Here is a 72,089-nt window from a genome sequence, read left to right as displayed (position 1 = left end):
AAAGAACGTTCTCCAGTGGTTTAATCTGAGCAGAATACTAGGAAAATATTTAAAAAGTATATGTTAAAAGACTCTGCATATTTTTGGTCCCCTGTTATTCCATCTTGAAATGTCACAGAAACCCAATTTATATGAAAATTGGGTACAATCACAAAACTCTTAGATATGATGTAATTAATATAATTAATAGAAATTCATTCTTCTGACGCAAGATGTTTAAATCATAACAATGGCTCCAATTAAGACAAAAAATCTAACCTTCTGCCCTGTATTCGGAATACCGGAGGGGCTGAACCCATCACAATTACCCACTATCACGATGTAATGAAATATTATCTATGGATCAAAAATGAATTAAAACCTGACTTCAAATCAAGAGAACCTACTGTTGGAGAGATTTCAGAAAGAGTTATTATCAAAAGTAAGGAAATCTGGGTAAAAGCATCTATTCCCACAGTCAATCATACAAGAACATTAGAATTGATTCGTGCTTACCATGATCAATACAGAAAAATACTGTTTACTGCAACCCCAATTTAAACTCTTCCAAATAAAGTGTAAATATGTGATTTTACAGCAATTCGCTACCTATATAATGAAAAACAAAAAAATAGAGCAAATATACAAAAAGGCAGAAAATTATAATTTTAAGAAACTTCAAAGCCCTTGGTGCACCTCAAAAATTAAAATATATAGGAACTCCGTATTTTTCACATTCCTAAGTTAAGTGAAAAGATGGATTTTTGCAACTATTACATTTAGAAAACAGATAAAAAACAATTTCATGTATAGATTCACTTCACCCTAGCAAACAAACGGTATAATCACAACTCCAATTATTACAATTCGTATCTGATCGTGAACCACTGAGGCACGCGATACATAAAATCTTTGAAGTAGAAGAACTATAGGTCTATGATACACACTAGAACCACGATCGCGATTAGATTGATAATCGCGATTAGGCCTAGTGACTGTAGTCCGTCACTAGTATAACAACTCCATACGTACAAATTATACCGACGTTTGACAGCTGGCGCGACAAAAGCGGCTAGCAAGTCAGGCCTAGGTTTGCAGATTACATAAACACATCAGAGAAATGGTTTTCAGTGATTCATTTCATATTTTTATGCTATACAGCAGTGGTGCAGCCAGAATTTCACTCTCGGGGGGGGGGGGGCGTTGAATTAAAAAAAAACTGACTATAATACATACGGCAACAAAACTTTAGTGTATCATTACTTAATATTACAGTTTGAATGAAACAGAACTTCTCATTGGACTAAATAGATCCCCAACTAAAGCAAATAGAATCCATTCATTGTTGCGTTCACATGGACCAGGGGCGCACCCAGAAATATGGTTTGGAGGGGGAGCTATTTGTAATCATGTCAAAGAGCAACATTATATAGCATAGCTGTACATCCAGGGTGCAGAGTTCGTATAGGTCAATTTCTGTCAGATGCGTTTCCAATTCACTGTGGGCTAAAGCAAGGAGATGCACTATCACCTTTACTTTTTAACTTTGCTCTAGAATATGCCATTAGGAAAGTCCAGGATAACAGAGAGGGCTTGGAATTGAACGGGTTACATCAGCTGCTTGTCTATGCGGATGACATGAATATATTAGGAGAAAATCCACAAATGATTAGGGAAAACACGGGAATTTTACTGGAAGCAAGTAAAGAGATAGGTTTGGAAGTAAATCCCGAAAAGACAAAGTATATGATTATGTCTCGTGGCGGGAATATTGTACGAAATGGAAATATAAAAATTGGAAATTTAGCTTTTGAAGAGGTGGATAAGTTCAAATATCTTGGAGCAACAGTAACAAATATAAATGATACTCGGGAGGAAATTAAACACAGAATAAATATGGGAAATGCGTGTTATTATTCGGTTGAGAAGCTTTTATCATCTAGTCTGCTGTCAAAAAATCTGAAAGTTAGAATTTATAAAACAGTTATATTACCGGTTGTTCTTTATGGTTGTGAAACTTGGACTCTCACTTTCAGAGAGGAATATAGGTTAAGGGTGTTTGAGAATAAGGTGCTTAGGAAAATATTTGGGGCTAAGAGGGATGAAGTTACAGGAGAATGGAGAAAGTTACACAACACAGAACTGCACGCATTGTATTCTTCACCTGACAAAATTAGGAACATTAAACCAGACGTTTGAGATGGGCAGGGCATGTAGCACGTATGGGCGAATCCAGAAATGCATATAGAGTGTTAGTTGGGAGGCCGGAGGGAAAAAGACCTTTAGGGAGGCCGAGACGTAGATGGGAAGATAATATTAAAATGGATTTGAGGGAGGTGGGATATGATGATAGGGAATGGATTAATCTTGCTCAGGATAGGGACCAATGGCGGGCTTATGTGAGGGCGGCAATGAACCTCCGGGTTCCTTAAAACCCAGTAGGCCTAAGTAAGTAAGTATATCCAGGGTTGCCACGATTATTGTTTATACAATAATTTCATCCAACAAACGATAGGCTATACCATAATAGTATTAAAAATCTTCTCTAAAATACGATAATTTTTTTAGATTATAATAAATAGTTTTTTTTGGACGTGTGTTGTCACTGATCACACAGTGTCTGTGACAAGAGCTGCATGACCTTCATTAAAATTTAACTTAGGAAACAAACTGATAAAGGCATTGACTGCCTGTATTTACACATTAAAAATGACGAGTAATTGAGGAAGTGGTTCCTTTGCGACGCGGTGCAGGTGTTAACTGATCTCTGCAAAGCAGTAATTATTGTAGTCTTTAACTCAGTTCGAATTTAGTATTTCTTGTGTGCGGTAACAAGAAACAATTAAAACATACTATATGCTTACCTAGACGTTACCTAGACGGCGGTGGTGGTAGTTGGTAATATTTAAAATTCAGTCGCGGCTCGTGGTTTTAAAATTGAATAAGGCTCTAGACTGAAATGGCAAATTTTCAAGGTCTCGAGCAAGAGTATTTGTTTATTTATTTATTTATATTTGATTATTCGTGTATTTCCGTAACTGGGAATTTTTAACAATAAGTTTTTATTATTATTATTATTATTATTATTATTATTATTATTATTATTATCATTATTACTGTTATTATATATATATATATATATATATATATATATATATATATATACATATACATATATATATATACATATATATGTATATAATTTGAACTGGTAATGGAAATTACGGGAAAACGGCTGAACGGATTTTAATAAATGACGCCTCATTTTGAAGTGTGGAACCCAAAGTTTTTCAGAAAAATAGCAGTTTTCAGTGAAATATCAATTTTCCTACATTATTTTCCTATTTTTCAAAATCCATCTGTCGTCAGTTTTGAGAAATATGGCTTTTCAGAATAAAACAAAACACAAACACACTACAATAAACGATAGGATATTACATGAAGGCCATGACCTGTATGACTGCTGACATATTTAGAGCTCAAATTCAATTGGTTATTAAAATCTTCAACACTTACTAAAAATAATTCACAGGTCTGATTCTGCGGTGTGTAATTTTCTGAGTACAGCTGTGTATTGGACATCAAAATCTACTAAATTTTAGGTGGTTTGATGACATTATTACCATTAGGAATGAAATATTATTATACTTAATGCCATGATGTGACTATTTTTCATTAATTATACATATTAATGGTGTATTGATGATATGAAAGTGAAACGTTTTGGGGTTATATTAGTACAAGAAGAGAATATCTTAAATTAGATCTCATTTCTATAATTTACTGAGTGGCGGCTGTATAGTATATGTAACTACAAAGCTTACGTAAGATAATAACATTGGTATTAAAAATATGTTTATAGTTATTAATCAAGTGGGGTTGGGTCTTTTTCATATACTTAATGGCGGTGTGGTGTAGATATTTATATGCGTCATTCTCTTCAGTATTGGCTCGACAGAACGCAAAAATTACAGTTCCTAAGAAAAGACCAAAAGGTATTACTTAATGATAAAATAAGAGGCCTACAAAATTTTGTAGTCTCCCGATCATTTCAGCAAGATCTCTTAGCAGGATAAAATTATTTTACCCTCTACATTTCAAGCTCTACATGTAATATCTATATCAAGATGCTATGTCTATTGTTCGAAAGCATAGCAAACCTGATATTTTTTAACTTTCACCTACAATCCACAATGGCCTGAAATAGCTATTGCTTTACTCCCACACGAAAAACCCACTGATCGTCCTGACTTGCGTTTTCGCGCTGAAAATCAAAAACTGAAGGTGGATAGGTTCAAGAAAAAGTATTTGGCATAAAAAAAACATTCAGAGGGAGTATGTTTCATTATTACGGAAGCAAATAACTTTGAAAATGTCTGGTATTCGTCATTCAAAATACTGTAAGTCTGAAAAATTTTTATTTGAACGTCTAATGAACTTAGTTCGCAGCGTTTGCTGCACAAGCCACTAGTATATATACGGGCACCTGACTTACGTACCTTCATTCATTTGCTTGTAGACGAAATCGGCCCTTCTCTCTTTCGATATATTACACACAATTCATGTTCTCAAATAAACACTCGCGAAAGGTTCTCACAATCACAAGTTCACAACCACATAAAATACTGATTACGCAAGCCAAAACTAATTCGCACATTAGAAATTCCGTTGTGTTGTTTTCCCTCGCCTGACGGAGGTTTGAAAAACTTTCACTTTTATGGGATACCAATTGTGTCAACGAATAACTAAACGACTCCTTCATCTTATCATCGCAATGTTATCCTAAAATGCCAATTAGGCCTATGACCTACCGTAAAATGAATGAGACAGCAAACACGTAACCTCAAGCAAGAATGGAGTGTCAGACATTGTTTCTTTTCTCTTCTCCAGGAGAGATTTTTAAAACTCGGAGCTAGAAAATGTTGGCAACGACTCAAGGCGCAGATCTCTACGCCTTAGCTGTACCATTATTAGCCAGACTCCACCAGTTAAGAGGAAACCTCCCCGTCCTGTTTCTATTGTCCGGTAGGGAAAGTTTTAGGTTGAACCTTTATTACTCATAACGGTTAAACTATAAAATGTCTTTGCTTATAACCTATCTCAAAAATATCTGTCGGTACCAACAGTTCCAAATATATTGACCGTTTTTTTTATGTGTCCCCTTTTTATTCAGTATGCTCCATTGCAGCAATGCAATACTACACACTTTTGTTGCTACACTCTTTTTACATTCTGTCGGAACTTAAAACAAAAACTAATAGTAAACTATTTACAATATTTACAAGGATGTAAAATCAGCTGACTGAATACAGTTTATGAATCATTTAAAATTATTAATACTAATACTATTTTAACTGGAGTAGTGCTTTCATTATTTACAATATAATACACTGCCGTGAAGTCTATTGCCTTAATAAAGGTGGTGAATTGCTTATAATTATTTTAACATAATATCTACCTACTACTACTACTACTACTGAATACTAATACTAATACTAATACTAATTTTAAGTAGAGTAGTTTTTCACTATTTACAATATTTACAGTGATGTGAAATCTATTGATTGAACAAAGTTTCTGAATCCCTTATAGTGTTTTAACAATAGTTTCTCATGTGACACTGGCCATCTATCTTGATTTCTATATATTCCCTGCTTCAGAATATCCCTTTGTTTATTCAGTTTGACAGACGAGTATATTAGGTGATCTACTGTTTGTGCATCTTGAAGGCATGAACACGTTGAGTCGTCTTTGATCCCGAAACGGTGCAGGTATGCCTTGGTTTTTCCATGGCCTGAGATCATGGCGGTTACTTCTGCTGTCAGCGTGATATTTTGTTTCATCCTCTGACGTATAGACGGGAAGAACTTCTTACGTATAGCTCCTTTTATATTGACCGTTATTAATGAACGAGCAGAGTAAAATTTCGATGTTTTTCCTCTATTGAAAATCTTTATTCTACTATTAACCAGTAGCGGCCGGTGATCGAAATCCTCGGTGAGGCCAGATGCAGCTAGTTTAAGTGCCTCCGATAGGAAATGTTTATTTATGATATTAATTATTATTGTTATTATATTATTAATTTTTCTCGTTGCCAAACTTTCAGAACGGCCCCGAGGTTCACTCAGCCTCCTATCAAATTGAGTACCGGGTCTTTCCCGGGGGTAAAAGGCGGTCAGAGCGTGGTGCCGACCACACCACCTCATTCTAGTGCCGAGGTCATGGAAAGCATGGGGCTCTACCTCCATGCCCCCCAAGTGCCTTCATGGCATGTTACGGGGATACCTTTACATTTACATTATATTATTAATATCATTATTACTGTATTATTATTATAAGCCTACTATTGAGAAAAATAATAATTTCACTCACCAAATAAGCTGTTATGCTGTGAGTTTCAGTGATTGTTTCAGTGTGATGAAGCAACCCACATTATATGTTGTAAATCCCTTTTCTTTCTTCTCTTTTCATTTTTTTTTCCTTGACAGCAACGAACAAGGCCAACGGAGAAGTTTATTTTACACCACATTACCACTTAACCATTTATGTTGCCCATACCAGGATGCAATAGAAACTCGCGTTTTAAGATTATCTGTCAGAAAAATTGTCAGCGATGTCGTAGGTATCTCGGTAGACTCTCTCTTTATTTAAAACTTCCATTCTTTCAATATTATTTATTCTCGAAAAAAGACACTCTAACAATGAATTAACTACACCAGCATTATTTCTCGCATTTGTTTCTGTTTACATTTTCCCGAAATACATAATAACATTGGCCCAGATTCACTACTGTACTATGTATAACACCCAAGCTTCAGTCATAAACTAAGACATAAGGGGAGGGAACAGTATGGGTCTCTGCCTGCCAAAGAGCTAGAATTTGTGTTATTTTTGCCTATTTAGAAAAACAAGTCACCATTGTTATTCCCACCCCACACTACCCTTGAGGCCGGCCCATGGATGGGAAGAGTGAAACCTGACCAGGCCACGAGCGATTCTGGCCTCTGGAGAAAATTTTACTGCAAAAGAGGTCTATATACATCACAAAGTTTCCAAATGCTTCTACAGCGATATATGCTTCATTCAAATAAGTAATACATTATATAACAACAAAAAATTTGATTTCAGTTAAGCCAAGTGGCTGAGGCCCGGCCTCACTTGCCTCAGTCAATCAGCCGCCACTGTATTAAACATAAACAAATTTCAAGATTTTTGTAGGAGATTTTTATAGGGGCGGCTCCGCCTAAGAGCCTTTAACTACAAGCCGCTACTGTTAAAATTATATTTTTATAGCTTTTAGATTTCTTTACAAAAATATTGCCCAAAAATAGCCTAGCGATATTTCCAGTAGCCCAAAATGTCACGATTAGCCCACTATAAAAATCAATAGCTAAATAAAATTACAAGTACCCTAATTAGATACTTTCCCCCTAATCTGTTAATCATGAACCAACACGATTTTCTCGTCTCGATGGCGACGTATGGTACGCTTTTTCCGCTTCCCCTCTCCCCGACCACGCGGCTTCTCTTCATACGCAACGTCCAGGAAGATATCATGAATAATGTACATTAGTGCAAATTAATTTTAAAAATATAAAAATAATTAAAAACGGAGATATATCAATAACAGTAACAGAAACAGTGATTGGGCTTCACTAACATCCCAGTGTGCTGGGCTAGGTAGTGGTAATGCAACATTTCTTGTAACTTCGAGTTACATGACAAACAAAAATCTATATAATCTATACCCCTCGGTGGAAGTGCATTACGTAGCGAAATTTATAAACTTGTATTTGCTATTTGGGAAAAGGAAATTGTATCAGAACAATGGAAGGAGTCCATAATTGTACCTATTTTTAAGAAGGGGGACAAGACTAACTGTAGTAACTTTCGAGGAATATCACTTTTGTTGACGGCGTACAAAATTTTGTCCAATATTCTTTTGAGAAGATTTCTCCGTACGTAGATGATATTATTGGAGATCATCAGTGCGGTTTTAGGCGTAATAGATCGACTATTGATCAGATTTTTTGTATTCGACAGATATTGGAGAAAAATTGGGATTATAAGGCGTATGACTCGGTTAAGAGAGAAGTTTTGTATGATATTCTTATTGAATTTGGTATTCCCAAGAAACTAGTTCGATTAATTAAAATGTGTCTCAGTGAAACATACAGCAGAGTTCGTATAGGTCAGTTTCTATCTGATGCTTTTCCAATTCACTGCGGGCTAAAGCAGGGAGATGCACTATCACCTTTACTTTTTAACTTCGCTTTAGAATATGCCATTAGGAAAGTTCAGGATAACAGGCAGGGTTTGGAATTGAACGGGTTACATCAGCTTCTTGTCTATGCGGATGACGTGAATATGTTAGGAGAAAACCCACAAACGATTAGGGAAAATACGGAAATTTTACTTGAAGCAAGTAAAGCGATCGGTTTGGAAGCAAATCCCGAAAAGACCAAGTATATGATTATGTCTCGTGACGAGAATATTGTACGAAATGGAAATATAAAAATTGGAGATTTATCCTTCGAAGGGGTGGAAAAATTCAAATATCTTGGAGCAACAGTAACAAATATAACTGACACTCGGGAGGAAATTAAACGCAGAATAAATATGGGAAATGCATGTTATTATTCGGTTGAGAAGCTTTTATCATCTAGTCTGCTGTCCAAAAATCTGAAGGTTAGAATTTATAAAACAGTTAGGTTGTACCGGTTGTTCTGCATGGTTGTGAAACTTGGACTCTCACTCTGAGAGAGGAACATAGGTTAAGGGCGTTTGAAAATAAGGTGCTTAGAAAAATATTTGGGGCTAAGCGGGATGAAGTTACAGGAGAATGGAGAAAGTTACACAACGCAGAACTGCACGCATTGTATTCTTCACCTGACATAATTAGGAACATTAAATCCAGACGTTTGAGATGGGCAGGGCATGTAGCACATATGGGCGAATCCAGAAATGCGTATAGAGTGTTAGTTGGGAGACCGGAGGGAAAAAGACCTTTAGGGAGGCCGAGACGTAGATGGGAGGATAATATTAAAATGGATTTGAGGGAGGTGGGATATGATGATAGAGACTGGATTAATCTTGCACAGGATAGGGACCGATGGCGGGCTTATGTGAGGGCGGCAATGAACCTTCGGGTTCCTTAAAAGCCATTTGTAAGTAAGTATGTAATCTATACCCCTCGTCATCTGTTCTAGGGTCAAGTAAGACTATTATGATGCAAAAAAATCAATGTTTTCGTGTAATTTTTTCTGTCAAGGCATATACAAATTTGAAAGAAAAAAAAAATTAAGTCGTGTAGGCCTATTATGAACGATCTGGAGTTAAATATTTTTTATATAATGGATAAAATTAAAACAAAACCATGAGATACTGTGATACACGTAGAGGGCTATTCTGATGCAGTGCTTTAAATCTGGCAAATTATACGGAGCAATGAAGTAAGACTATTGTGATATACACAGATGCTTAATATATCACCTCTAAAAGTTTGGTTGAAATCACATTGAAATTAACTAACAAGGAGACTTTGATGTTCAGATTCGCGTCGGGAATATTTTGGGTGAAAGTATGGCCAAATCCATTAGACCCATGTCTCGGATTTTTTCCAGATAGGCCTGGGTTCAAGAGAAAAAAAAAATTGGAAAATTACGAGCCAAACGACTGTAGCGTTGCTCTCGATTGCTGCAATACAAAAGACCGTGGCAGCGTGGCTCAGGCGGTAGCGCGATTGACGCAAATGTAGACAGTGCTTGGAGTTTTGGTTCGAATCCTTTTTTCCATTATTCTTTTTTTTTTAATACACATATTTGTAGCTTCCTACAATAATTGTAGGAAGCTACAAATATGTGTATTAAAAAAATATATATTGCAATGCTTGCGAAAATTAATGGTTTAAAGTCAGAGTTTAAGCTAGAAAATAAATAAGTGTCGCAAAAATGCACAAATGAAAAATTATATTGAACAAATTGCGAAATGATTGTGCAATTATATAAACAATTGTGCAGAAAGATCAAATTAATAAAGTATGCAGAAACAAAAAGCTATGTAATTTGCTTCTTGGAGTTTTATTACTTTCAATCCATCTTATCACACTCTAGATATACTTATGTAAGTAAATCATTAGACTTACGTATGATTAGAATCAATTACTACTGAATTTACATCACATCAAAATACGTTATTTTATGGGCACTCTAAACATTGAAATTCTTTACTAGTAGGCCCTTCAAGATTTATTGTTAGCAGAGTACCTACTAACACCGTTTCTAATTCCAGTTTTTACAAGATTCATGCAACTAAATCCTTGCTCACAATTTACAGTATGCGATGGAATTATGTAAGCTAAATCAATTAGATGAAACTGTTCACTCAACTTACATGAATTGCACCAACTCTTTGAAATCAATTCCTGAACTTCTATTGTTAAATACCTTTTTGAACATTGCCCATGCCATTAAATATTTGTAAAATGTAAGTCATAATTTGTCAAATTTTTCTAGCGAAAATTGGTAAACTGATGGGTATTATGCAACATAAAATATTACTAAATCGTGACTCGTAATTTGCAAAATTTTTCTAGTGATAATCGCTAATAATTAATAAACTGATGGGTATTATACAACAGAAATTATTAGTATTTTAACTCGTAATTTGTAAAAGTTTCCTAGTGAAAATCACTAATAATATTAATAAACAGATGGGTATTATGCTACATAAAATATTAATAAATTGTAACTCGTAATTTGTAAAATTTTTCTCTCGAAAGCAACTAATAATATTAATAAAATGATGGATATTATGCAACATGAAATATTAGTAAAGTGTAACCCGTAATTTGGACAATGTTTCTATAAAAAATAACTAATAATATTAGTAAAATGATTGGTATTATGTAACATAAAATATTAGTAAACTTTTTCTAGCCAAAATCACTCATAACTTGGTAAACTGATGGGTATTATGCAACATAAAATATTAGTAAATTGTGACACGTAATTTGTAAAACTATTCTAGCGAAGTTCCCTAATAATATTAATAAATTGATGAGCATTATGCAACATAAAATATTAGTAAGTTGTAACTCATGATTTGTAAAATTTTCCCAGCAAAAATAACTAATAATATTAGTAAACTAATGGGTATTATGCTTTGCAACATAAAATATTAGTAAATTGTAAGTCGTAATTTGTAAAATTTTTCTAGCGAAAATCACTAATAATTGGTAAACTGATGGGCATTATGCAAAATAAAATATTAGTAAGTCGTGACTCGAAATTTGCAAAATTTTTCTACCTAAAATCAGTAATCATTAGGCTACTAAACTGATGGGTATTATGCAATAGAAAATATTAGTAATTTGTAACTTATAATTTGTAAACTTTTTCCAGCGAAAATAAGTGATATTAATCAACTAATGGGTATTCTGCAACATAAAATATTAGTAAATTGTGACTCGTAATTTGTAATATTTTTATATCGAAATTCAGTAATAATATTAATAAAATGATCGGTTTTATGCAACATAAAATATTAGTAAATTGTGACTCGTAATTTGTAAAATTTTTATATCGAAAGTTAGTAATAATATTAATAAAATGATGGGTATTATGCAACATAAAATATTAGTAAATTGTGACTCGTAATTTGTAAAATTTTTATATAGAAAGTCAGTAATAATATTAATAAAATGATGGGTATTATGCAACATAAAATATTAATAAACAGTAACTCGTAATTTTCAAAATTTTCCCAGCAAAAATAACTGATAATATAGTAAACTGAAAGGTATTATGCTATGCAACATAAAATATTAGTAAATTATAAGTCGTAATGTTTAAAATGTTTCTAACGAAAATCACTAATAAATTGGTAAACTGATGAGTATTATGCAACATAAAATATTAGTAAATCGTGACTCGTAATTTGCGAAATTTTTCTAGCAATTATCGCTAATAATTAACAAATTGATGAGTATTATACAACAGAAATTATTAGTAATTTGTAACTTGTAAAAATTTTCTAGCGAAAATCACTAATAATATTAGTAAACTGATATGTATTATGCAATAGAAAATATTATTAAACTGATGGGAATTATGGAACATAAAATATTAGTAAATTGTAGCTCGTAATTTGTACCATTTTTCTAGCGAAAACCACTAATAATTGGTAAACTGATGGGTATTGTGCAACATAAAATATCAATAAATTGTAATTTGCAAGATTTTCCCAGCAAAAACAAAGAGGAAGGCATGAAATAGTAAATATTGGAGAAGGCTGGGTTTGCAGTGAAAGACCTGCCCTTGGGCAGAACACTAAATGAATGATATAATATTTTGTACACCTACAAAAGGCGTTTGGCAGAATGAACTGGAATAAACTGATGGGGATCCTAAAGAAAATTGACATGGATTGGAAAGAGAGGAGGCTATTCAGTAATCTTTATATGAAACGAGTCAGAAACAGGATAGGAGAAGGAGAGTCAGAAGGAAGCGAAACTGGAGTACCTATTTCAAGGATGCCCTGTTGAACATCTACTTGGAGGATTTAGTGAAGAACTGTTTTCATAAAATGGGAGGGGTGATAGTAGGAGGAAGAAGAATAAAGTGTAGCCTATAAGATTTGCTGATCATATGGCGTTGTTAGCAGAGGAGCAGACGATACTAAAGGATATGCTACTGGAGCTAAATGACAGATGTGAGCAGTATGGGATGAAGATAAATGCAAACGAGACGAAGAGCATGGTCATAGGAAGAAAAGTAAAGAAGGTAGACTTGTCAATTCTAAATGAGGCAGTAGAGTAAGTGGAAGCTTCAAATACTTGGGGTGTACTATAAGCAGTAACACGAGCTGCAGCCAGGAAGTCAAAAAGGAGAATAGCAATGACAAAGGAAGCTTTTAATAGAGAAAGAAGCATTCTCTGCTGACCTATGGAGAAAGAACTAAGGAAGAGACTAGTTAAGTGCTTTGTGTGGAGTGTAGCATTGTATGGAGCAGAAACATGGACATTACCATCCCACTGTGGAATCCTGGGAAACGAGAATGCGGATGCTTTAGCAAAGAAGGGCAGCACTGCTACTTACAGACCTGTTACTAAATTTACGTATTACTCTGTGAAAAGATTTATTAAATCTACATACTTAGACTTCAACAAACAAAATTTGATAACACAATCTCAAGGGAAAAAATGGAGCTCTCTACATCATAATCCACAGTTAATTCCCGATTTACCACGAAAATCGTCTGTAACTGCATTTAGATTGGCAACAGGCCATGACTGTTTGGCCAAACACCTGCATAGAATTGGAATATATCAGTCCCCTAACTGCCCATTGTGCAACTCAAACCAAGAAATGGATTCGGAACACCTCAAGTGGCTGGCCATGATAATATCTTTGAAAAATATTAGAGTGCAAGAGCTCAAATGAATTTATTGTCAAACGCCTGCCATTAGAAAACAATAACAACAACAACAACAACAACGATGAAGTGAAGGAAAACTAATAGAAGCACTTGAAATGTGGATATAGAGAAGGATGGGGCGAGTGAAGTGGACAGACAGAATAAGAAACGAAGCTGTTTTGGAAAGAGTGGGTGAAGAAAGAATGATGCTGAAACTGATCAGGAAGAGGCTGGGTCACTGGTTAAGAACAAACTGCCTTCTGAAAGATGTAGTGGAAGGAATGGTGAACGGGAGAAGAGTTCGGGGCAGAAGAAGATATCAGATGATAGACAACATTAAGATATATGAATCATATGCGGAGACCATGAGAAAGGCAGAAAATAGGAAAGACTGGAGAAAGCTGGGTTTGCAGTGAAAGACCTGCCTTTAGGCAGAACACTATGAATGAAGGAAGCAGTAAGTACTAAAGAAAAGAAACAAAATATTTTTGTGTTTATCCTCTAGTTTAACCTATAAAATAAATTTAAAACAAATGTTATTTAATACATAACTTGTTCTTTATGTTTATTGTATGGTAAGTCACAAAGACTCATATTTAAATAATTGATATCTGTACTAATAATAAATCTGTAGCCAAAATTTTCTGGTAATATTCGATTTTCCAAAAATAATTGGTGTTAACATGTATAATTAACCATCCTGAAACCGAAAATCGCTTTTTTGACATTTTTGTTTGTATATCTGTCTGTCTGTCTGTCTGTCTGTCTGGATGTTTGTTACCTTTTCACGCGATAATGGCTAAACTGATATATATATATATGAAAATTGGAATATAAATTAAGTTCATTGTAACTTAGAATTTAGGCTATATGGCATACAAAATACTTTATTTAAAAGGGGCTTATAAGGGGGCTTGAATTAAATCGAAATATCTCCCTTATTATTAATTTTCGTGAAAAATGTTACATAACAAAAGTTTTTTTTTTTTTATTATTTCCGATAATTTGTATTCTATGCAAAATTTTGATAGGGCTGATATTTAATGAGATAAATGAGTTTTAAAATTTATATAACAACCCCATCTAAGGCGCTGTAATGAATTAAAAAACAAATGGCTTCGTCTATAAGGGGCCTTGGACAACAAACGAAAGCTATTAAACATAGCCTACAGAGAATGTTTCTGTATTTGTATGAAGTAAATCGATTAAAGGATATACAAGACTTTTAAAATAACAATACAATACATTTTCACCGCCGCCTCGGATAATAGCGTTGTTGTTCCTGCAATAACTCCTAAGTGCAAAATATAAAATTTTTGAGTAGGAAGAAAAAACACATTTATTCATTCCATGGCAATGGTACATAGGAGATCGTCAATTCTTACATTTTCGAAAGAAAGAAATATAATTATATATCACTATATATGCTGTATCACTATTTAAGTTATATGAAGGGTTCAGAACCATAGTGGGCCAAGCGCCATTTACTGAAGACGTAGAAAACAAGGGTTAAAATTAAGTTATTGTCATAATTCAATGGAAACATATAGCAAGTAATATAAAGTATACACGATAAATCTAAATGATGCCAATGTTCATTAAACTATGGTTGCATGTAATAACAATTAAGAAACATGTTAAAGGAATTGTCAATGCACCAAATGAGTGGTCTCTGGACCAAAATGTTCGCATTTTAATTATTTAAATACAATTTAATAAGTAACATGTTAAACGATTTATCCTTCTATCAAACACGGATGTTCCCTGGATCAAATGTCCTATTTTAATTATGTAAATACTTTATATTTATTTCTAACGGGTGCAGCGGAGCGCACGGGTACGGCTAGTAAATATATATGCATAAATCTACTTTACTTTCTTTATACAAAATATAATTTCTTGATAGTTTATTCGTATAAAAGTCTGAAATTCAGGATATTTTCGAACCAAATAGTTGCGCCTTGGGATCAAGGATCAAACAATATTGAACGGAGAAAAATTCTTGGATGTAACGAAGTGCAACATTACAGCTTCAAGCTAGTTCGCAAATTAATTAAGTCGAAATACCTAGATAAGCCTTATTTTATAGATAAAGATAATATGGAACAACTGGATAATACCCACGGCAGAGCAATGTCGATAGTCGACGTTACTCGCTGGCCACTAGTCACCGGGCCGTACCGAGCCGTGCCGAACAAAACACAATCGAAATGGTGGTAGTAAAATTCGCGCCTATATTCTTAAATAATTCACTACATTAGCCAAGTGCAAGACTTCTGGCTTCTGTTGCATTCAAACAATTTATTATAAAATACGATAATTTGGTCCAGGGAGCATCCGTTTTTGATGCAAAGATAATTTGTTTGGCTTGTTTCTTAAATAAAATTACGAAATGGCATTCCTGTGCTTAACATTTAATAAAAAAAGAAATATAGCAAAACTGTTTTGTCTCGAGACTCTCATCTAAGTCACGTAATAGGTCACGTAACCTACTTCTATATATTTGCGCAAATATATCTTGTAGCTAACAGTGGTACTATCTCTCAGTAATGTTCAGAACGAAGGAGGTAGAGAGAGAAAAGAAACAAATTTCTCTCTCCAACGACGCCACACACCAACGTCGTGTTCTTATGTTGGCAAGATTGTGTATTTACTTAAATTTGGTACTAAACGTAACGGCACGGTTCAAAAATACCGTGGGAATTCTCCAGTTTAGCGAGGAATATTAAAACAAGACTGCATAGAAAATCTCTTTTCTAATGTTCGATCTAAAGACGGAAAAAACGTGACTCCAGACTGCGCGAAGACTGCAGACAAATACGACGACTCATTTCGTAAGCCCTTCTGAAAGAAGCAACTGGGAAGTTGGCATTTGCTATTTCTTACTCAAGAAAGGATATAGCGAGGCAGCTAAATCGAATTTTTGCAGTCATATTTGGACGAAACTGTTAATGATGGCAAAAAGTATGAGCTTATGTTGAACGTTGCTAGTATAGCTGAGTGAATAATAAAATTTGCACTATGTCCTGACCACTTAATTTCGAATCCACACTATCATATTTAAGGTGAATCACAAAGTTAATACATATTAACGTATTAGTTACTTATAAATCCTCGTTAATTTTACTACAGAAAAAAAGTATTAAAATTTGAGAAAGATTACTCAACTGAATTGATGTTTAAACATTTCAAAATTTTGAACATTAAACAAATTTATAATTTAACTTTATTAAAATATTTTCACATAAATCTTAATGACTTTGAAAGGTATATACATAAATATATAACTAAAAATACCAATTCTCTGCGTTTGTCTGAACCTCAATGTAAAACCAATGCAGCTTTCTATCACAGCACGAGTCAAGGTCCCAGATTATTAAACAAATTTTATTCTAATATTATTTTAACCACGAATCCTCTCCAAATTAATAAAAAAAATGTATTGGATTTATACTTTGGGTTTAAACATATTAAACACTTCTTAATCTGTATTCACTCTCAATTTTAATTTTACTAGTGGCTTGTGCAGCAAATGCTGCAAGCTAAGTCCATTAGACGTTCAAATAAAAATTGTTCAGATTTGTTTTCAATAAAGAATACCAGACATTTTGAAAGTTATTTTCTTCCATAAGAATGAAACATACTCCCTCTGAATGGTTTTTTTATACCCTTGAACCTATCAATCTTCAGGTTTTGAGTTTCAACGCGAAAACGCAAGTAACAATGTCAGGACGATCAGTGGGCTTTTCATGTGGGACTAAAGCAATAGCTAATTCAGGTCATTGTGAATTGTACGCGAAAGTTAAAAAAAATGTCAGGTTTGCTATATTTTCGAACAATAAACATAGCATCTTGGTATACCCGCTGCAAGGAGAGATTGAAATGTAGAGGGTAAAATCACTTTATCCTGCTAAGAAATCTTGCTGAAATGATCGGGAGACTACATAATTTTGTAGGCCTCTTATTTCATCAGTAAGTAATACCTTTTGATTTTTCCTTAGGAACTGTAATTTTTGCGCTCTCTCGAGCCAATACAGAAGAGAATGACGCATATAAATATCTATACCACACCGCCATTAAGTATATGAAAAAGATCCAACCCAACTTGATTAATATCTATAAAAATATTTCATTTTTAATAACAATATTATCTTACTTAAGTTTTGAAGTTATATAGCCGCCATTCAGTAAATTATAGAAATGAAGATCTAATTTCATATATTCTCTACATCTATTTATATAACCCCAAACGTTTCACTTTCATATCATCAATATAGCATTAATACGGATGATTAATGGAAAATAGTCACATCATGGCATTAATTATAATAATATTTAATTTCTAATGGTGGTAATGTCATCAAGTTTTGTAGATTTTAATATCCCATACACAGCTGTACTCGTAAAATTACACACTGCAGAATCAGACCTGTAAATTATTTTTAGTAAGCTTTGAAGTTTTTAATAACTTGAATTTGAGCTCTGAATATGTCAGCAATCCTGCAGGTCATAGCCTTCGTGTAAGCCTATTGTTTATTGTAGGCTAGTGTGTGTTTTGTTTCATTCTGAAATAATACAATTAGTTCTCAAAACTGAAGAAAGATGGATTTTTAAAAATATGAAAATTATGTAGGAAAACAATCCTGCAGGTCATAGCCTTCGTGTAAGCCTATTGTTTATTGTAGGCTAGTGTGTGTTTTGTTTTATTCTGAAATAATGCAATTAGTTCTCAAAACTGACGAAAGATGGATTTTTAAAAATATGAAAATTATGTAGGAAAATTAATGCTTCACTGAAAGCTACTATTTTTTTTTTTTTTTTTTTAACTTAGGGTTCCAAGCTTCAAAATGCGGAGTCATTTATTAAATTCGGTACAGCTGTTTTCCCGTAATTTCCATTACCACTTCAATTATGTACTGAATATATAGATTTTTGTCTGTATTGGAATCCTCTCCTGAGCACGAATATTACTCATTCAGGAATGGGCTAGTTTGTCTTACATAGTATTAACTTGTATTCATTTCAAACTTACTAGTAATAAAATAAATTCAATAAATAAATAAGTATATATATAATTTTAAAATTCAAATTGAATTTGTATTTCAGCAAGAATACTGTATAATGTGAGTTAAGAGACATGGAAATAAACTAGAGCATTAATGATAAGGTGCAGATGAATTGCTAAATTCATGTCAGATTTGATACAATACTGACGGCGCTTTTGCTAATTGTTTTTCATAATAAATTATATTACATTCTCTTTATGTGGTTGGGATTACATGTGACGAGTAGGATAATTTTCGCCAAATTGAAAGCAAAGGTAATCACATTGTAATGTTTGCTAGGTTAAGTAGTGTTGAGAAATTTTTGACTGCTTCAATTTATGAAACTGTCGATAGATCGAAACTTATTGCAATAATAACAACGTAAATAAGTATATACCTCGTAACTGTTACAATAATACCAAAGTAAAAGAACGTAACAATTCAAATTTAAAAAATACCGATGCGTCGTAACTATCGCAATAATACCAAAGTAAAAAAACGAAACAATTCAAATTTAAAAAATACCGATGCGTCGCAACTATCGCAATAATACCAAAGTAAAAAAAACCTAACAATTCAAATTTAAAAAATACCGATGAGTAGTAACAATCGCAATAATACCAAAGTAAAAAAACGTAACAATTCAAATTTAAAAAATACCGATGCGTCATAACTATCGCAATAATACCAAAGTAAATAAACTTAATTCAAATTTTAAAAATACCGATGCGTCATAACTATCGCAATGATACCAAAGTAAATAAACGTAACAATTCAAATTTAAGAAATACCGATGCGTCGTAACTATCGCAATGATACCAAAGTAAAAAAAAACGTAACAATTCAAATTTAAGAAATACCGATGCGTCGTAACTATCGCAATAATATCAAAGCAAAAAAACTTAACAATTCAAATTTAAAAAATACCGATGCGTAATAACTACCGCAATAATACCAAAGTAAAAAAACGTAACAATTCAAATTTAAAAAATACCGATGCGTCGTAACTATCGCAATAATACCAAAGTAAATAAACTTAACAATTCAAATTTAAAAAATTCCGATGCCCAGTAACTATCGCAAAAATACCAAAGTAAATAAACGTAACAATTCAAATTTAAGAAATACCGATGCGTAGTAACTATCGCAATAATACCAAAGTAAATAAACGTAACAATTCAAATTTAAAAAATACCGATGCGTCATAACTATCGCAATAATACCAAAGTAAAAAAAACGTAATAATTCAAAATTTAAAAAATACCGATGCGTCATAACTATCGCAATAATACCAAAAGTAAAAAAACCTAACAATTTAAATTCAAAAAATACCGATGCGTAATAACTATAGCAATAATACCAAAGTAAATAAACTTAACAATTCAAATTTAAAAAATACCGATGCGTCGTAACTATCGCAATAATACCAAAGTAAATAAACTTAACAATTCAAATTTAAAAAATACCGATGCGTCGTAACTATCGCAATAATACCAATGTAAATAAACTTAACTATTCAAATTTAAAAAAATACCGATGCGTCGTAACTATAGCAATAATACCAAAGTAAATAAACTTAACAAATCAAATTTAAAAAATACCGATGCGTAGTAACTATCGGAATAATACCAAAGTAAAAAAACCTAACAATTCAAATTTAAAAAATACCGATGCGTCGTAACTATCGCAATAATACCAAAGTAAAAAAACGTAATAATTCAAATTTAAGAAATACCGATGCGTTGTACCTATCGCAATAATAACAAAGTAAATAAACGTAACAATTCAAATTTAAGAAATACCGATGCGTAGTAACTATCGCAATAATACCAAAGTAAAAAAAACGTAACAATTCAAATTTAAGAAATACCGATGCGTCGTAACTATCGCAATAATACCAAAGTAAAGAAACGTAACAATTCAAATTTAAGAAATACCGATGCGTAGTAACTATCGCAATAATAGCAAAGTAAATAAACTTAACAATTCAAATTTAAAAAATACCGATGTGTCATAACTATCGCAATAATAACAAAGTAAATAAACTTAACAATTCAAATTTAAGAAATACCGATGCGTCGTAACTATCGCAATAATACCAATGTAAATAAACTTAACAATTCAAATTTAAAAAATACCGATGCGTCGTAACTATCGCAGTAATACCAAAGTAAATAAACTTAACAATTCAAATTTAAGAAATACCGATGCGTTGTAACTATCGCAATAATACCAAAGTAAAAAAACCTAACAATTGAAATTTAAAAAATACCCATGCGTCGTAACTATCGCAATAATACCAAAGTAAAAAAACGTAACAATTCAAATTTTAAAAATGCCGATGCGTCGTAACTGTCGCAATAATACCAAAGTAAATAAACTTAACAATTCAAATTTAAAAAATACCGATGCGTTGTAACTATTGCAATAATACCAACGTAAATAAACTTAACAATTCAAATTTAAAAAATACCGATGCGCCGTAACTATCGCAGTAATACCAACGTAAATAAACGTAACAATTCAAATTTAAAAAAATACCGATGCGTCATAACTATCGGAATAATACCAAAATAAATAAACTTAACAATTCAAATTTAAAAAATACCGATGGGTCATAACTATCGCAATAATACCAGAGCAAATAAACGTAACAATTCAAATTTAAAAAATACCGATGCGTCGTAACTATCGCAATAATACCAATGTAAATAAACTTAACAATTCAAATTTAAAAAATACCGATGCGTCGTAACTATCGCAATAATACCAATGTAATAAACTTAACAATTCAAATTTAAGAAATACCGATTCGTTGTAACTATCGCAATAATACCAAAGTAAAAAACCTAACAATTGAAATTTAAAAAATACCGCTGCGTTGTAACTATTGCAATAATACCAACTTAAATAAACTTAACAATTCAAATTTAAAAAATACCGATGCGCCGTAACTATCGCAATAATACCAATGTAAAAAAAACCTAACAATTGAAATTTAAAAAATACCGATGCGTTGTAACTATTGCAATAATACCAACGTAAATAAACTTAACAATTCAAATTTAAAAAATACCGATGCGCCGTAACTATCGCAGTAATACCAACGTAAATAAACGTAACAATTCAAATTTAAAAAAATACCGATGCGTCATAACTATCGGAAAAATACCAAAATAAATAAACTTAACAATTCAAATTTAAAAAATACCGATGGGTCATAACTATCGCAATAATACCAGAGTAAATAAACGTAACAATTCAAATTTAAAAAATACCGATGCGTCATAACTATCGGAATAATACCAAAGTAAATAAACGTAACAATTCAAATTTAAGAAATACCGATGGGTCGTAACTATCCCAATAATACCATAGTAAATAAACATGACTATTGAAATTTGTAAACACACCGATACCTCGTAAAGTTCGGAATATTAAGAATGTAAATAAACAGAACCATTTAATGTTGTAAACATAGTGTATCCTCGTAACAACTGCAAGCTTAATAATGTAAATAAACGCGATTTAAATTTGTAAACATACCGATGCTTCCTAACTTGTTGGAAAAGTAACACTGTAATTGAACATGACTACTAAATTTAATAAACGTAGGCTACCGATGTTTCCTAACGTGTCGGAAAGATAACAATTAATGAATTAGTATCACTTTTCGTATTTAAATCCAAATAATAAATTAATATTAAATGATACACTGAACAGGGCTAAACTATGGATATGTTGTTTTACTCACAGATCTGTAAACACTGTTGAAATACACGTTATTATATCTTGAATATCACTTAGCACTTTAAATTCCAAATAGAACCATTCAACTGCGTTACGCACACGTTACAATGATTACAGATAACGCTGACATCCCAATTTATAGCGTGATTGCGTGGATCTAATTGGCGGCCCAGTTCAGCCAATGGGAATGCATGTTACAAAAATTTGTCTATTCTACTTACATAGCCCAGGAAGTATAGGATTACCCAAAAGTAATTATACATTTCTTGTAATAATTGAAGTCCCGAATTTTAGATCCACAATACTAGAATAAAGATGAAAGTTAGTGGACTATATTACTATGTCAGAAATCCTTAGTGTCCACAACCATAACACCTAGAACTTGCACCAATAGGTTGCTCTCATTAAAACAATACTTTATAAACAATAATGGCTTTTTTCCTTACTTGCAATTGTTGATTACATATTTCGTAAGTTGACAATGTAGCAAGCTCTCTGATTCTAAACAAACAAAATGAATCACAGTGCTGTTTGAATTACCGAACTAGTATTTAGCATTTATTGTACATGCGATACAAAATAAATACATATTATTTACTTAGCGCACACCTGTTTGAGCAAGCTCGTCTTCGGGGACGGTTTCTATAAATAACTATTTGATACTAAATGTAACATAACGAAGATTAAATAAAATTACAAAACCAATACAATAACATTATTACAAAGCAGGGATAATTAAGAGTGCGTTATGGAACATTTATTTAGATAAATTAAGTTTAATATTATAATTCGTACTATTATTAAATGTTACATGATCATTATGAATCGTAGTTTTTAAGGTAAAGATTTTATTTATTTCTCGAGATGTTAATGGTACTGCTACATCTTCTAACCTAGCCTTCCACTAGAACCGTGAACGGCCGTATATTTGTTAGACCGTTGCAACGGAACTCGGCTGAATAACAATTCGTCCGTCTACGGTCGTACACGGCCGAATGATCCGACAAAAGAAGGCCCTATTCGGCCGATTGCAGCCGAAGACGGCCGACTGACGGTTCGATCCCATTGAGATGGGATTTTCCGATCTCAATCGGCCAAACAGAGCAACACGTGGTGACTGTTTCCATAAATTTCGCCATGGACGCCGAAAAATTAATTAGTTCTTGTATTTTTTTTCATTAGACAAGTGAAATAAAATTTTTAAGGCTTAACAAATTATTATTCATGTACTACTTACCTTAAGATCACTACCAAACGTTCCTCAGGTGGTACAACTTCTCCGAAATATGACCATTTTGAGATTGATGGACGAATTACATTTAAAATATATTGAAATGTATGAAAAAATAAAAATAGTATTAATCATCTTAGAGGTATTATTTGTGGAATACAAAATTATTCATATGAATAATTTTATCTTGACAAGATAATGTTATTATTTAACTAAATTTTCTCATCAGAAGTAATTGCTAAATTACTATAATTTGGTTTAAAAATGTTGTACTGATAATTGTTCATATGCTATCATGCGATAGCAATCGAAAAACTTGCACTATCCTCTAGAAGTTTGTGTAGATGATGAAACTTACCCAGGCGATACCATTCTATTTTATTATTATTATTTATTTTATTGGGTTATTTTACGACGCTATATCAACATTTAAGTTATTTAGCGCCTGAATGAAATGATAATGCCGGTGAAATGAGTCCGGGGTCCAGCACCGAAAGTTCTAAGTATCGGATATGCCCCATATTTTCGTCGTTTCGCCCTCCGTCTCCTCATAAGGTAAGGATTGTCCAATAATAGTAACGTGTTCTCCATTCATTCCGGTAATAATAATAATAATAATAATAATAATAATAATAATAATAATAATAATAATAATATTTATTGATGATATTTATAATAATAATAATAATAATAATAATAATAATAATAATAATAATAATAATAATAGTCGGCTCCAATCGGCCGATTAGGGCGAGTGTAATGGACGCACGCCAATGCCTTCTCTTGTCGGATCATTCGGCCGTGTACGAACGTAGACGGACGAGTTGTTAATCGGCCGACTTCGGTTCCAGTGGACGGCCAGCACTTCACCGATATTAACTTAGCGCAACCGATCCTGCACGCTTCTTCAATCTTTTCATCCACTAAATCCTCAACCAATTCCTTTGCCATAATCATTAAATGATTACAAAACTTGTAATTAAAGTCGTATTGTATTGATCAGTTTAATACAAATTAATGACCAGAAAACAACAAAGACTGTTTACACTGAAGTAAAAGAACTTACTGCCTTGGCAACGACGTTCAAATTTTCTTATAGGGTAAATTTTTACTTATCAAACAAATTTATGCGTTATTCAAAATTGAAAACATATTTCGATGGATCAAAAAATAGCATATGCAATACCTGTGAGTAAAGTACGTAACAGAATCTCGGAAACTGAAAAAAACTCGACTTTGTCTCTTTTTTTTTTTTCAAACTGTTTTCTCGATTCTGTTAATGATACAGATAGATAGATTTATTTGTTCCATAATATTCTTACATTTGCTTTATAGCATGGAATAAAGAACATGTCCAATTCTTACGTTTAACAATAAAATGCAATACGTATAAAATGCAAATATGAAATATGTACAGAATTAATACCTTAATAACAATAATATTTTATACAATGTAATATGTTTACCATTTAATAGTATTATAATATTTACACAGTACTGTGAAATGTCAAGAATTCATCTACAGAATAGAAAGTGTGAGATATTAAGAAATTTTTTAGTTTTACCTTAAATATTGCAGGGTTTTGTCTATGATTCTTAATGTCTTCAGGAAGACTATTGAACATTTTTATCGCCATGTAACGTACTCCCCTTTGAAAGCATGATAAATTTGATGATGGCGTATGAAAATCATTCCTTCTGCGGGTATTTATACTATGTATGGCTGAGTTAGTTGGAAAATTTTCTTTATTACATAAGAGGAAATTTATTGTAGGGTATATGTATTGATTTGTTAAGGTTAGAATCTCTAATTTTTTTTTTAAATAATCTACACGATTCTCTAGCCTTTGCTCCAACTATTATTCTAATGGCTCTTTTCTTGTAATAATATATTTTTACTATCTGCAGAATTTCCCCAAAATATTATTCCGTAGGACATAATGGAATGAAAATAGGCAAAATATATTGTCTTTAAGATACTGCTGTTTAGAAATCGTTGTAACGACCTAATTGCGAAGAATGCTGAACTAAGTTTGGGGGTACCACACTTGTATCGCAGTATACTATTCCTTGACCACAAACATAAGTTACTTCAGTTTAGCCATTTCATGCGATTAGTTGCAATAATTTCAGTTCCCAAGTGAAGATGTTGGAAACTAGTATTAAGTTATGATAGATTAAGAAAGGAATTTAGAAGGCGGTATTTCCTGGTAAATGGGAAAATACATTTTCGTAATTTCTCGTCTTCGTGGATTAAACCTTAGGGCTCCTTTCAATCCCAATCTGTCAGGTGGCTACAATAATAAAATTATGAACTAAAAAAATCTTTTGTTGCATACAACCAAGAAAATTAAGAATAAGTACTGAAATATGATACAGAGGTATATTAAGTAACATATATATAATTACTACTTTGATGACTTTGCTATCTAGTTTTGTAATTTTTATATGTCTATTTTGATTATTTTATTGCCCATTTTCTGAATTGTAAATAGCTAATTGCCTGTCTATTTCACCAAAAATAAATTCCTAAACTTCCGGGCTCAACTGATCGATAATAATGACTGTGCGCATCAATATTTTAGCGATCATACATGATCAATATTATTGTCAATATTTTAGCGATCCTACATGATCAATATTATTGTCAATATTTTAGCGATCCTACATGATTAATATTACTGTCAATATTTTAGCGATCCACATGATCAACATTATTCTCAATATTTTAGCGATTCATGATCAATATTACTGTCAATATTTTAGCGATCCTACACAATCATTATCACTGTCAATATTTTAGCGATCCACATGATCAATATTACTGTCAATATTTTAGCGATCCACATGATCAATATTACTGTCAATATTTTAGCGATCCACATGATCAATATTACTGTCAATATTTTAGCGATCCACATGATCAATATTACTGTCAATATTTTAGCGATCCACATGTTCAATATTACTGTCAATATTTTAGCGATCAACATGATCAATATTACTGTCAATATTTTAGCGATCCACATGATCAATATTACTGTCAATATTTTAGCGATCTTACATGATCAATATTACTGTCAATATTTTAGCGATCCACATGATCAATATTACTGTCAATATTTTAGCGATCCACATGATCAATATTACTGTCAATATTTTAGCGATCCACATGACCAATATTACTGTCAATATTTTAGCGATCCACATGATCAATATTACTGTCAATATTTTAGCGATCCACATGTTCAATATTACTGTCAATATTTTAGCGATCCACATGATCAATATTACTGTCAATATTTTAGCGATCCTACATGATCAATATTACTGTCAATATTTTAGCGATCCACATGATCAATATTACTGTCAATATTTTAGCGATCCTACATGATCAATATCACTGTCAATATTTTAGCGATTCACATGATCAATATTACTGTCAATATTTTAGCGATCCACATGATCAATATTACTGTCAATATTTTAGCGATCCTACATGATAATATTACTGTCAATATTTTAGCGATCCTACATGATCAGTATTACTGTCAATATTTTAGCGATCCACATGATCAATATTACTGTAAATATTTTAGCGATCCTACACGATCAATATTACTGTCAATATTTTAGCGATCCACATGATCAATATTACTGTCAATATTTTCACTCATCAATGCTCTTCAGGTTCAATACAGACGCACACGTACAAAGGATCTTAATAAAAAGAAAGATATTTGACTGTATCCTATTCGCAAAAACCAGAGTTAAACAAAACGATTAGTTAAAGATTGGCTACAAAAGAGAGAGTTCAAATCTCACATGTTGCGGAAGATACAGCTTCTTCATAAAAAGATTACGATAACTATTTCCGAATGGCTGAGAGTCTACGTCAGACAAATTACTTCGCATGGTACAACCATATTTAGTGAGGAAGGATACGAATATAAGGACCTGTTTATCATTTGAACGGAGGCTGACAGCAACATTGCGATATCTTGCAACTGGAAGAAGTTTTGAAGATTTAAAGTTTTCTATCAGTACAGCAAAAAATGCTGTGCGTTTTTTATTATAGTTAAACTGGAGAAATGCCGAATGATAAACAATAATTTAATTAACAAAGCAATACGTATTTCTTTATCTATACAAATAAAAATTTCACAATTGAATGGCTGCCTAGAATAACGTTTACAGTTTTTACAGTTTGTCGGGAAATTAAAAATAATGTATTCCATATATCATTTATATTTGTTACTGTTGCTCCAAGATATTTGAACGTGTCCAACTCTTCAAAAGATAAATTTCCAATTTTTATATTTCCATCTATGTGTCTTAACAGTTTACATAATTTTAATCAGAATATAGCAAAGAATCTATGTATGGCCATACCTATAGTTTGGCAGCAATCAGCATTTAAAATATTGGTTTAGCAAAGAACACGGCTTCATTCATTGAAGTTTTCTTATTATGTAAAAGAAGATGGGAAAGTGATTTAAATGCAATTCGGAAAAGAAGAGCCTAGTTTATAAATGCCCTCTAAATGAATATATATAATTTTTAAATAGTTAACCGCCGTAAAATAATTTTTAAAAATATAGAACACGAAATTCAATTTCATTCTTACAGACGAAAAACAACATGTGTTTAATTCTTTAGCGTATATTGATTCCACTATGAACATTTTAGAATGTAGACTTAAATACCATGCTAGTTTTTAATAATAATAACTCACCGGAACAAAGGAGCTCAGCAGGTAGGCTATCCCGTTGTACAGAATGTCGTCACTACCGCGTGATGCTGCTTCTCCTCTCCCGCCGCGACTTCTCCGTCAGCATATTCCGAATCTCACCGGTCCGGTGGCATCAATGACGTCACGTTGCAACGAAAATAAGGAACAAAACTGCTGGAAAAATCAATGCTGTCATGGCGACTGTGTAAGTGGTTATCTGTGCTACGCTAGCAAAATTTTGCGAAATTTCCGTACTGCCATCTCGTTCAAATAAAAGAGATCATAAACAACTTATTTCTTGAACCGGTAGTAATAACTGGTCGGTTGACATGTTCGCTCATAAGCCATTAACATATTGTTTTTACGTTGTGCTCATTACAAACAATACAACAGAACTAAAGCAGAACACACCGCCATGACACAACAGTGCACGATGTCATTCGTCTGCTAATTCCCGCCCTATACAAGAACCAATCAGATTCACTGATGACGGCTGATGGAGCCTGCCACCACTTCTGCAAGTTGATGACACCGGTGGAGCATCAATGACGTCATCGGTGGAATTCGGAACACCGTGATGCCATCGGATTGCTCACCGGTGAGATTCGGAATACGCTCCGTGCATTGGCTTTAATTTTAGGCCTATTTTTTATTTTCATTAACAAAATATGTTCGTATAACTCCAATTTCCTCATCATCTGTCCATTTTTTGTATAAAATTTCTGGTATTAGATTTTCCTTCATGAAATCATTTATTAATTGGGAAATATTTTGAGTTCCAGGACATTTTTCACATTTATGAAGGAAGCAGTTTTCAGAAAAATTTTCACAAACCATTTTTTGTACAAAAAAAATCAATTTTATTCATTTCGGGATTTACACCTTGATTAACAGCTTGCATACTCATTAACATCAACTTCGTGTTTTCACACGTAGTAAATATGCAAACATTATGCGTGCCTGGGGCACCTGGTAGAACACATTGTTTCGGTCTAAGAGACGCAAAGCTAGAAAATCCTATCTTTGAGCCTGGATGCCTGTTCTTAAATTCTTTGTAGAACTCTTTTAGGCCAGGCAAAAGGAGCCGTCTTTGTTTTTTTCAATCTTCTGTCGTCCTCTTTCACAGATTTTGTGGGCCGTATTCGTAGACATTCTTAGCGCGGGCTTCCGGTGGATGATCAGCGAACTAACGTTTTTCGTATTCATAAACCAGTGTTTGCGATATGATGTGATATGATATGATATGATATGATATATGATATGATATGATATGATATGATATGATATGATAACGACATCATTAAAAAGGCCCTAATTTCCGCTGGTTTTCCTACCATTCTAGAACCCATTGGCATAAATCGTTCCGATGGCAAACGTCCAGATGGCTTAACTTTAACACCATGGTCCAAAGGCAAATCACTTTTATGGGATGCCACTTGTTATAACACCTTCGCTTCTTCTTATTTGCCCAAAACTTCCAAACTCGCTGGGTCAGCCGCTGCATCTGCTGTTACAATTAAACGCAATAAGTATCTCGATCTTCTGGATAGATATAATTTTGTCGTTTTCGCCGTAGAATCTATGGGCCCATGGTGTTCCGAGGCGAAGTTGTTAACTTCTGATATCGGCAAAGTATTTATCAGAACTTAACGGTGACTCTCGCTCTACGGCTTTCCTCCGCCAAAGAATTAATATTGCCATTCAACGAGGGAACGCTATAAGTGTTATGGGGACTTTTCCAGAATCTAAATCGTTGGAAGAAATATTTTATTTCGTGTAGAGCTGTAGAGAGTATTTCGCATCCTTTAGTTTTGTTGCCAATTTCTAGTTTGTCCCTTACTCAATTGTTTAATTTATTTTCAAAATTGAATTAAAGTTTATTTTGTATATTCGGAAAATGTAAACAAAGTAATAAAAAGTAAATAATTTTGGATATGGATGTATATTATATGATTCAATATTGTTGCTATTTTGTGCTAGTTGTATTATACTGGAGACATTATACATGCATAAAATATTTGAATATAATATACCTATTTACTTTTATTACTGTGTATTAAAAAATGTACATATAATTTGAGGTTTGTTTGCGGACTAGTTTATTAAACTGACTGTCTGCTAATATAATGTAATGTAATATGATATGATATGATATGATATGATATGATATGATATGATATGATATGATATGATATGATATATGATATGAATCTTGTACAAGTAACCAGTCGACAGCCGGGGCTAGTTTAGTACGCTCGTAGCGCGGGCTAGCGAAATATCTATGAATAGCGCCCACATCTTTAATTCCTGCTAAAATCCTGCTAATATCGTCCTCTAAGTAGAAGTTATGGACAAGTGTGACAGTTTCTTCAGGGATATGGCGTTGATATTTTCTGTCAGGTACAGACATTATTCCTTTATGGTTTTGTGTCAGTTTAGAGATGAACAACGATCTAGAAAACGAGTCTCACAACGCCCGCAAAGCCGAAAACCCGCATGACAATGTTGTATTACGTCGCGTCCTTGACTAAAGACTGGTTGTGAGACTTCAGAGACTCGATATTGATCATCTCCCGAAATCCCAAAGAAAGCAGTTGTTTATACCTGACTGAACTTTTATCTACATGAATAAAAATATATAATACACTAGCATTACCGTCCCTTTTATACGGAAGCGAGATTTGGACATTAAAGAAAAAAAAGACATGAACAGAATCAAAGCAACGGAAATGAAGTTTTTCAGGACAGCAGGATATACTCTTTTAGACCGAAAAAGGAATGAAGAAATTTTAGAACAATTAGAAGTAGAGTCAGTAGAAGAAAAAATCAGCAGATACAAATTCAATTGGCTAGATCATGTAAGAAGAATGGAAAATTCAAGAATCCCAAAAATTATGATGCAGTATAAACCTAGAGGACATCGTCGACCAGGAATACCTTTTAGAAGACTGCTAGATGGGACCGAAACAGGTCTACAGAGACCTAATCCGTGAAGGATGATGATGATGATGATGATGAACTTTTATCTACTTTGGCAACTGTTTTATATATGAAGCCTCCAATTCCAAAACTGTCTACATCCATTCTTAACAATTTTCAGGAAACGCCAAAAACTGATAACTTTTTTCCTAATTGTTTGTAGTGTTCGTCATATTTGAAGCTTATTTATGGAAGGAAAGAGGGAATTTAGGCACAACATTCATTAGAAAATTGCTAGAGACATTTAGGTAGATGACGAAACCGCCATTATCTCAATTTAAAAAAAAATGGATTTAGACAGTTTTGTAATTGGACGCTTCATTTTATATATATATATAAACAGCCAAGAAGTAGCCTATTTGAAACATCTCTACCTTTCAGAGTATAATAAGCCGTTCCCCAGTTTTTATTTAATTACTAGGCCCTTATTAAAAGGCTAAGAATTTTCTTTTCATATGTTTAAGATCAAGTGTGCCATCTCAAGTAAAAAGATATTAATGTCATGTTTTATGTTTCTTAGAAATGAAAATTTATTTGAGAATTGTTTATATATATATATATATATATATATATATATATATATATATCCATAGGTAATATCATATAATAGAACCAGAACATCTTGATAACTAAGATACTGTTCTGTTTTGTCTTTTTGTCTCATTTAAACATTTATAATGTTATTTATTTCAATGATGTATGTTATTCAAAGTTACGAAATCTTTTCACTCCGACCAAATGCTATTTCGAGAATGATGAGCGAGACTCGAAGCGCAGCGAGAATGATGAGCCGAGACTCGAAAGACAAATGCAACGAACACAGCGAGCGAGAGCGGCAGTTAGTTTTGTTCACCTCTACTAGCTACATAAAGCGAAATCCAGAATTCTGACATTATTTTGTTTACGCTTCAGCTTTTGGGTAAACAGGTTAAAACCGTACCAGTATATTTTTCGTTCGTTGAGTGCGATCATTTTTTTCGCCATCGTTATTTTCATTCCCTACATTAAATATTTTACTAACTGTTCCGTTCACTGCACTGGCTTTCCTTGCCGCGTATGATTTGACGCGCGACAACTTACGTTTAGAAACAGGAGACTGTCCAAGTGTGTTAATAATTGATTTAAATTGCTTATTGTGGCCTCCTTTTAATTTCTAGTGGAACACACAATTCTTCACTAGATTTCGACTCATTATCAGTCACCGAACACATTCTTCTTCGCTGTATTTCCTCACATCACTTTGTTCAATACAGCCCGTGGATGCCATTTTGATAATTTGATACAACATGAACTGTATATTGCATCACCTGTCACTAACTTCGCTATTTTTTCTCGTATTCATTCGATAACTTTTCTATTACCTGTCTTTCTCGAATGTCCTTAGAGTCCGAAAGGGTTACAACACCACAAGTACCGAAAACGACTTTCAGATTTTGGCATTTTCAATCTAATCAGGCACCACTGCACTGCTAAAAATTCACAGCTTTAAACAATAATGCTTCCAGACGTATACTGACAGCTACACTATGCAATCAAGGTCAGGTAGAAGACACACGGGTTTGAGATTACTCATCAAGTTATGACGCTGCGACTGCCACACACAGCAAGCGATTTTCAACCATCAGAACAAAAATTAATATATTAATTTAATTATTCATAGGTTTCTTGAGATCAGACCATAAAACTTGGGAGATGGATTAAGAATCAGATTTTCTTCAATACGAATGAAATTCGCATGAATTTAAATGTTGCATTCGAATATAAAACTATTTATTTTTTTCAATGAGACATTTTTATGAGCATCCCTTAATATTATTCGAATTTGTCTTTAAGGTACTAAAAATATGGTTGTTCAGGTTCACAATGGCGTCTCTTTAGTTTCGATGACACTTCATATATGGTGTCTAGAATATTTCAAATTATGGATAACGTGTAACTGCCACCCATTTGTCAATCATTCGTATGACTAAAATATTAATGATATGGCGATCATAGCTGGCAGTTTAATTTACTTTTATAATAACATTAGTATATTAAAAACCCAAAAAATCCATGACATCACTGGCATATTCTTAAAGTTTTCTATGGAATGACCCAACTACTAAATCAAATTAAACAACTCTCAATTAAGTTACATTAAATTAAATTACAATACGCCTAATTAAATTATAGAACTCTAAATTGAACTGAATTACGCAAAATGAAATTAAACTTAATTGTGCTAAATTAAATTAAAATAAAATGAAATTCATAAAAATTACTCTGAAATAAATTAAATTACGGTAAATTAAAATGAATTATGCTTAAGTTAACTTAAATTACACTAAATGAAAGTAATATAAATTACGTTTAATTACATAACAATACATTATTATTATTATTATTATTATTTTATATATATATATATATATATATATATATATATATATTAAAGTAATGAAATTTAATCTACCATTATTTTATTTAATTTGACTAAGCGTAATGTCAATTTATTTTATTTTTTCATTTAATTTTATTTAATTCAATTTTATTTTATTCCATTTTTCCCAGTTTCATTTACTTTAGTTCCATCTAATTTTATTTCATTTTAATTTAATTCCGTTTTATTTCATTTCATTCAATGTTATTTTATTTAATTTAAATTTACCTATTTTTTATTTAATTTCAATTCAATTTATTTCATTCGATATTATTTTAGTTAACTTCATTAATCTAATTTCAGTTAATTTAATTTTATTTCACTTTAATTTAATTTAGTTTAGTTTAATTAAATTTTTATTTTATTTTATCTCAATTTATTTCTGTAAGGGGACACATCACTAAAAGTGACAACTTTTTCCTTAAGGACTAAACTGAAGTGGTTAACTGAAATGCGTAAAAATTCAGAAGAGATGCTCAAGAAGCTTTTCACTTCAGAAATATCCCACTTATTATTAACAATATGGTACCGGAATTTAGATACACCTGTGGTACGTAGCTGACCGGGTTTTAAATGCCATAATATTCCATTTTAATGCATGCTTGCAACTACTAAAGTTCACTTTTGGTTTTTTCAATGATTCAAATATTATCGACTAAAGTTGACATTAGAAATCAAAAAGTTAACAGCTCCTCACATCATCTAATTATTTTTGTTTACTTTAACACTTACATTAAAACACTAATTTTCATAAATTAAAATGTTAGAAGTGTTAACTTTTAAAAAAAGGTAATATAACTAAACAACAACAACCTTAACGACAGATGGACCCATTTCATCACCGGTGTGGTGTCATCATCAGTGTTCTTCAAACTACTATGGCTCCAGCTGGTCTTGATTTCTGGCGATTGCTGTCATCAGTGGTGGGGGGGGTTGTTTGTTTGTAGTGTATTATGAGATCGAATAATGTATGTGTAATGAATTGTAATTGTGTATTAAGTATATGCTGTGGGTATGTTATTGTGTGCTTGTATATTTCCTATTGTTCTAATATATTTAATTGTGGACTTTTTGATGTGATGTGTAATATTTCCATATCTACAGTAGCGTGCAAATTAATCCGAAAATGACATATTTTTACATTTTCTGTCATTGTTGGCCTCAAAGCTGCTCATACCGCTTTAATTGACATCTGTAGTACGTGTAATTCCATTGTTGAAGGTCTGTCATTATTTTTTTTATAATATGTGACATTTTGCCTGTCGTTTTGTACTTATAAGCATTTCAGTTGTGTTGAAGACTTAATACTGCAATCCTGTGTACATTCTGTCGTCTTCACAAATGGATACAACTCCACGAAAACGGTCTAAAATTATAACATTAGCAGAGCATTCTTCTATGACACAGAGGCAAATTGCTGCAGAATGTCACATCGGTTTGGCTACTGTTAATTCGATCATAAAACGATACAGGGAGACTGGATCCATCACACCCCAGAAAAAAGGAAACTGTGGCTGGAAAAGGAAGACTTCACCTGCAGATGATAGTTTAATTGTCAGGAAAAGTAAATTAAATCCTAGACTAACTGCTGTCGACTTAACCCGCGAGTTAATGGCTACCACTGGGGCGAATATTCACGTCACAACAGTGCGGCGTAGCCTTTTGGAAGCTGGACGAAGGGCTCATAAGCCTATTAAGAAGCAACTGCTAACCCCTGTTATGTGCAAAAAACGCTTAATGTGGGCAAAATTACATCAACACTGGACGGTGAATGACTGGAAGAATGTACTTTTTTCCGATGAGTCTCATTTCGAGGTCCACGGCCACCGTGTTTCTTACGTACGGAAAGGATCCGAAAAAGTAACAGCAGCTCATCTCCAACAAGCACCCAAATACCCCCCTAAAGTAATGTTTTGGGGTTGTTTTACACATGAAGGGCCTGGAGCATTAATACCTATCAAGGGAATGATGAATTCTGACAAATATATTCACTTATTGGAAACCAGAATCATACCCCAGCTGCAAAAATCATTTCCGGATGGCAGAGGTGTGTTCCAACAAGACCTGGCACCATGCCTTACGTCTCGAAAAACTACAGAATTCTTCAACAAGAAGAATATTCAGGTACTCCCTTGGCCAGGCAACTCACCCGACATCAACCCCATTGAGAACTTGTGGTCAATTTGCAAAAGAAGAATGCAAAAAATGGATTGTTCTACAACGGAGAAGATGATTTCTGCCCTCATTGGTGTATGGTTTCGCGATGAAGAAATGAAGAATATTTGTGGGAAATTAGTGGAATTCATGCCAAATCGTCTCAGAGCTGTTATTAGGAACAAGGGAGGCCACACAGATTACTGAGGTATGCCTTAGATCCTTTTTTATCCCGTTTGAGTGTTTTTGCATAGGTAATTACGTTGTTCGGATTAATTTGCACGCTACTGTATTTCTATGTTATTGTAATCGTGACCATTGTTAGTAATGTGTTCTGCGTAATTTGATGTGATGTATGGTTAGGGTTGCCAACCTTCCTGTATTTCCCGGGATCTCCTGTAATTGCCCCAAATTTTTAACAATTTCCCAGCTTCTGTATTTTTCTACTGTTCGAGCATTTTTCTCCCTTATTTTTTCAATATAAAAATCATTATTCTAAACATTTGATTTTACTGTAAATGATGACTGTTTATATGATAAATTTTGTTGTTCAAGATATGCATTGAAATGTGCAGTCTTTTTGGAAGGTAAGCTTGCCGGAAATGGGTTTTAATGCTCACCTGTTTAAAGTCAAACAACATTAATATTATAAAATTGAAAAAAAAAAAAAAAAAAAACTGGCTAGTTTTGTTCTAAGATTACCAAGTATAGATTGACAAATCGAACTGAAACCCTGACAGAGTTTCTACGTGAGCGCTGGCTGTCTTGGGGAGGAGCAAGTGAGAAAGCACAGAGGGAAGGGAGAGAGCACTATGCACTATGTATTTGCAGGTCCACTCACAGTTTGTCAAACCTGCTAACAAAAGCATTAAAAGGTTGACTAGTTGCCTGCAATGCTAGCATAATGGAACCTTCCTAGCCGACAATCGAGGCAAAAATGAAGAATCCGTTATTGTGGTAATACTGGAGAGTGGTTCTTCTATTGGTCGCGATGCCCACACACACACACACACCCTCTCAGATATTTACGTGGTGATTGGTGACTGAATGACGAGGAGCGAGGGAGAGAGAAGAAAGAAAGAGAGAGATTCCAGAAGTTGGCGTGTTTTACGGGGTTTCACTTGAAGTTGTCGAACTATAGTAATGCTCATACAAAGAGGGTGTTTCACCTCATGAACAATTGGACAGATGTTCGAAACAGGAGCACGACACATCTAATCAAATCAGAGCTGCAAACTGCAATTGACTTCAACTATTATGCGAGACAAGATCTGTCCCAAAATATTGTTAATTTAAGCCTAGCTGTCAAAATGTAGAACAAAGTTGCTTTTTAGTAACTTAACTGAATTATTTTCCAATTTTCTATGTGAAATTTTGTTGGTTTCTTAATCTCCCGTATTTTCTTCAAAAAAAGTTGACAACCCTATGTATGGTTTAGTTTTTACTTTAATGTGCTCACTGTATCTTATTTGGAATGATCTTCCAGTCTGTCTTATGTAAAAATCTGAACAGTTATTGCATTTTAATTTGTAAACCCTAGTTGAACTGTATTTATTTTTTTGTTTGAAGTCATTATTTGTGTTATTTGTTTTACATGCTATCTTGTATTTTAGTTTTCTGGATGGAGTTGCAATTTTGTATGCATTGGTATTGTGATATGTTAATGTTAAATATTTATTCTTGTATGTTGTTTTTGATGGTTTGTAATGTTTTGTTTTGTCTTTTTATTACCAAGTCAATTATGTTAGGGTTGTATTCGTTGTCTTGTGCTATATATTTTATTGTATTTAGTTCTTCAATGTAATTGTTTTTGTCCATTGGTATATAATAATTTGTATTAACAAAAGCCGCCCTAAATAAGGGTTCGATAGATCGGCCTATTAATCATTTCATAAAGAATAATCATTAAAATCAATTGTGTGACAATTTGAAAGAAAAAAAAAACATTAAGATAAATGGTACGAAAACATAGGAAATCATTTACAATAAAGGTTGCATGGGATGATTTGATGAATTGTGTATGTGTGTTGTGATTGTAGTTGGTTTCCTGCTTATCTTAAATTTATAGTTTGGTTATGTTCTATTTCTAGGTTTGCAAAAAGACAACAAAAACAATACAAAGGACGTTTCTTCGAAATGAAAGGCACTACTATTTTTTCCAAATTAAATTATTTATATTGCTCTTTCTTTTACGACAAACATAATGTATTCTGTCAGAACCTTTTAGAGATAAACAGCAACGTTATTTAAGAAGTACACAAGAATAAACTTCTATAGGAAAAATCACACATGATGTAATGGAGTAACTGCTATAGACTGGAATAATTCAGACAGTGTGGCAACAACTGTAGTGTCATGTTCACTCAGCAAAGATGGTGATTCATGGAATTCTGAACGACTTGATAACTGGTTCCAAAGGTGTTCAGGTGTGAGCGAGAGGGGCGTATGAAGCAACTTATCCCAATCCAACTCCCAAGTACCGGCCAGCAACTGAAAGAAAATTGCATACATAAGAGCAAATAAATTCTTAAACCATTCCTTTCGTAGCTATCTATAATAATGTCTTAATTACACAACAACATCATAGTCATGAGAGAAAAATGAGAAAAATTATAATCTTTAATAACTCAAAAGAGAGAAGAGGAGACCAAGGTGAGGAAGGAAGGATGAAAGAGAGAAAGGTATGTATGTTTGTATGTATTTAATAACAAGTACAAAAGTCATAGTGTCCTTAAAAACATAGAATTATTTCCACACCCTGTTCAGCATAGGCAGAAAGTAATAGAATTCAGGAGCAAAGTCCTCTCCTCCAGTCAAAAATTTCAGATACATCTAAATCATTTTAGTTTAATTTTTAGTTATTTATGACAAGTTTAATATAAAAAAGAGAGAGAGAGAGAGAGAGAGAGAAAAATCTCATCCGGCCTTAATTAAGGATGACCACGAGGATCCGGAAATTAATAGCAAACAAATATAATTAATTAAATATAAATATTGTTATAAAAATAAAATGTAATATTAAGCACCATTGATTACCAATTATAAAATAAAATCTTAGAAGATGACTATAAAATTATACTGATAAATAAAAGATTTTATGTAAAATTAGCATATCCTTAATTAAGGCCTTCTGAGTGGTATAAATGAAATTGTATAATCTGCAGGGAATCTTTGAGAATTTGCGAGATGATTTTTTTAATTTCAAATGATGATATTGATAATTGTTTTAAAAAATGATCCTGTCACTGACCAATTGAAGAGAGGGATGTTATACTTGGCACTAAGGTAGGGAATACAAGATTCATAAATGGCCCTTTTTTCCTGATCAACCTGATGAGCTTGGTTTAGATCTCTCTCCATGCGTATAGTTGGATCTATGATAATAGCCTTTTGTTGTTGCCTGTTTATTGCTATTATATCCGCTCTTCTGAGAGAGTCGTCTTCAGAAATGCAGTGCACCTCTTCATGAACTTCCAACCCTTGTTCCGAAGAAGACAGGCGATAACTCCACGGACTCTATGATGCCTGTTGTTACGCAATAACTCTCCTTTCCGACAAAAGCCCAACACATGGCCAAGAGTTTCAAAAATTGAATGAGTCTTTTGTTTTCAGTCATATTCATTAATAATTTTTTGATCAAAGGCAGGTCTTTCACGGCAAACCCAGCATTCTACAATCTTGTTGATTTTCTAAACCCTGAAAAGACTCATTGTAATATGTTTGCACTTTTTCTTGGGAAAGATAAGTGAGGTAGTTTCCTGTTGCTTTCTGCACACCACTCTCTTTTTGGCATCCAAGATCCAGAATGCAGGTGAGCAGAGAATTTGACTAATTAGGCCCTACGAACTTCACCGAAATTCCCATAATATGTGACACATCATAATAACGTGATAAGCGTAAGTAATCACTTGGTGACTCAAGACGACGCTCATCCCGTCGGATCCTGGCCACTTTGTCACTCGTAATGAGTGGACCTCTGTTGTTGTTGTTTTCTAATGTCAGGCATTTGACAATAAAGTCATTTGACCTCTTGCACTCCAATATTTTCAAAGATATTATCATGGTCAGCCACTGAAGCACAGATTTTGAGGTGTTCCGAATCCATTTCTTGGTTTGAGTTGCACAATGGGCAGTTAGGGGACTTATATATTCCAATTCTATGCAGGTGTTTGGCCAAACAATCATGGCCTGTTGCCAATCTAAATGCAGCTACAGACAATTTTCGTGGTAAATCGGGAATTAACTGTGGATTATGATGCAAAATTTCCATTTTTTGCCTTGAGATTGTGTTATCAAATTTTGTTTGTTGAAGTCTAAGTATGTAGATTTAATAAATATTTTCACAGAGTAATACGTACATACCTCTGTACATAGTGTGTTGGACATTGTGCCACTGTCACATATTCTGTGACACAGTACATGAGGGTAGGCCACCAAAGGGAAACTGAGAGATAGAACTTAAACTGAGGGGATTCGATCCGGCATCGGAACTGGAATCCGGTGTTGTTGTTTTCTAATCCCAGGCGTTTGACAATGAAGTCATTTGACCTCTTGCACTCCAATATTTTTCAAAGATATTATCATGACCAGCCAATGAAGCACAGATTTTGAGGTGTTCCGAATCCATTTCTTGGTTTGAGTTGCACAACGGGCAGTTAGGGGACTGATATATTCCAATTCTATGCAGGTGTTTGGCCAAACAATCATGACCTGTTGCCAATCTAAATGCAGCTACAGACGATTTTCGTGGTAAATCGGGAATTAACTGTGGATTTTGATGCAGAGAGTTCAATTTTTTCCCTTGGGATTGTGTTATCAAATTTTGTTTGTTGAAGTCTAAGTATGTAGATTTAATAAATCTCTTCACAGAGTAATACGTAGATTTAGTAACAGGTTTGTAAGTAGTAAGTAGCAGTGCTGCCCTTCTTTGCTAAAGCATCAGCATTTTTGTTTCCCAGGATTCCACAATGGGATGGTATCCATTGGAATACAATTCTTTTATTGAGTGATATTAATTGAGAGAACATTTTAGTTATTTCTGCTGTTTGAGATGAAGGTGTGTGTTTAGAGACGATTGATAGAATAGCTGCTTTGGAGTCTGACAATATAACTGCATTCCTAAATTTATTGATGTGGCATAGAAGATTCCTGAGACATTCACATATTGCAATGATTTCACCATCAAAACTTGTTGTTCCATATCCAAGTGATCTATAAAGTGAGAAGAGACAGCATGTGGCTTAGTGGATGAAGCATCAGCACGTAGAGTTGAAAACCAGGTTCGGGTCTCGGTGCCAGAGAGAACTTTTCTCTGTTCTATCCATTCTTCAATAAATTCTGAACATAAACTGTTACAATTATTACCTGGTCGAAATGTCGATGTCCCATGTGGAACATTGTGTGCAGTAACTTGGTAGGAGCAGGTCTCGATGCTGTAGCTGGCACAGGGGGCGGTGTAAGAGGGGCTTCTTCGCCAGGTGCCAGAGTTCCGAGTTGACCCAACAGCCACTGGAAACTGTGCTGCAAGAACTGCCACATCACCTGCAAACATAGCCTAAGTTATTTATAACGGAGAATTATTTAATTTCTTTTATCTCTAATAAATAATCCCCACCATATTTGAATGTAAATGATACATAGGAAAGGGGCAGATACAATCGAACCCTTCTTCTACACTTTTCAAGGTGACTCTGAAAAATGGTGTAAATATAGGGAAAGTGTAAATTACAGGAAATGGTCTATGCATATCAAGAACATTAGAATGCAATGTTCAATATATAGAATTATTTGTAATCAATGCTTGGAACTTCTATAAAGCAGGATTATATTAGATTGCCTCCTTGCTCTTGTGGTCAGCATGCTGGCTTCCGGGTCTGGAGATCTCGGATTCAGCTCTAGAGGAATTTTCCTTGAAGAAAAGTTCCCAGGTGTCTAGAGTCTGGAATTTTGTATGAATGCGAGTGTGCCAGGTTATTAATTAACCGAACTTCAAAATATGAAACACAATATATCAAGACTGACACTGGGCAGAAACCTGAACACAAGTTTCAAAGGCACAAAGTTGACATGCAATGCCAACAGTTAACACAACCAGAACATACTAACAGATGCTAGAGAGTTAACAATGAATTTAAAAAAAAGATTATATTAAATATTACAATTATTAAATATTTAATTTAGAAAAAATAAAGTATCATACACAATATTTTAAGCAGTTTAAAATTTAAAACTATAAGACCTACACACACATATCAAAATGAAATATGACAGTTGTTTTTTTTACAAAAGAAGTCTGATATTTTTTACTCTTTACATATCTTATGTCTCAAATTTTCTATTTGCTTCTCTAGTTCATATAGTTTATAAAAAATTTTAACATCTCCTTCTGTAGCAGAAAAATACGTTCTCACATTCTCTAATGTTAAAACTACATCTGCTCTTGTGGGAACATCAACACTGTCATCATCCTCGTCGTCGTCGTCATCGTCATCGTCATCATCATCATCATCATCATCATCATCATCATTAACATAGCCAGTCGGCCTGGATAGCGTAGTTGGTATAGCGCTGGCCTTCTATGCTCGAGATTGCGGATTTGATCCCGACCCAGGTCGATGGTATTTAAGTGTGTTTAAATGCGACAGGCTCATGTCAGTAGATTTACTGGCATGTAAAAGAACTCCTGCGGGACAAAATTCTGGCACACCGGCAACACTGATATAACCTCTGCAGTTGCGGGCATCGTTAAATACACCATAATTTTTTTTTTCCACCTACAACCACGATGCTCGCAACTGCAGAGGTTATATCAGTGTTGCCGGTGTGCCAGAATTTTGTCCCGCAGGAGTTCTTTTACATGCCAGTAAATCAACTGACATGAGTCTGTCGCATTTAAACACACTTAAATGCCATCGATCTGGGTCGGGATCGAACCTACAACTTCGAGCATAGAAGGCCAGCGCTATATCGACTACACTACCCAGGCCGACTGGTGATGTTAATGATGATGATGATGATGATGATGATGATGATGATGATGATGATGATGATGGTGGTGGTGGTGGTGGTGGTGGTGGTGGTGGTGGTGGTGGTGGTGGTGGTGGTGGTGGTGGTGGTCATGACAGTGTTGATGTTCGCACAAGAGCAGATGTTGTTGTTGTTGTTTTCTAATGCCAGGCATTTGACAATAAAGTCATTTGACCTCTTGCACTCCAATATTTTTCAAAGATATTATCATGACCAGCCACTGAAGCACAGATTTTGAGGTGTTCCGAATCCATTTCTTGGTTTGAGTTGCATAATGGGCAGTTAGGGGACTGATATATTCCAATTCTATGCAAATGTTTAGCCAAACAATCATGGCCTGTTGCCAATCTAAATGCAGCTACAGACAATTTTCGTGGTAAATCGGGAATTAACTGTGGATTTTGATGCAGAGTGTTCCATTTTTTCCCTTGGGATTGTGTTATTAAATTTTGTTTGTTGAAGTCTAAGTATGTAGATTTAATAAATCTCTTCACAGAGTAATACGTAGATCTAGTAACAGGTCTGTAAGTAGCAGTGCTGCCCTTCTTTGCTAAAGCATCCGCATTCTCGTTTCCCAGGATTCCACAATGGGATGGTATCCATTGGAATACAATTCTTTTATTGAGTGATATTAATTGAGAGAGTATTTTAGTTATTTCTGCTGTTTACAAGAGCAGATGTAGTTGTAACATTAGAGAATGTGAGAACGTATCTTTCTGCTACAGTACCCAGACAACCCCACCCACAGTGACACAGCAAGACAGAAAACACACACAACAAGCAACAGTTCATCCACCAAAGATGGAGTAAATGGTTTCTGAAACGTCTCAGACAGCATATTAAGGTAGGCCTATATTACCATTTTTTTTAACAAATTTTAACACAGTGAATTTTTAAAGTTTTTAGACTTTTATTAAATTTCAAATTACAATAACTAGATTAAAATTTTTTCTTAGCATAGCACGAACTTGAAAATTAAATTTCACCTTCAGAGCCCTGCGTCCAGCTGTAGTAAACAACAGACTGCTGACAAGAATCTCAGCTGTGTAGGGAGCTGCTTCCATGGAGACGTAATTTTCTTCTTCACTTGACAGCTGACTGCTGCAACAACAAACCAAAAACAAAAGCATAACATTAATCCAGTAACAGACTGTTTAATTCAGATTTTAAACAGAGCATTCTTAAAAATAATGAAGGATTAAGAGACCAATCACGCTCAATAAGGAGACAATATGGCCATAATTCAGAGAAACCAAAGCACTTCCAAACCCACAGAACACCTGTTCTCCACAAATCTTACTAGATCTTCTGGAAAAAGAACTTCGTTTCCTTTCATAAGCATTCAGCTATGTCCAGTTAACTAATGGTTTCTTCGCAATATAGGCCCAGGATTTGGATTTTATATTTTTTGTGCGATTTATGATGAATAAAATAATCGTAAAACAGATTTTTTTTTTTTAAATTTAGCTGGTTTGCAGTGAAAGGTCTGCTCTTGGGTAGAACACTGAATGAATGAATGAATGAATGAATGAATGAATGAATGAATGAATGAATGAATGTTTCCTTTAACACTGTCATTTACAATTTCACATTATCACCATATCATCATTATAAACTCCAGGGAGTATGGGTCGGTTTAGCATGATAGAGAATGAATGAATGCTCGCCATGATGTCCCACGTTGGGCACAGGCCTCCTGTGATGGGGTTAGAACCCCCTCAACAGGGATGGTTCGAGTGTACTCACTTGGTGAGCCAATCCAGGCGAACTTGTCGTGTACTTTTGTGACATAGTTAATAATCCCGTTAAACTTTAATTAGTCTCTGCACTTTGTTCTTTGTTCATTTTTTGCACTGTTCACATAATACTAACACCAGCACTTTGACAAACACTGATTGCTATTTACACTATTTAACTGACACTTTCTCGACACTGACTTTACTATTTATCTCAAACTTTCACTAATACTGACTTTACTATTTACAATATTTTAACACTGATTATGTTATCTATTTCTTCCCTAGTTCTTTCCACAAAACTCTGTTCTTTGCTGTCCTTATGGTATAAGTTTTCAACTAGCAATAATAGGAATCTGAAAATTAAGAAATAGAAGGGTAAATATAGGTAGGTAGGTATCTAATGCTCTTGATTTAACAATCGAGTTACTTTCTCTCTTTCTTTCCAGTATTTAGATATAAAACCTGCATTTTTTTAAGTGCTTTACAGTGTGTTAAGAGGGGATGTCATTGAAAATACGTTTTCTTTAAAAAATCATTACAATCGTAGTTTTTAAGTTAGAGGCATGAAATTTTGAGTGCATAAAGAGAAAGAACTCTATTCAATGGAATAAAATATAATGGAATACCTAAGAGTAAGTCCGTGCGTAAATATATTATAAAACATTCAACATTTATGTCCTTTTTGTATGAAAGTCTATGCAATTCATTTTAAATTTTTACTCTATGAAGCCAACACTGCTATAAGATTACTGAACCATAATAAATACCATATGCATACTAGTTTTTCATTTGTAAAATTTTGAACTTAGTGTTCCAAAAATAATAACTTTTTCCTTCATATACTAATATCATATAAATAAAAATGTAAGTAATGAATTATTGTCATTTTACTTTCAAATGTTCAGCAATATGTAATGAACAATTCCTAAAAAAATCATAGCACTGGTATTTATAGTTTTTGAGAAAAGGCTTTAGATCCTGCAAAAACGTAGCCTATATTCGAAATAAATGCACTGGAACGTCAACAAAAGGGGCATGGTGGCAGGTGCAGAGTTTAACATTTAAACGTTTTTAATATATTTCCAGGTGATAACACAATCTCAAGGGAAAAAATGGAACTCTCTGCATCATAATCCGCAGTTGATTCCCGATTTACCACACAAATCGTCTGTAGCTGCATTTAAATTGGCAACAGGCCATGACTGTTTGGCCAAGCACCTGCATAGAATTGGAATATATCAGTCCCCTAACTGCCCATTGTGCAACTCAAATCAAGAAATGGATTCAGAACACCTCAAAATCTGTGCTTCAGTGGCTGGTCATGATAATATCTTTGAAAAATATTGGAGTGCAAGAGGTCAAATGACTTTATTGTCAAACGCCTGGCATTAGAAAACTGTTATGGTATGCTTGTCTTTTACTGTTATCCGACAGAATGAAAAAAATTAGTTATTGTTTCCTCTATATATATTTTGTAACATCGTTCCCGGTGTATCAGAAACTTTAGTTTTTGTCATGTGCATGCGTCGATCCACCTCCACCTCCTACTTGAATGTTCGAGGGGAGGGGGATAGGATAGTGATCGTGATTCGAAGGTGAAGGCAGTGCTTGACTGGCTCTGGGACAGACGATGAAGAAGGCAGAATTAGCTCAGCTGGATGGATCAGGCAACTTAATCTGACGATCCTATCCGATAAGTATACACCGGGAACTACAGGCTGTGGCTGTGAGATATGAGACAGAAGTGGTTTAGGAGTTTCTTTAAGATATGTAAAGGAGGTTGCTGTTCAATGAAATAGTTTTGGTTATTTGTTCTTTTCTCTGAAGGTTTGTTGTGAGTCTATAATGAGAGACATTATAATGTAGGGAGATGTTGTAACTGATGGTTGGAAGTTTTTGGTTAATTCCCTTTTAAGATAGAGATTATAATTAAAGAGGATATTCTTGTTGTTGAATGTTTTTTTCTGTTAATTCTTATTTAAGAGATAATTGTAATAATGGGAGGTTTTTGGTAATTTTGGAATTTTTTCCTTTTTTTTGGAATTCATTCTCGTTTTTCCAAGTTCCTTTATTTTTAAATTTTGGTGTAGCTGAAGAACCATCACAAAACAACAACATATACTTCCAGGCCATCTACAAATATAAAATTTATACACAATGTAAATTACACTACGTAGATTGCGAGAAACATATTTCCAAACAATCGATTTTTTACACCAAATTCATGACATCCCCCCTTAAATTATTCACATCCATTTCTTCTTCTAGAGAACATAAGCAGGAGATAGCAGAGTATAGAAAGAGGCCACTACCACTACTACTTCTACTGTTGATGCAACTCTTACCATTCTACTGCTGAACGAATAAAAGCTTCAATCTTGTCGTCATGGCAATGAGAGTGGTCGAGACTGCACAGTGCTTCTGCGAGTGCAGTTTCATTAGACTTGTTAGCAGCACGCAGTAGCTGAGAATACAGGACTGCGATCACGAGTTGCAGCAGCACAGAATTGGACATGGGATGCACATCCGCTGGTATTGCATCCTCCAGGACAGCTGCTGCACGAAGGACTGATGGCGGGAGACAGTCCGCTATCTGTGTGATGCAGTCCATGGCCAGACCGAGAGCCTGGTCCAGCGAGTAGCTCCCTGTATTAACGACTGATAACAGTGTCTCAACTACAGGAGCTACTATGGGCTCCAGGGGACACACCAAGGCTTGTAACCAAGGAGGTCGGCACTGGTTCCAGACCTGGAAGCATATTATCATAATATAAGACATGCGTATCAATAGAAAGGAAAATATTCAGTAATGATAAAACTACTTTACATTATCGAACTATTGATAATGCTAAGAATTTCAAAATACAGAGTGTCTCCAACTTTTAGGGCCAAAATTATACAGACAATGGAGGACTCTAATCTAAGCATTTTGACATAAGGAACCAGTGATCGGAAATGGATATTTCGGATGTCATCGAGATCTTGAAAATGTATGTGAGGAATGTTTCTGTAAGCTGCTTTAATTTTCTAACAAACAACTGACTGGCGCTTCCATGGTGATATTTGTTATTTGTTATTGCTTACAAAATTTAATATGTCATTGTAATGCATGTATTGAAACAGGTGGTCACCACTTTCAACAACTGCTCTGAGCTCTAAGTTTTGGAAATAGAACATTAAATATCTTGTTTGTATGAGAATGTTGTTGTAACACTGCCCACTTCATATTCATGATCACTTGGGGAACAAATTCTTACCTGCTTGCCTCATTGTACAACAGAAACCAGGGATATTTAAGAGAGTGGAGCAATATGTGATGCACTGTTCTGATGTATCAAGGCTGGTGATCATCACTTTGAACACTTGCTATGAGATGTAAGTTGTTTATAAAAATTAAAGCAGCTTGCTGCAAAAATGTTTCATTGTACAACAGAAACCAGGGATATTTAAGAGAGTGGAGCAATATGTGATGCACTGTTCTGATGTATCAAGGCTGGTGATCACCACTTTGAACACTTGCTATGAGATGTAAGTTGTTTATAAAAATTAAAGCAGCTTGCTGCAAAAATGTTCTTTAAACTTATTACTTGTTCAAGATTTTACAGCTCCTGAAATATCCATTTCTGACTACTGGTTCATTATATCAAAATGCTCAGTTTAGAGTCTTCTACCAGCTGTATAATTTTGACCGTACAGGTTGGAGACACTCTGTGTATGGATTGCAATTGCTCTTCCAGCATTATTATATGGAACTGAATATTCAATTTTAAATTTAAAGAAAGAAAATATAAAAAATTAATAATAATAATAATAATAATAATAATAATAATAATAATAATGATAATAATAATAATAATAATAATAATAATAATAATAATAATACACAAAAAAATTTAAAATACGGATAATGTAAATTGAAGAGTCCACTGCAAGAATGATTGATGTCATTTGGAATACATTTTGCAGGAGAAGCAATTGAAAGTTTAAATGCTTAGCGCTCAAAGCTTAACTGTGATTTTCCGATCATTACTGGACAATGACTATCAGTGTTAATGTCATATAACTCTCTATGTACATTCTGTATGTCTTAAACTATGCATTGACAGTCTTGGTTCATTTTCGACAAGAAAGTGACATCCATCATTCTTGTAGTGGACTCTTCAATTGTAAATAATTTCAGTAATGACCCCCTTGACAAAATTCTGCATATGCCACTGGTTAACAACAACAACAACATGATGGTAATGGAGGTTGCCTGTTCTGAGGAAACTAAATGGCAGAGTTCCTATTTTATTTTATTTTATTTTCTATATTCCTCTTATATTAATATATTATATTATATTATGTAATTTCTCTGTAGCTGTAGCTTCAATTTTAGTTCCTATTTTATTTTACTTTGTATATTCTCTTATAGGCCTATTAATAATACATCTGAACTGCAATTGAACACAAGCGCTGCTCATTCAGTCCTCAAATTTTGTTAATATTACTGCATCCTCTTTTCTATATTGATTGTATTACTTTATTTCTATTTCTATTGTAATTATAATTTGATAACACAATCTCAAAGGAAAAATGGAATTCTCTGCATTAAAATCCACAGTTAATTCCCGATTTACCACACAAATCATCTGTAGCTGCATTTAGATTCGCAACAGGTCATGATTGTTTGGCTAAACACCTGCATAGAATTGGAATATATCAGTCCCCTAACTGCCCATTGTGCAACTCAAACCAAGAAATGGATTCGGAACACCTCAAAATCTGTGCTTCAGTGGCTGGCCACGATAATATCTTTGAAAAATATTGGAGTGCAAGAGGTCAAATGACTTTATTGTCAAATGCCTGGCATTAGAAAACAACAACAACAACATTTTGCATTCTGTATATTTAAATTTAAATAATAAAAAAAAAGAAAAGAGACAGTTGATTGGGACTAGTGTCCATAGGAAAGCTCTGTCCTATCTCTTAATGCATTTGAAAGAATAATTACGAAGTGTTTCATTGTAAAGAAATAGGAAGGATACAAAGAAAAAGGAACATAACTGTACTCACTTGTCTTCTGTCGAGGCATTCACCCCAAGATTTAGAATTCTTCTCTATAGCTGGTATGAGGACGTGCGCTAAGTCCTGTTGCCTTCCAACCATAGCCACTATATAGATTAACGATGTGACAACTACAGTGGGTGCCAAATACAGCTCCGAGGGTGCTCCACCCAGCGAGCAATCGCCCCCTCCCCCGCACAGGAACCCTCCACACTGCTCAGAGTCCACATCTTCCTTATCTGGAAACATAAATTGGCAGTATTGTGTAAGTTGTGGTGACTCTAGTCATTTTTACTTTCTCACAAAAATATTGTGATGTACAAGAAGCGAATTTTTTGCTAAGAGAAGGAAGATATTTTCATGGAAATACACATTTTCAGCATCTTTAATATCAAAAAAGTAATTTTTGGCATGCGTCCGTCTGTGTACAGTGATTTCTCCTAAACTCTTGGTCATATTATATTCATAATCAATAGGGCTCGAATTTCTATGACATCATAATTTCATCCTAGTCTCTTTTTATACACTTAAGTTACATTAAACGTTTCTAGATTTTCTAAGCAGATGACATGGTTTTTATTGGTCATATAAATGCATATTATTTTAACATAAAACCATATTTGAACAAATCAACTCAAGAAATGGACTCGGAATACCTAAAAATCTGTGCTTCAGTGGCTTACCATGACAATATCTTTGAAAAATATTGGAGTGCAAGAGGCCAAATGACTTTATTGTCAAACGCCTGGCATTAGAAAACAAGAACAACAACATATTTGACCAAAAACTTATATAAACGCATAATTTGATCATAAATCTGATAGGTAAAATTATAATGGAGAGGAGTAATGAGATAACGAGAGAGGAAATATTTAGTAGTTTAGTCTAAAATCATTAACTGAATACAAAGAAATGAAAATCACGTGGAAACAGGAAGAATATACAAAAGTTAACAATAAGGAAGAAAGAACGAGACTAGCATGGTGGAGACTGGGAATTTAGGTTAAAAAATAGAAGAGGAAACGTTGGAAAAGATATATGTCCTTTATGTCATCAAAAAGAAGATGTGATACACATATTACTATCTTGCCCAGAAAATGAAAGAACAAAAAAATATTAATTACTGAGGAGCCACTACTACAACTAAATGTAGAAATAGCATTAGGAAATTATATAGAACAGCAAATGAAAGAAAATTGAGGGAACTTGCAAAATTTTTGTATATAGTAAAGAAAAAATGGGAATGGAAAACTAAGGCATACAGTAAACATATGTGTGTGTGTCTATATACAAGAAATAGTAATTAAAGGAAAAGAGTTTGTGTTAAGAAATAACTGGAATGACTGTACGTAGTATGGAATATATGTTGTTGTTATCCAATGCTGGGCTTTGGCAACAAAGCCATTAGCACTCTTGCTCTCCAATATTTCTCTGTGGTGGATCCAACAGGTAGAACTTCACAGGTTTGTAGATGTTCTGCAGTCAATTCTTCTTCTTTGTGGCATAGAGGACAATTAGGATTCGTGTAAATTCCTATTTTATGCAAGTGTTTGGCCAAATAACCATATGGAATATATAATAATAGTTATTAGTAGTAAAATGTAGTTAAGGGTAAAAAATAACAGTTCTCCAAGTATTATTCATATGTTTTGTATCAATAATGACAAGAAATTTTGTTTGTGTTTGGTTATTTATTTTGGAGTTCGTTTTCTTAAAAATATTTTGTGGTTAAATGAAGTTTGAAGGTAACTACTGGGTGTTCAGTTCAAAATGAGTCATGGCTCGCTGTATGCCGTCATGCGGCTAGCCGATGAGCCTAGAGAATTCAATCTTCCTACACTTCCGCAGAGGTGTATAACCTAAGAGGCAGAAAAGTTGCCTAGCAAGTACGGCGTTCATTCTGAAGAGTACGTACCGATATGTACGGTAATGCCAGTAGTGGCAGGAATGTGAACTGTTTGGAAATACTGTCGGGATATGGGGAGAGGGTTAAGATGATTACTTACATATTTGTTGACATTAACTTCGACGGTCAACATGGACACAGAGCATTTGATTTGTGTTGTGGAATGTTACCGTACGCAACTGATGATAACAAATACCCTGCGTACGACTTGCCGGCGCAAAAAACAGTTCGAAAGAGGTTATGGTAGCACACAGACCGTACAGACCGCCATCTGTTGCTACGACGTACAAGTTATACCGTACACGTTCTCAAGTTAAGATTGAAGAACGCCTTAAATAATAGGCAACTTCTCTAACATATAAGCTGAAACTCGCTTCAAATCGGTGACCCAACAACAGTGACGTCATGACACACTTTGAAATGAACACCCAGTAGATTCACCAGCAGTAAGTTGTCAAAACACAAAGGACAAAAGAATGTTAAGAATATGGACAGATTGTTGCTGGTCGGTTTTGCCTTCACATCCTTTATCCCTCACAAATATGTAACACTTAGGAGGTTCTAACCTCACTGTTGCCAGGTAGTATTCTCAATATTTTGTAATTCTCGCGTAATTTCTCCTTCTCGAATTTTTGCCTCCGAATTTTAATTAAAAAAGGGGCAGGAAATTACCCAAGTAAATTCTGTAATTGAGGAGCATCGTTTCAAATCGTATTATGTCCAACTTACCATTTTTTTGCACGACTGACGAAAAACTAAATTACTCGTAAACCGGACAAGTTTTCAAAACACTACACAAAACCATTTTGAAGTACTTGTTTCACAGTTTACAAATATGACGACTTCGAACCATCAGACTTCACAGCATGGAAGATAAATAAATAGAAAGTAACAAATTTAATTTCGTCCACTGTTGGACTTAATACGTTTTGAAACGATGCTCCTCAATTATGTTTTGGAAAATGAATAACGTTTTGTGTGTACTCCAGAAAACGAAAGCTGAACCTCTAAACATTACATGTCTTTTGAATAACAAGTGAGACAAATGAACTATGAACAATAACATCAATCGCAACTTGATACATTTACGAAATTCGCAACAGATATTAATGAGGAAGTATGTACACCCGTTTATGGTAGATCTGATATCCAGAAGAATAGACATGCTTACCCTTTTGTTTCGGACTGAACTTGACAGTTTTTCGGGCACTTTGAGAGACAGTCTTCTTCAGCTGCTGCATGACATGTTGTAAGATCACACACGTGACTTTGTAGTTACGCATGGTAAGAACCTACAAAACAGGCGAAGTTTATAAATAAAGCAATTACTACATACACTAGTAAAAGTATTGAAGACATCTATTACCATCTGAGATATAATTATTACAGCTCAGTCAGCTGACAGTTCTAACCATAAGGAGGCCAGAGTTCGAATAATCCTGTTAGATATATGATGAAAAAAGTGACTGTGGTGTAAGTTCTTCCTTGTCATTATTATGTCAATATTGTTGCATATATTGCGTATATATGATATAAACTGTCAAAAAAATATTGGTGGTAGAGTATAAATGAAGAAAAAAGCCAAATGTTGTTTTTCTGTAACTCATGGTTTACCCAGAAAAAAAATGTGTTTTGTGAGTCTAACGTTTTTGGAAAAGAGAATAGACAGTCATTGAATTTAAATACTATTATAGTCACAATCACACCATGGTATGAAAGAAAAATTTCACAACCTCGAGCGGGAATCGAACCTGTGACTTCCTGTTCTCCGGTCAGGCGCTCTACCACTGAGCTATCGAGTTCGTCTCACGCCAAAGGCTTGGAATTATCCTTTCATACTTTCATCGTAAGATGAAGATTACATTTGTAAAAGTGGCTGCAAAAGGGTATCTGTCGGATACAGGGGGGAGAGCCATTAATCCTTCCCATTGAAGGCTTTAAGGAACCAACCTGGACAAATCCCCAATGTCCCATCCCTACCTTCCCGTGGTGCAGCTGTTAGTAAGCATAATTTTACAAGCTGAACTAAAGGGAGGGCCTACTCATCAATTAGCACTGGTCAGCTTGATGAGTTAATGACTGAATTTGGTATAATTTTCCTCTATTCAATACCTAATTCCCTCTTTACCCTTTGCTATCCAGTCCTCTGACTGAACTCTTACTTTCTTCGATCCCGACGGCATTAGAGCATTCGAGGCCTAGGGGTTCATTTTACTTTCCTTCCTCCTCTTTCTACTTTTCTGTCCCTAATGCTGACCTGCTATGGCACTAAAATCGTCCTCCAGTGGCTTAAGGAGGGAAAGCTGATGATCAACAAGATCTCCCAGCTAGGTCCAATGGACCCGTCGACCAACAGCAGGTGTGGTCCTCCAGACATTCTGAGGGTTGTGTGTGAATGAAGTAGCCACCAAAACGTTAAAATATGGTGTTCACTTAAATCGGCTACAACTTGCCATTTAACTGCTCCAATATGAAATGAGTACCATTAAGGTAAAATTATCCGGAGGTAAAATAGTCCCCCAATCAGATCTCTGGGCGGGGACTACTTTAATGGTACAGAATCAACTAAACATCTTACAATGGAATGCTGGTGGTATAACATATTGGAGTGCAAGAGGTCAAATGACTTTATTGTCAAATGCCTGGCATTAGAAAACAACAACAACACCACCATTTGTAAAAGTTTCTTTCAACCCATAAGCAGTGCTGACTAGATCAGACGCTATGGACAGTACTCTATAACAGAGTCGTCAGCATGAAAGGATAATTCCAAGCCTTTGGCGTGAGTCGAACTCGATAGCTCAGTGGCAGAGCACCTGACCGGAGAACAGGAAGTCGCAGGTTCGATTCCCGCTCGAGGTTGTGAAATTTTTCTTTCATACCATGGCATGATTGTGACTGTAATAGTATTTAAATTCATTAATATGTCACATCAACGGACGTGTATACGTCACCAAACATCGTAAGATGAAGAAGACAGTCATTATTTAGGCTACTTTGTCCAGTACGCTGAAGCAGTAATTTGTTACTCTGTTGTGTATTGGTATGTGTTGGGTGTAAAGTCATTGGCAATAACACTGATGTTGAGTCGAAATGTAAACAAATAATTAAACTACTATCAATCTTAAAAACATGGTATTTTACAAATTAAAAATAACATTATAAGATATAATTAAATTTAACCAAATATTTTGTTCAGTAGACTGATATAATATAATTTTAGAAGTTTATATCATTTACACTCTGTATGTCATCAAAATTAATGAGAGGGATAGAAAATCTGTTTCTCTTTTATTGATGTAAGTTCAGGAAAAGAGAGAAAAAAATAATATAAACAGAAGACTGGGAACAAAAACAGCTGGAGAAGAGAAAAGAGGAAAGAAAAGAAGAAGAAAATGACGAGAAAGAAAAGGTAAGACAAGGAAGTATAGACAGAGAAAAGAAAGGAAAATTAAGGGTGAAGAGATGGATGATGACAATAAAGAAAAAATTAGAGCTGACAGTGGAGAAGGAAGAAGAGGCTAAAAGGAAGGAGGAAGAGGACATAGTATAGAAAAGAGCAAAAAGCAGGAAAAATAAAGAAAGGAATAAGAAACAATGAAGAAGATAGAAGAAGAAAATGGAGCAAAGAAAAGTAAAAACAGTTAACGTGAATGACAGAAAAAAAAAGAAATGTGAGGGAGGACGCAGTAGGGAATTGTAAAGAAGTAAGAAGTAGGGAAATGTGAAGGAGCAGGAATTAGAGAGATGCGAAGGAAGAAGTAGTAGGAAAATGTGGAGGAAATAGGGAAATGTGAAAGAGGAAGAAGTACGGAAATGTGAAGGGAAAAAAGTAGGAAAATATGACGGAGGAACTAGGAAAACGTGAAGGAGAAAGTAGGAAAATGTGAAATGGAAGAAGTAAGGAAATATGGAGGAGGAAGTAGGAAAACGTAAAGTAGGGAGATATAAAGGAGGAAGTAGAGAAATGTGAAGGAGGAAGAGGAGGAAGTAGGATAATGTGAAGGAGAAGGAAGTAGGCAGATGTGAAGGAGGAAGTAGGTAAATATGGAGGAGAAAGTAGGGAAATGTGGGGAAGAGGAGAAAGTAGGGAAACGTGAAGGAGGAAGAGGAGGAAGTAGGGTAATGTGAAGGAGAAAGAGGAGGAATAGGGTAATGTGAAGGAGAAAGAGGAGGAAGTAGGGTAATGTGAAGGAGAAAGAGGAGGAAGTAGGGTAATGTGAAGGAGAAAGAGGAGGAAGTAGGGTAATGTGAAGGAGAAAGAGGAGGAAGTAGGGTAATGTGAAGGAGAAAGGGGAGGAAGTAGGGTAATGTGAAGGAGAAAGAGGAGGAAGTAGGGTAATGTGAAGGAGAAAGAGGAGGAAGTAGGGTAATGTGAAGGAGAAAGAGGAGGAAGTAGGGTAATGTGAAGGAGAAAGAGGAGGAAGTAGGGTAATGTGAAGGAGAAAGAGGAGGAAGTAGGGTAATGTGAAGGAGAAAGGGGAGGAAGTAGGGTAATGTGAAGGAGAAAGAGGAGGAAGTAGGGCAATGTGAAGGAGAAAGAGGAGGAAGTAGGGTAATGTGAAGGAATAAGAGGAGGAAGTAGGGTAATGTGAAGGAGAAGGAAGTAGGCAGATGTGAAGGAGGAAGTAGGTAAATATGGAGAAAGTAGGGAAACGTGGAGGAAGAGGAGAAAGTAGGGGAACGTGAAGGAGGAAGAGGAGGAAGTAGGGTAATGTGAAGGAGAAAGAAGTAGGCAGATGTGAAGGAGGAAGAAGTAGGTAAATATGGAGGAGAAAGTAGGGAAATGTGGGGGAAGAGGAGAAAGTAGGAAACTGTAAAGAACAAGTAGAAAGGTATGAAGGAGGAAGTAGAGAAATGAGAAGGAGGAAGAGGAGAAAGTAGGAAAATGTAAAGAAAAAGTAGAGAGGTATGAAGGAGGAAGTAGAGAAATATGGAGGAAGAGGAGAAAGTAGGAAAATGTAAAGAAAAAGTAGAGGGCTATGAAGGAGGAAGTAGAGAAATGTGAAGGAGGAAGAGGAGGAAGTAGGATAATGTGAAGGAGAAGGAAGTAGGCAGATGTGAAGGAGGAAGTAGGTAAATATGGAGGAGAAAGTAGGGAAGTGTGGAGGAAGAGGAGAAAGTAGGGAAACGTGAAGGAGGAAGAGGAGGAAGTAGGGTAATGTGAAGGAGAAAGAAGTAGGCAGATGTGAAGGAGGAATAAGTAGGTAAATATGGAGGAGAAAGTAGGGAAATGTGGGGGAAGAGGAGAAAGTAGGGAAACGTGAAGGAGGAAGAGGAGGAAGTAGGATAATGTGAAGGAGAAGGAAGTAGGCAGATGTGAAGGAAGAAGTAGGTAAATATGGAGGAGAAAGTAGGGAAGTGTGGAGGAAGAGGAGAAAGTAGGGAAATGTGAAGGAGGAAGAGGAGGAAGTAGGATAATGTGAAGGAGAAGGAAGTAGGCAGATGTGAAGGAAGAAGTAGGTAAATATGGAGGAGAAAGTAGGGAAGTGTGGAGGAAGAGGAGAAAGTAGGGAAACGTGAAGGAGGAAGAGGAGGAAGTAGGAAAATGTGAAGGAAGAGCAGGAAGTAGGAAAATGTGAAGGAAGAATAAGTAGGGAAATGTTGAGGAAGAAAAAGTGTGGAAAACGATTAAGAGGAGAAAATGGAAGAAAAATATATTAGGTGGATAAGGACGAGAAAGAAGAGCAGGAGGAGGGAAGTAAATTATGTTTTCATATTATAGGCTTGTAACGAAATGTGAATGTGTAAATAATGACAGATTACTTTAAACTAACACTATTATTGTGATAACACACCTTGAGCAGCAGTGGCCAGGATGCCTGTGGCTGGGCGACAAGAACTGACAGCTCCAATGCAATAGCTGGTGCATCTGGCAAGTCACGCACATTGCAGTGAGGGGAAGGAAACAAATGAGGAGACGTCAGCACCAACCAAGGTGTGGGGGCGGAAGCTTCCATTGGAGAAAATGCTGCCACACCATCAACTCCTCTGCGGAAAACCTACAAAACCAAAGAAAGAACATAACATAGCCCCTATTTCCAGTCAGAAAAACTGTAACATGCTCAAATATGCAAAATAATTGTTTGTCTTTACATGTGGTTCTTATGACAATTTGATGAAGAAGCCGTGGTAGGAGCAGGTTTATTTATTTCATCATCCGAGTATTACAGATTACTGCAATCTCTAAGAACTTCAGTTAAAAGACTGACAATTTTACCTAGAGACCTTTCATTCGGAACAGGATTCTTTAACAGCCATAAATCTGTAAAATACAACCACTAGATTTATTCTCTTTTGGAAGAAGATAGTAGTAGTAAGAACTTTTGTGTTTCTTAAAAAAGATTCTGAACCAGCAAATGTCAGACCCAATGCAAAATGGAAACCACCAGACCATAGAGGATGTCTCTGTGAAGAATTTGAACAATATTTTTTTTTTTTTCTGGGGACTTAGGGTTCCTCTGCCATTCTCATTCTATCATTGCTCCATTATCCACGTCTTATCACCTCTGAATGATCTCTACAGCTGGAAAGGGACGTTAAGTAAAACATTATCAACTACTATCTGCAATTGGAACTTCCTTCAACTGGGAAGCTGGGTGGAAATAAGGAAATTTAACCAAATTGCCCTTTTTCCATAAAATGTATAATTTCACAGTATGTGCTTCATTCTAGAACACAGTTAATAATAATAATAATAATAATAATAATAATAATAATAATAATAATAATAATGATTTATTTAACCTGGCAGAGTTAAGGCCATACGGCCTTCTCTAACACTCAACCAGGAGTAAAACTGCATTACAAAAAACATTACAAATTTACAAAGTAGCCTACACTACAATTTTACACACAAAACTGAATAAGATAATAATAATAAATGTAAACAACAAGTAAGTAGAAATCAGACATAATATATAACATACAGAAAGAAAGAAAAAAAGCATAATAAAATGTGAACAGCAGGTCAAAATAAATGAGACATACAAAGTTCACGAATCATTTAAAAAATATAATTCTTTGCTGAGTTACAGCTCATTTTATGGTACAGGAAAATTGCCCTTTTTCCACAGGAAGTATCAAATGTCGACAACAATGAGTGTTTTGATTTATTCTTGGCATTGTTTAACTTCAGTTCTTAGCTTTCAGTTTATCAATATGGATGTGATGAACGTTTCTGCTCACAAAGATGATGAATACAGCACTGACTCTTAGTTTTCGTGAACTGAATGTATGAATTAAAAATAAGGAAAGTAACAGAATAACAGAGGATGAGATATGAAATACTTTGGAAGGAGGTTGTAAAACTAAGAAGACAGTGGTTAAGTCATATGTGATTAGTTCTAGTAAAGAAATTTCATCTAAAGCATTCAGAGCCATCAGTGAGTGTTGCATGAAATCTTGTTTAAAGAAAGTATCTGTGCCACAACAAAATGCATTTTTCAATTCATTCTGGAAAACAGAACTATCCAAGACAACGTTGTTGTCTTCTATTTGGTACCATCAAAACCGAAAAAAAAAAAGCGTGACTGACAGTAAAGAAGAAAATGTGTTTTCAATGTGAAAGTATCAGTATACAAGGAATATTTTCAAACAAGACTGATTTTCGACTAGTTCCTCACACTTTGTTAAAAGACAATATTAGTGTTTTGGTAAAAGTACTCATCTACCCTTAATTTTTAATTTTCCTTAAAAAAATTTTGATTTTTTATCTTTATTTCATCTGAAAGCTTGAACTTTCTCGTTTTCAAAAATATATCAGCTTTGTTCCTATGATGTTTAATTAATTCATTAATTAGCTGAGTTTTTATTGACCGGACACACCCTTTTTTTAAACCGGACGTGCTTTCCGTAAGTTTCAATCTGTCACATTCGTCAGTTTTGTATATTTTTCGTTTAATAACAATTCCAATTTGGCAGTAGAGTTTGACTGTATTATTTTTCATAGTCAGGAAGCTGTGTGTTTGGTTTTACAATTTTTCATACTCTCAGGATGTAGATGATTTTTCTCCATGTTCAATTTTACAGCATTTTTCAACACCAATGTTAACACAGAGGGCATTTAGAATGGAGATATTTTCATCATCCTTAAATCAAAATGAAGCTGATTACCGTAGCTGAGTACCAAACTACAAACAGTGTCCTACTGCTTAAAAAGGTTAATTTTAAACTCCAATATCTTACATTTTTATTTTATGTTTGAAATTAAAAAAAAAAAAATTGACATTTTTTCTTAATTGAGTAAAATTGGGAAAAAAATGTTTTCACAGTTTACTGTATATTCTTTTAAAAGTAAGACAGTGAAAGAAATGTTGTTCTAACATAAAAAATGTGAAACAAATGTCAGTTTTCTCATTAACATATTGCTCCCCCTGTCCCAAATATATTTAAGGGGTTTATTTTGTGTGAAAATCCTTAATTTTGCGTCAAGTAATAAGGGGAAAAGTTTTTAATCATTACTGGAACATAAGTACATTCCAACGTTGTTTTCATTCCATGGAAAAAGGAGAATTTTAATGTCAAATTTACATTATTAGGCCTACCTTATACTTTTTTACACATTAAAGTCTTGTAACATGTAACAATTTTATAAAAATATTTGGAGAAATATGTTTGTAATAATTAAAATGGATTAGCCTTAAAACAAACAGAAATTTCTAGATTTAAACATTTAAAATGAATTTACTGAAAACTACCATTTTGAAAAAAATGTCCTTTTTCTACCCACCTCTTCAATTGTTATATGAACTTTAATATTACCTTATAGAGTGTGGACAGCGGGCTTCCTCGAAGAATGAGGCAGATAAGCAGTTGATGACATTTGGCATGCACATCACGCAGAACTTTATTCTTGACGGAGTAGCCCACCAACTCTGTGGCATCGCTGCAGATCGCTGGTAATATCTGACGCACACACAGCAGCAGATTGCTGATGTCGGTCACCAGCAGCATGCTCCTCGCACTGCTGGGCAAAGCCTTGCAACAGAACAAAATACGAGTTGATCTCCACGCCCTGCTGGACTAAATTAGGATGGATTTAAGTACAGAAATATACCTATATATACCAGTATACATATAAATTGAAGGGAAAAAAATCAACATTAATTAATCAAGGAGTTCGAAAAGGAACAGGTTGAATATTTCAAGGGAAAAATTGTTCCAGGGCCAGGTACGTTTAACCAAAGGTCCTGAGTTCGATACCTGGCCCCGGAAAAATTTTTCCCTCGAAATATTCAAATCAACTTTACAGGGAGATATTTTCATTTTCTAGCACTGGAAACGATCAATACTAGATACCCTACAGAAGAATGGCTACACATATATACCGATGGATCCACCACAGAAAACCTTACTGGAGCTGGGGTTACACGTACACATTTTTCCTTTTATCATTCTGTTGGCAGAGACACAACAAATTATGATGGTGAAATAGAGGCTATACACGTTGCTCTCCAACAATTATTAAATCTTCCCTTAAATAAATATAACAAGACAGTAATTCTTTCAGATTCTAAAGCTGCAATTCAGAGAATATGTTCAAATGCTACAAAGAAGTCAACAAAAATAAGAGAATGCTACAAAATGTTGACACAACTCCAAAAAGTTAATAAGATTGTCCATCTCCAATGGATTCCAGTACACTGTGGAGTCATGGGAAATGAAACCGCAGACACACTTGCAAAGAAAGGCACAACAATAAAACAAAAGCCTAAATTTAATTTCTCATATTCCTCAATAAAACGCTTGATCACTACAAAATTTTCTCATTCATACCTACAAGAAATAGAATCAAATGCTAAAGACAAAAAATGGATTACACTACTTCCCAACCCAGATATAATCCCCCAGAGATCAAGGAAAACAGCAGTTGCAGCCTTCAGACTATTGACAAATCATGACTGTCTGGCAAGTCATCTCTACAGAATAGGTATCTCAGCTTCACCAATATGTGTCCTGTGTACGATCCAGCAGAAACTGGAAAGAATGCAATGACAACATATCAATGATAGACTTCACTCTTTTGCCACTGCAATCTTGCAGATTACAGATTTGCTGGTAGAATTTTCCTGTGAGATATGCTTCCTTGATATATGTTGTTGTTGTTGTTATCTAATGCCGGGCTTTGGCAACGAAGCCATTAGCGTTCTTGCTCTCCAATATTTCTCTATGGTGGATCCATCAGGTAGAACTTCACAGGTTATGAGATGATCTTCAGTCATTTCTTCTTCTTTGTTGCATAGAGGGCAATTTGGAGTTGTGTAAATTCCTATTTTATTCAAGTGTTTGGCCAAATAATCGTGTTCTGTAAGCAGTCTGAATTTTGCTACTGCAGATTTACGTGGGATTTCTGGAATAATTTCTGTTTTTTTTTTTTTTATTAAAATGCTCCATTTTTTATCTTTGGCTTTGGTACAAATTGCTTGGTTTTGCTTGATTTTATATTTATTTTTAATTAGTCTTTTGATGGATGTAAAAGATAGGCTTGTATTTGTATTCTGAATTAAATTGGATCCTTTTTTGGCAAGAAAGTCAGCAGTTTCATTTCCTTGATATATTAGTGACAATCATTTTGGGTAACAGCTCACAACCAAAATATTTCTTGAAGTGGATTTTTATTCTCAAATTATTTTTATTCCAGACTTAAAAATTTGTATCATGCTGTATGTTGAGTATGCCTATACATAATTAAAATTATTTCCAATTTTAAAAAGGGTGTTTACCAATGATATACCAGTACACTACTTATAGGTTTAACTATAAATCCAAAATGATTAAAAGTACAATTTGTAATTATATTTTCAGGAGTAAATATGCTTTACTACTACTTGATTCTGAAATGAAGTAAATGTTCATATGAAGTATCTACTTAACCTTGCTTCTCTGTATGCACTTGCAAATCCAGCTTTATTGATAGCAATCCTAGCTGAACATGGAATGAAAAAGCCTACAGCAAGCTATAGATTTTATGCCATGCTCATCTCCAGATATGAAGTACTGGTACACTGTGACAGACATTTACATCATATAGTGTCACGGCTATGACATCTAATTTAATCAAATATGTATTTACCTGCATATATCTGACTGTCAAAATTGTTAAGGATTCATTCAACATTCCAGCCAAAACTCTCTGAGCCATTTTAGGAGGCACTGTATTCCATAAATCTTCTCTTGTACCTTAAAAAAAAGAACGTTTCTAATCAATTTCATCATTCACATCAGATTTTTGCACATGTGTAGATCCAGAGGAGGAATACTGGAGAGAAAATGTAGGAGATAATGTTGTTGGCTCTTGGATGCTTTCACTCACCTTCTTACTACCCCGAAAAGATTATTAATTATTTTACTGTTATGTTTTCTATCCATAACAAAACTTAAAGCGCTTAAGGTCTCTTGGTTAAGTCGAAACTGGTCTCAAAATGCCGTGAGACTCTCATGATACTGGCTGAACACAATACAGTTCAACTGAAATGGGTGTCGGGACATACAGAGATTCAAAGTAATGAGATTGCAGATGAGGCTGCCAAAGAGGGGAATGAAATCCTATTCATAGGACCTGAGCCTGTACTGTAACTATCTGTAAGATCAGTAAAGCAGGTTATCAGGGACTGGGCTCTTATGAAATACAAAAACTACTGGAACTCAAGTGAGGGTTGCATACACTCCAAGGCTCTCATAAGAGATTTTAATAAAAGCAGGTCAAGTGACTTGTTCAAATTGTGCAAAAACAGCTCCACTGGGCAGTCGGATTCCTTACAGGACACTATGAGCTCAATAAAAACTTGTACAGAATGGGACATAACATAAACCCAGCCTGTGCTCATTGTTCATGGAGAGATGAGTATACAGCTTATCTGTTATGTGACTGCAATGCACTCTCATCAAAGATCTCTCATCTTTGGAAAATATTTTTCAAAGCTTGATGAGCTATCAACTGTCCCAGTCTGTAGTTTGATACAGTTTATCAAGAACATCAAACTATTGGATTGATAGGATATTATGACGGGAAACTCAATAGGTCTTTCAGCACTCTCATTCAGATTCAATTCAATTCAATCAATGACAGAGATATTATCGTTACAAAGACTTCATTTGGGTGATTCGATAATTCCTAATGCCATGCAATGAGAAACATCTATGGATTTTATTTTCTGCCGAAAGATGGCTCTTTAGTATGGAATATGATACAAAGTAGTAATATGAATTCGAAAACTCAAGAAACTTTATCTTTCTCGAAAAAAAATACAAATAAAATTAAATATACCAGTAATTAAAAAAATATCACGTAACTCGAAAACACAATGTTAATGGTGAGAGGTCATAACACAATACAACAGCTGTTTCCGAGTTCCTCACAATGAATGAATTTTTCCTATACTTACTTTGGAACTGATGCATTATAGGGGCCACCCATTACACATTATATGCAAAAAAAGGTCAGCGGAAATAATGGTTTGATTAGCGTTTTTAGCATTCGGTATTCGATAAGGATTAAATGCTACCAAATTTAAAAATTACATTAAAAAATTTAAACGATTTTAGTCAGTTTGTTTTATATTTTTGGTCTAGGAAAAATATATTTCACTATTACTGCCGTAATTTCCATTTTGAAGTAAGCTACAAGTCAACAATATAAAACTGACTGTTAATTTAATGGTTGGCAACATATTTTATGTCGATTATAACAACAATACATATCGATAGTAGCATTCATACCATTCAACCAATAAGGAGATTGGTCCCTATAATGCATCTATGCCTCTCTTTTTTTCTATTTCCACCAATTGCTTGTTTGTCATCCAGTTAAAAATTTATTTACTATGACATCTATTCTTTATGAAAAGTTTTACACAAAGAAATCCTATGTGGGGTGTATTGTATCAATGTGCAATAACATACACACTACTATAGTCGCGACGCTGTTATTCCCGGCGTGACTCCTCCTCTTTGCTTACGTCTTAGGAAGTCAAGACTCTATAAAGTCTAGGTAGGTAGTATCATTCGCCATTTTTGTTCTTTCGTTGCCGAGCTACCAGACGAGGGATCTATTTGCCACACCGTTAAACATTATCATGTTGTAGTTCCTATGATAATAAATCAAACGCACTGTAATTGAGCAAATAATTGAGCCACAAATAACGTCCTTGTGTGCTTTCTGCGAACGCCAACGAAAGAGCCAAAATGGCGGGTAGTTATTATTAAATATTTATCCAGCCTTAGGAAATGCTTAGCATCTTCATCAGCGAATCACAAGATGCACACATTTAAATGTAGCCGACCTGCAACGTGATTGGCTGCCAGAAATTAGAGCGACGGGATTATATCACCTGTGCTTAGGACGCATTTTGCACTTTGCATTTGCCATTTTCGACTTGACTTGGAGTATCAACAGCATTATCTCATAATTTATCTTTTGAATTATGACCTTTCAGTGTTTCCAATGTGTTTCTATTATTTAGCATTTTCGTTTTGTTGTGTAACAATGTGATGAGATTTTGGAAAGCAGTTGAATTAGTATTACTGAATATTGCAATGGAACACAAGCAAATTATACTTTTAAAATGTCACAAAATATCATCATCATCATCATCATCATCATCCTTCACGAATTAGGCCTCTGTAGACCTGTTTCGGCCCCATCTAGCAGTCTTCTTAACGGTCTTCCTGGTCGACGATGTCCTCTAGGTTTATATTGTATCATAATTTTTGGGATTCTTGAATTTTCCATTCTTCTTACATGATCTAGCCAATTGAATTTGTATCTGGTGATTTTTTCTTCTACTGACTCTACTTCTAATTGTTCTAAAATTTCTTCATTCCTTTTTCGGTCTAAAAGAGTATATCCTGCTGTTCTCCTGAAAAATTTCATTTCTGTTGCTTTGATTCTGTTCATGTCTTTTTTCTTTAATGTCCAAATCTCGCTTCCGTATAGAAGGGTGGGTAATGCTAGTGTATTATATATTTTTATTCTTGTAGATTTTTGTACTAATTTAGCTTTTAATGTATTGTTTATTATTCCTAGAATTTGTGTAAATTTTGTAATTTTCTTATTCACATCTTTTTCATTTTGATAAGATATTTCACAACCCAGATAATTGAAATTTTGCACTTGTTCGAGGCATTGGTTATTGTGTATTATCTTACTTCTCACTGGGTCTTGTCCTAAAAATGCCATTACTTTTGATTTTTGTGCTGAAATTTCCATCCCAAAATCTTTTAATATTTCATTTAATGTATACAATCCTCTTTGTAAATTATCCTCTGAATTGGAAATTATGACTTGATCATCGGCATAGAGTAAGGTATTTAATGTTAGAGCACTGGTTATTTTGATTCCTGATGTGTAGATTTGGTTCCATTTTAAAATAATTTCATTTATATAAATATTAAATAAAGTTGGTGATAGTGTCACAAAATAGTTGTGCGAAACTTAAAAAATATATAATAACTACGCAAAAACTGAAAATATGACCTACAAATTCATAGTATTAAAAAAAATCTATTACTAATACATATTTGCAACCAGAATTTTACATAAGTTAGCACTGTCTGTAAAATACCACATAAAAATAACAGATCGCTAAAATCTGGGTCCTGTGTATTACCTTGCATGTACAACCACCACATTTGAATGACAAAAGATCCACGCTCCCCTTCAAAGAAGGGATGAGGGTCTTCCCAGTTAAGACAATCAGCATCCTGAAGGACATAGAGTGACAGCAAGCGGCAATGAAGATCCAACAATCTTTCTGCCAGAGCTTCTGCCATCTCGTGGAACTGGCGATAACTGGCATGAAGTGATAGCCTGTAACATATGTTCACATACAAGAATAGACCTCATCACAGCTCAGTAATGTAATAGGTTCCTGGAACTAGGATTCAAATTGTTCAGCAAAAATGAAAACGTAATCTGTAAAATTAAATTTAATATAAAAATTTAAAGTTCTATTGCTTACACTGTACTGTGCTTCTGGCTGGCCTGAGATTGCTCATTAGAACTGTCGTTCTTCAACTTCTCGTTGTAACACCACAGACAGTTCCTAACAAGAGCAGCAGCACCAAGCGTCCCTGTCAGCACTGTCAAGTCAGCGTGGTCCAAGGCTTCCTGGCTCAAAGTATGCAAGTGTTCCAGTAGTTGAGTAGCTGAATCAGCAACAAGATTCACAAATTCAGAAGGCGCTGACGTCTTGGTGACAGCAATTCCTCCACAGCCTCGGTCAAACTCTTCGGAATCAGACACGTCCACCTGAACAGCACTTGCGCGTTCTAGTAACCCTGATGGACTATGAAATGCTGCCACGTACTCCTCCTCCCACCACAGCACCTGCAAGTGAAGTTACATGGGAATTTTTAACGTGAGATGACAAAGTTGTGAGATAAATATCATAGGTCCTTCAATAACTGTCTATTTTTGGCCTAATGCATAACATGTTGTGATGACAGTTGCAACTTTTTACTCTTTTAACCATCTCTGTTATATTTTATAAGCTGCACACATGTTTTGCAGACTTTTATCTCAAGGCATAGTTTTTATAATTTAATATCTAGACTTTATAGAGGTTTGAATTATTACAGCCATTTGCCTGTTTTTCAAGTTATTATTTTACTTTGCCTTCGTTTGCACAGTTATCTTAATATTGTAATTTTTTCTCAAGTCGTGTATTTTATTACATTTCATTATGTTGAATTCCATCTATGTCTTTATGTAAAAAGCTTCATAATATGCTAACCAGACCTGAAGATGCTATCTTAATAGCGAAAGCGCTAGTCGTATGTAAGTTTTATGTGTGTAACCTAATGTAATCTTTTGTATTATGCATTAGGCCAAAAATAGACAGTTACTGAAGGACCTATGATATTTATCTTCATTTACTTGTTAACTTGTCGGACCAACATGCCTTTCAAAAAGGTGTGAGAACTAAATGTTACAATTATTATGGCTAGGATTCTTAGGTAAATAAATATTTTATTTGCACTATAATAGAAACTCGTAATTGTGTTTCGGACAAGGTCACCTGAGCATATATTTTAAATTTTATTTCACATATAGGGCCATTCACGAGGATTTACCGTCCCTTACGGAGCTTATTTCCGAAGGCATTCTGAGCAAAAAATGTCATATAAACATTTGTCCTAATCTCAATATTTTCTGAATTACACTAATTTGAAATTCTTTGTAAAATACCATTATTATTAAGTTTTAAAGGTAAAAGAACATTACAGATAAAGAATGAACTATTCAGGGGTATCATTTATTTAATTAGCTAGTATTCTGAAGCTAAAAATGTGTTGTGAATTCCATAGTTGCTTCGTACAGGATTTTTTTTTTTTTTTATTTTTAACTACAAAATTATATTTTCTTACGCATTTATCACAATTGTTACAAATCACGCCACTCTTGTAAATATTTAAGATTGCACATTAGGATGCATAATTAAACTGTAAAGAATCAAGTTCTTAAAGTCGTACGATTTGTAACAATTTTTGTGATAAGTGCGTAAAAATGATGTAATTTTTAGTAAAAAAAATTGAAAATCACAATCTGTACAAAGCAATTAACAACACATTTTTAGCTTCAGAACACCAGCCAATTAAAGAAATTATACTTCTGAATAGTTTATTCTTTATCTGTAATATTTTTTTACCCTTAAAACTAAAGAAAAAAGGTATTTTACTAACAACTTCAAATTAGCGTAACTCTGAAAATATTGAGATTAGGACACATGTTTACAACATTTTTTGCTCAGAATGTCTTCGGAAATAAGCTCCGTAAGAAACGGTAAATCCTCGTGAATCACCCTGTATATTTCTTTTAAGAAATTGTATGTCAGTGAAAGTTGTTCCTTATTTTATTTCCCATCTCAAAATGTGCCAACCCTACATTGGATATATAATAATGAAAATCTAAATAGTATGTTCTTAGTTTGTCAATTTGTCAGCATTATGTACAATTTATTACTAATTTCAACAAAAACTACAATAATAACTATTATTACCATCAATATCATCGTCAATATCTTAATCATTTAGTTCTCTGAGAAACAAAGAAGACCAGAGAGCCCCACAAAACAAATCAATAAATCATGTGTTTGGTGCTAATAAATATGGTTGCTACTGAAATAGAATTGTAACATTTTGCTCTCCTCTGAGAAGAGTGTTATTGTCCTAACCTTTTTATGTCTTTTCCACTCTCTTTGCAAATTAATAATCAATTGTATCGAAGTTTTGTAACAATAAACATACCAATTTAACAGCAGCAAATGATGCATAATGAGGGAAGTCTAAAAGTCCACCAACAACACCAGGACAAAGGTTTTCTTGCAGCACTGTTTGATGGGTTTGGTAGTAGCCCATATCACGCTGTAATAGGATCCGAACCCGGTCCATCATGTTCCCTTCTTCCATAATCTCCATGGTGATGTTCTTGTTTTATTATCTCTCAACAGGTTATTGGGAAACTAGGTGCTGATTTATTCCTTCCAAAATATATGTTTTATAGCTAAAGCAACTGTGTGGTCAACTGAGGAAATTATGTTCACTGGCTTCCTGCAAAAACGACAAATTTTACAGACATTTAATTACAAATATTTTACATATACGTTATTCTTTAGATTGCACAAAGCAATTTAATTAAATTATGTGAGACTGTGCTCCTTCCTCTAACTTTCTGTATTATTTGCACCAATCAAATCCTGTACTCACTTCTCCTACTTTTTTTTTTCCTTCTAAGTTTGGTTTATATACCCTCCTTGCTTCAGATGTGGGTGAGACAAGTGGCCAACAGGCTTCGAGCTCACATATTTAGTTTCTTTCAGTCCCGAACCCCTTGCAAGGACGCGTTTCGCGTCCCTTCTAAATTTCTCCTCCCACTTCCCTTTGAATCCAATTCAATTCCCTTATTAAGATGTGGGTGCACTAGAGGATTTAATTTTGATGTATTTCCGTTAACTTTCAGAATTTGATTTAAAATAAAAACATGGTAATCAAAATTTATTTCAGTTCTGTTTCCTAATAAAATTCATACAGAATTATGGAGAATTAATTCACATAACACTGAAGTATACTAATCTTCTAATTTCTTTAAGAAAAGTAGCACATCTCATTTGTTAAATTACTTCTGCTGACTGTGAGATAGATGTGCAAGAAAATGTAATAAATCTGAATGGAAGAAATTGTTCACAATATAAAAAATATGGAAGAAACACTCATACAAACCAAGAAGAGCAGCAGTAGCAGTACTGTCGTCCTCGGAGGTCTAGAGGTGAATACCAGTACTGTATCTGACAGGTACAAACCCAGATGAGAGCGACGAACTTTTATTACTTATGTAAATTTTTAAGGATGATAAAAATCCTTAGCATGACTTTCTTCACGAGGGAAATAAAGCTGGGAGATTTGCTTATATATATATATATATAAAAGAAGTTGTCCATCAATGAAAGGATTTAAGGCAAAATTTACTGGCCATTTTGTGCCTCACTGTCCAAATGTAATCCATTTTTCCTGCAGCCAGTAACGAAAACTTACATTTGTTCAGATCAAATTTCTGCATATTTAATGGGTAAAACAAAAATTATTTCAATAATTTATTATCATAATATATTAATAATAAATAAATAATCCATGGCGCTACAGCCCGTGAAGGGCCTAGACCGACCAGCCAGCTACTGGCCTCACTTCCACATGCCGAAGCAGAGGTGGACGATCATCCAACCAGAATGGGGGTATTGTGTGGTTAGCACGATAATCCCCCCAGCTGTTATAGCTGGTATTTGCAACCAGATTTCGCTACCTATCGTAGCTCCCCCAAGTGCATCACGATGCTGGGTAGGCACCGGTCCTATACACTGGCCGAAATTTCATGAGAAAATTTCTTCCCCCACGAGGACTTGAACCACCGCGCATTCCGTAACACGAGTCCTAGGTGGGATGCCTTAGACCGTGACGCCACGGCACAGGACATCATAATACACTGGTCTCTTAAAATGACTGAACATATTGGGAAATAAATCAACTGCTTTCCTGGCTGGAAGCTCGAGAAAATTTCGAATTATCACGTCACCAGGAAAGCTTCAGTAGTTATTAATGATACTACTTACGGTTCATTCTGTATATAGCTCCAGGATGTACTAAAAGATCGGACATATTTTTTAATGTATGAAACAAGCAAAAAGTGGAGCCACCCCCTTTTTGCGGGAGCCCTTCAATATTTGTATACATCTGAAGTCTGATTAGTGTAATATGTTACTAGTCAGCGATGTATGCAGTGGAGGGCGAAAGGACTGACCACCATACCCCATTATCTCCTGGCTCAGTTGCCTCATGAGTGATGCCTTATTAGTATCACTTATAAGGTTCAAACCTGTCTTCAGACAGTTAACTAAACAACAACCCTAAAAGTTACTTCTTTAAGTGATGATGTAAAAGGTAAAAAGGTACAGGTATCCCCGTAACATGCCATGAAGGCACTTGGGGGGCATGGAGGTAGAGCCCCATGCCTTCCATGACCTCGGCACTAGAATGAAGTGGTGTGGTCAGCACCACGCTCTGACCGCCTTTTACCCCCGGGAAAGACCCGGTACTCAATTTTATAGGAGGCTGAGTGAACTTCGGGGCCATTCTGAAAGTTTGGCAACGAGAAAAAAATCCTGTCACCACCTGGGATCGAACCCCGGACCTTCCAGTCCGTAGAATTTCATAAATTACTTTGTATAAGTTATATAGTATAAAATGTGTGAAAGAAGCTAGATTTACACTAACAAACAATACGTACTTTTATTACAACAAAATCAATTATTCATTCCTTAATATGTAAATACATATCATCTCAATGTGATGCAGTAATGTTGAGCAGTCTTCTATTGGTCTGGATTTTTTCCACTGTAAGCACAATTCAAGAAATGAACCTCCTGCTTCACAATCTTGGAAATTTCTTTATTCAGTAACTCGTGCAATGAAACTCCGTCATGACGATACACCCAGCGTCCTTCGTGGAAATCGTATCTCTTTGGTCCGCTTGTGGGAGATGACAACCAAATTTGTAGATTTGGAATCTGCCTGTTGATCACATATGTTCCATAGGGTTGACCAAACTGCACTGTCAGTACACCATCCTGAAATATAAACAATTTAGGTCAAACCTTGGGGCCATTTTATTAAAGAGGTGCCATTAATTTAATATGATATTTAAATGTTGGCCTCCTTTAACGTTTCCAAAAAAATGTAACTTTTGAAGCCCTATTGCATCATACTGCAGGTCACAGCTTTATCAGGATCCTGCAAATTCTGATCCTTCAAAGAAATCCAGAATGTATTTAATTGTACTGTTGTGGATATTATAAACACTAAATTTTAATGCTTTTTTCCCTGTCTCTCTCATTTAGTTTTCATCTCAAGTACTGGTAAATCTCAAGTAAAAAGTCAGATATGATAGTGATAAATATTATAGAATGCATCAGCTATTATGATTATTTGTGTCTTTTGATTCTTAGGGTTTTAAAAACAAACCTGAAATGCTGACTTTCAACACTGCAAAACCTATACGAGATAAGTGAACTATTATAACACACACACCAACAAAACCACTTACATTTTATGTCTTGCTCAAGAGACTGTAATATCTAAATCGTCAGCACGAAATTTAAAAAAAATTGCTTAAATTAA

General features: G+C 34.3%; 1 protein-coding gene across 1 annotated transcript; it reads right to left on the bottom strand.

The window, feature by feature from the left end:
• Positions 1-37,855: 37,855 nt before the first annotated feature.
• LOC138703018 (uncharacterized protein KIAA0825) lies at positions 37,856-71,276 on the bottom strand. Its single transcript, XM_069830522.1, has 12 exons — positions 68,670-71,276; positions 66,383-66,750; positions 66,032-66,231; positions 62,497-62,603; positions 60,186-60,401; positions 57,221-57,424; positions 52,594-52,714; positions 49,526-49,755; positions 46,816-47,219; positions 43,718-43,832; positions 41,070-41,246; positions 37,856-38,195 (listed from the first exon to the last, which is right to left on the bottom strand). Exons 1-12 carry the CDS (start codon positions 68,838-68,840, stop codon positions 37,989-37,991), a joined length of 2,520 nt encoding a protein of 839 aa, XP_069686623.1. The 5' UTR covers positions 68,841-71,276; the 3' UTR covers positions 37,856-37,988.
• Positions 71,277-72,089: the final 813 nt, after the last annotated feature.

The sequence above is a fragment of the Periplaneta americana genome, chromosome 7 (assembly GCF_040183065.1).
Source record: "Periplaneta americana isolate PAMFEO1 chromosome 7, P.americana_PAMFEO1_priV1, whole genome shotgun sequence".
NCBI lineage: Eukaryota > Metazoa > Arthropoda > Insecta > Blattodea > Blattidae > Periplaneta > Periplaneta americana.
The sequence above is the reverse complement of the archived record's forward strand: the minus strand, read 5'-3'. Positions and strand labels throughout refer to the sequence as shown.

Bases quoted from the DNA above. Each gene is read 5' to 3' on its own strand.
- LOC138703018 (XM_069830522.1), bottom strand. From the start codon at position 68,840: ATGGAGATTATGGAAGAAGGGAACATGATGGACCGGGTTCGGATCCTA. The intron at 66,232-66,382 runs GTAAGCAATAGA...CATATGTTACAG, and splicing joins AGCCAGAAGCACAGTACAGT to GCTATCACTTCATGCCAGTT. The intron at 57,425-60,185 runs GTAATATTAAAG...TTGGTTTTGTAG, and splicing joins CGCTGTCCACACTCTATAAG to GTTTTCCGCAGAGGAGTTGA.